The sequence below is a fragment of the Mixophyes fleayi genome, chromosome 6, assembly GCF_038048845.1.
Source record: "Mixophyes fleayi isolate aMixFle1 chromosome 6, aMixFle1.hap1, whole genome shotgun sequence".
Lineage (NCBI taxonomy): Eukaryota > Metazoa > Chordata > Amphibia > Anura > Limnodynastidae > Mixophyes > Mixophyes fleayi.
In genome coordinates, this window is record NC_134407.1 from 153202112 (window position 1) to 153274200 (window position 72089).

Sequence of the window (72089 nt, forward strand, 5' to 3'; positions counted from 1 at the left end):
TATCACTCTCTGCTCATACCCTCCTGTAACCGTGTCACGCTCCGACCCAGCATACGGGTACCAGCGTCTGTACCTTCTTCTCGCAGGCGGTGATACCGGCATATCCTAGCACATCAGTTCCATTATGGGCACCATCTTGCGGTCGAACCTGCGCATGTGCAGAATCTCAGTCCTCCTTTGAAACCTCCTCTCTTCCCTCATTGGCCGCAGGGTCATGGAGCGCTAGTTAAACCACCTGTGTTCACCTGTCTGGCGCCTGTTCTTCAAGCTCACTTCCTGCAGCAGTGAATATGGCTCCTGCTTCCTCCGTGACCTGCTTCCGTTGTGTCAGCCTGCTCTCATCTCCGTGGCCAGCATTGAACTACCGCTGTTCCAGTGACTCTACTACTACCTCCCGAGTTACTCATATTGTGTCAGTTTCGGTTCTCTCTCCGCTGCCTCTCTGAGCTACCGCTGTTTCATAGTTAAGTCTAAAGGTCACTTCTCCCTTCTCATACTCTTTGGCCTCTCTGCTGCTTTCTAAACCATTGACCACTCTCTTCTCCTTAACACCATTCACTCCCTAGGTCTTTGCGAAATGATCTCCTGATTTGCCTCCTCTCCTAGTTCCAAAATCCTTTTACTCATAATTTCTCATCTTGACTACTGCAACCTCCTTCTCACTGGCCTTCCTAACACCCACCTTTCCCCTCTTCAATCCATCCAGAAAGTTCCGGCCTAGGCTCATCTTTCACTCCCTTTGTTCCTTTTCTGCTGCTCCTTTTCGTAAATCCCTTCACTGGCTCCCTTTCCGTTTCAGAACTCAGTTCATGTTGTTTACCCTCACTTACAAACCCCTCACTAGCAAATCTCCCCAATACATCTCTGACCTCATCTTGAGGTATACCCCCACATGGCCACTCCGCTCTGCCTCTCTTCACCTCCTCCCACTCTTGCCTCCAAAGCTTCTCTCTTGCTGCCTTCTACCTCACCCAACTCTCCCTAAACCTACAAATAAAACTTACCTATTCAACCTCTTTGACCATCTTGTCCAACACCCATTCTTCCTGTGCCCACCATCTCCATTTTATCCCAGATGCTCTCAGGGGCAGGGTTGTTTTATGTTCGTCTTCATCATATGTTCTTGTCATGTCTTTTGCTACATTCTGTGCCAGTCCTTCAGTTTTTCTCACGCTAATCTGTACTATGTTTAGCTGCTTCATGTATTTGTGATTTTGCTTACTGTATTATGTCTTTTCTGTATTTGTATGTTGATAGCGCTATAAAATCTGTGGCCTTATAAATAATAGTAATATTAGTATGAATACAATGGGTCTGATTCATTAAGGCAGGCAAAACGAACCTATTGTGCATTTTTTTAAAAACACATGTAAATTGGGTATGCACACGTCCATATTCAACAAGCAGTGAATGTAAAAGATACATCCATTGTTGAATACGGTCTAAGTATGCTCCGCTCTAACAGACCATATACTGCATGATACGGCCAAAATATATGTGGAATAAAAAGTCACCAAAAAAATGGACAGAAGAAAATAAAACTATTAATTTGACCTGTTAATAATATAGGGCCTGATTCATGTCTTAACTTGAGAAACTTCTTATTTCAGTCTCCTGGACAAAACCATGTTACAATGCAAGGGGTGCAAATTGAGTGATATAACAGAAAAGCACATAGATGCCTAAAGATTGCATTGGATGTTGTTACATGTGATCATGCTTGGCACTCTCTTAGGGCCTGATTGGACAAACCATGTTACAATGCAAAGGGTCAATTTAGTTTATTATTTTGCACATAAGTTAAATGATGGCTGTTTTTTTCATATAGTATACAATGACTTAATAGCTTTATTGTTTGTTACATTAAAATTTAAAGTTGATCTAGGACATGCCCTACCAACTGTAAACAAGCAACATGGTTTTGCCAAGGTGCAAAGTTACTTTTTTTTTTTTTTTGCTTTACTTTCCTTAATGAATCAGGCCCTTGCTGTACATTGACTACATGCGTACACACATTCATCTTTACATTCCTTAATGAATTAGGCCCAATGTATTCAAAACCATGTGTTGCAACGTTTAGTATTGCAACGTATACTATTAACAATCACCAATATGTGTTTCAGTAGCTTATTAGAAATCTCTTGGTTAAGCATTCTTCCTATACATTGCAGATTTTCTGTCTGTAAGTACAGGGGGGTACTTCTAGATAGAAAATCTGCAATGTATAGGAAGAATGCTTAACCAAGAGATTTCTAATAAGCTACTGAAACACATATTGGTGATTGTTAATAGTAATGTCTCATTTACAGAAACTTCAAGTTCAGTCTTAAGGGGCTCTGTAAATGCAGATACTTTGTCCTTCATTAACATCTGCACTTTTAGTCCAGTAAGAGACATTACATATTCCTTGAGCCAAATAAGATCTATATCTCACTATATACTGAATGTACCTCCCTCCTCTCCTCTGTGTACAACTTGCCCATAATAATCAGGGAGTGCGCACGTCACCGGACGGAAATATTTACAGTGTGCGCGTTCACGTCCTGACGTCTGCAGACTAACTGAGTGCACATAGTTCGTAAGCGCGCCGCCGGCGCCTTTGGTCAGGGACGCGCACGTTATGTTGGATACTCGCCTCGGGGATGCGCATACTGCTCGGGAACGCGCTTCCGTCCTCCCGGCTCAGCCCTCAAGATGGCCGGTAAGTAGACTGTGAGCTACCCGTGCCATTCGGGTCATCTGCTCATATATATTGTTACATGATTTTACAGATAAGGATGCTGCAGTGCATAAGGATGCGTTGTAATGTAATGTGATACCTTTGTATGATTGCACTGTCCCATCTCCTTGTGATTGGTGTATATGTAAAATGTAGCCATTGTTTTACTAGTGAACTTTCAACGTAGTGTTGTTATTCTGTATGCAAATATACTTTGTGCACACTGTGCATCCATTTATATGTTGTATATATGTCTCTAATCATCAGGATCACTGGTACAGTTTGTAAAATTGCTAAAATGACCAGATGTGTATGTATGTATATATGTATATGTGTGTATGTATGTATGTATGTATGTATGTGTATATATATATATATATATATATATATATGTCAATTTAATTTGTGTTTTTACTAGAAACGACACACAGTGTTTTGTTTTCTTTCTTAGCACCATTATTTTCAGCTGGAGCAAAAACATGATGTAGCATTTTAGGAATGTAGCCACAGTTTGAATACTGAAATTTTTAAAAAATAAAAATAGTACACTTTTGTTTTTAAACCATATACCACAGTAAAGGCCTTATGTGCAGGGAGATGTTCATATTTTGTTTTTGGAAGCTCCTTCCTATCCAGCATTTTATTTTAGTCCTGAGTTTCACCCAAATTATTTTTTGTGTGTCACTTTCTTTTTTTCCAGTAAATGCATGGGAAATGCACATCAGATATAGAGAAACTTTTATATATTTTCTATACCCTTTTTAAAATACTTACCCAGGTGTGCCTAAAATGAGAGTTCGGGCATCAGCTGATATGAATAGATATGGCTCCCAAAACTTAGGAGCAAGCTGTAAATTTATTAGGTGCTTTGGTAACATGGTTCCTGTTAATTGTCCAGTGCAGCATGACTAACCCCATCACCTACACCCACTCTTGCTGTTGTACATTCACCATTTCCCCTTACTAATTCTGATTACATGTTCAGCTGGTTAGCCATACTAGTAAACACTTGTACAGCTGAGCATGTGGAATGTATGCTGTTTTCTGAATCAGTGGGGGCTGTGGGGCTCAGGACTGCCACTGCAGGACTCTTTTCCACTGGAAAGCTTGATGCTTGCATTATACCTATATAGTTTTACATAAGGAAAGTCCATCCCCTCTGATATAGAAACAAGAAGGACCTGTGTAAGCCCTTGCTCAAATTGTTGACCAGCCAAAGATGAAATTAGATTTATTAAGGGGGGAACTCTTATTCCTCCACAAGGCTTCTCATTGTTTCTATATAGTAGGGAATTGCAAAGTATTGAATTCAGGTGCTAGGTAATGAAATCTAGGAGCCAGTAGGATCTATCAGTGAGCCATGGTAGTTGTTCATCCACTGACGTCAATGGAAATGGATTCCATAAAGTGGACATCAAAACTTATTTTTGGGGGAGGGCATTGGTTACCTGGCTCCTGGGATTTGTCCATCCCTAGCACTCGCAATACTAAAACCATGAAATTGAGTATTTCATGGCAAAAATGTAAATTAAACTGTATGTTTTGCTGTCCTTTAAAGTGCAGTGAAAAGTTTATCCATTCTCATTCTAAGCGCACATTCATAGCTAAAGAGTCCCTATGTGTACTCCAGTATGTAAGCATAGTCCCAGGCCATCAGAGCTTAGACAGGATCTATTTATATCCATTTAATAATTAATTTAATCATTTCTGAATATAAATTTAGCTCATTTTGCAGTGCTGTAAATAATTCTATACATGCAATGTCAATCAAACTATCTACAGGTAAAAGTAGAGAGGGTCCATTGCTAAACATTTTCACATAACAATTGAAGATGGACTAATTCTAAATATTTCTGTAGATGCCCTTATAAAATCTGTAGTACTTCCAAAATGTTGTTTTAGGATTGTATATACAGTAAATATGTGATTTAGACTAGATTTACATATTTAAGGGCATGTTTATACATGTGCCAAAACCCATAGCAACTGTCATTTGCATTCCTTGGTCTGACTTCCACTGGATGTTCGTAAATTGACTACTATGGTTTAAGGAGTTTTTTTTAAGATCTTTCCACCATGTTGTCTCTTCTTTTCATTATTTTTACGATAAAGTACTTTAGTTTGACTTCCTGATGTGCTTCCTTTCAGGGATCCCTTTGTACTTTGTGGACCTGCAAGACGACCTGGATGACTGTAAGTTTGTACTGTGGGGGTTGCTTGTGTAGAGTGGTTGTCCACACTTCCTCCTTCAAAGCGTTCTAGCTCCTCTTGTTGTTTCGTTAAATAAGTTACATGTGCAGTGTTCACATTTCTGTCTGAGTATAATAATCTAAGAGAAAGTATTCATTGTTGTTGACTGTATTTGTGCAGTGAAATAGTATTTCAGTTACTGAAGAACAATAAATAGTATGAGACAACAGGGTCTGCTTAGGTTCAAGTCATAACACAAATCCCTCATTTGATACAAGATCACTGCACAAGAGATAACATTAAAAAAGATGTCGAAAGCTAGACAGTTAACAGAAAGTGATGGTGCTACCGAGAAAGCAGCAATACATGCCTGATGAAAAAGGGAAATGGCTGAATAGTTCATGTCTACTTTTACCATATATATTTTCCAGTAAAAAAAAAAAAAGTACTCTCTCACTCCACTACCCATTTATCTTCTGTATCCTCCCCCCTTTCATATTCTTGCAAAGAAATAAATAAATACTGAATAAAATGCTTTAAAAAAAAAAAGGGTAATGACGAACGGTAAAGTACAATTGCAAAAAAATCTTGTACTGTGGGCAGTAATTTATAAGTTACATATGCTGTTGAGATGTAGCTTTTACGTTTTAGAGTGTTTCACTTGTTGTTTGGGCTACTGTCAATTGTCATGGCTAAGTATTTAAGAAGACTCCATAGCACACCGCCATAAGTAAAACTGTTTATTAACTAGAAGAGAAAACATTCTAGAAATAAATAAAATGTGTATTTAGTGAGTTTATGTCAATAGGTATTTAAGTCAACAGTGATATTGTACTAGTTCCTTAAGACTCATGCCCGGGTCCTTATGTAAAGAACAGTCGAAAATGATCACCTGGAGATTGTAATGTCTCCTTATGCTGATAAGGATGTCAAGTTGTTGGGGGAAAGGGGCAATGTATGATAGGGAATTTATGGATTTTAGTGGGATTTTGTTAATGGCAGGGGACTTTTTTAGGTTATATAATCTGGTGTTGTCTTGTGTCTGCATACCCCGAATAACATCAACCTGGTCTAAAATTATTAATGTGACTTCCCCATGAGGCATAGCTGCCATGATTTGAACTTCTGACCAGTGGAATTTTAGACGATAGTATAAAGGTGGATATGTGACAATTGAACGGTTTCATGGAGATTATTAAGAGATTGGTAATCTCAAAAATATTGGGTATATGGATGGGATTGGTCTCTCCAGGTCCATTGTTATGGATAGTTAGAATGCAGGCATGATCTTGTTGGTTACAAAGTGTGCCTGCATTTTTACCCCTATTGTATCTTTTTTTTTTTTTTTTTTTTTTGTAGAATTTATGGCAGTATCATCATCATCATCATTTATTTTTATAGCACCACTAATTCTGCAGCGCTGTACAGAGAACTCATTCTAATCAGTCCTTTTCCAATTGGAGCATACAGTCTAAATTTCCTAACACAAACACACACAGACAACTCCCTTCTCTCCCCTCCCCTCTTCGTTCTCTGTTCTTGACTTTGCTATTTACTTCACCTCCAAAATTGAGTCCTTGCGTTGACATCCCCCCCCCTCTCCATCTCTACCCATATTGTCCCCCCTCCCACCCTCCTTTGGGGATGTTATCTCCAACACCGCTGCCACCACTTCTCACTAACCATCTTCCCTCTCCTTCACTCCGTTATCTGTTAAAGGAGTCATGCAACCTTCTCCCCACCCCACGCAATCTGCCCCCTTGACCACCTTGATCTTTGATAAAGTCACAGGTGTGACAAAACATTTCAGATACGGGGTATTATTGATATAGGGATATGGGGAAATGCAGACTGAGGTAGTCAATTTATACTAAACTTTTGATTTGTACATTTTTATGGCGTGATAAACTCGCATATGGAAAAGTGATTACACAGCCTTTACTTACCTGATCGATTACTGCATTTGGAAGGACATGTTAAATGGGAGATCTGGTATGAAACGCATCTATTTTATCTGGCCGTTTGCACAAAGGGATGCTCCATTCCTGAAGTCAGCTGTGCACAGTGTGTGCTGAGGAAATCTTCATAAACAGTAGGCATCCTAATGCGCAGCAATACACAGGTGACCGTGATCGGTCCTGGCAAGTACTGTATTTCCAACTGTTGGATTGCTTTAGGATGTCCAGATAGGACTTGATATTAGTAGTATAATATATATGTTAATTGTATATTAGATTTGGTAATCTGGTAATTATTGTTCTAAACATCTTGGACAACCGTATTATCATATACATTTGTGTGTATATTCTATATGTGATATTATTGTTTAATAAGTTTGGAGAGGATAACAATTTGGTTTATATACATCTTTTTATTAATTTTATGTTCAATGTTTTTTTAATGATTATCAGGAATCTGAGTGTATTCTGCCATATCTGTTTTAATTTTTATTTTATTATAACTAAGGTGACTTGCGCGCCTTATTGTGTTTTTTTTGTTAGGTTGAATAATATTGGAAGGAGTTGGCACCTCCATCCATAATGAGCTGACTCGCTGGTTTGTCTTTAAATCTAGCGCCTAGGAGATTTTGGTTTGGTTGATTGCCCCCTTGTAAATAAAAGTTAATGATGATAATAGTAGGATGTTTTGTTAAAAAAGAAGTATGATTAGGACTGTTGAAAAATAATTTGGTTACTGCTTTATGGAGGAACTGAGTTTGGTTAGTGTATTATAGTGGGCTTTTGATGGAGGGGTTGTGGGTCTGTCCAGTATAGTATCAAGGCCTAACTTGAAGTCGCCTAGCACTATCTAAGAAAGTTTCTTGATTAGTAGGGGGTTAGTAGTTTATGAAGGAATTAAAGACCTACATTCAGAGCATACTATTGTGTTCACTTTTCTTCTAGTTCACCCGCTAAACTTGTATGTCTTCCTTCAGGATCGGCATCTCTTTTGGGAAGGGTGAAGATGGTTTTGGAGCAAATAGCATAACTCATTTGTAATTAGATGGAGCATTATATAAGTAATCTTGTCATAAATGGAGGGGGCTGTTTGTGTTAAGGGAGTTTTTTTTGAAACTCTAAATGTCTGGTCTTTGGTTCCAGCAAGGCTTTAAAGTTGTCTCCTCTTACTGGGGGTGCTGATTTGAACCATCGGGCATTAATTGAATGTAGTGTGTGTTATATTTGTGTATTAAGATGTGAGCCATATAATTTGTTCCAAATGTGAAGTTGAGAGAGCCCAGGGAACGAATAAACCGAAATGGAGTCGGTTTGGTGGCCAGAGACATACTGTAAGTGAAAATATTAACAGTTGTGCAGAGTACTCTATAACAGCAATCATAAATATATACATGAGGATGCACTCAATTCACAATAAGTAAATCAGAAAATGAAAAGCTGTGCATAGCCCATAATTGAAAAAATAGGATCCATGGTTGTTCACCAAACGAACAGACCAGCAATAGGAAAAATACAAAATTTAATAGTAAAAAAAAAATAGAAAGATCCATCACAAGAGCGGGTGTGTAGTTGTCAGTCCATCCCAGGGGTCTCATGCAGGCCGGGAATGCCAAAATGGTCCAAGACACAGATGGGGGAAAAAAAAAGGTAGCCACATTTGGTATCTGGTTTGGTCCACACTTCTACCAGTTAGGGCAGATCCTAGAAAGGTAGTTGGTGACCTTGGTCTGGTGAGTAGATTGGGTGAATTTGGCCATTGTTAAATATGATGACCTTAGTTTGGAAAATCCAGCCATAAAGGATTTGAAATTGCCAGTGGGCATTTGGGATCCTGGTGCCTTTTAATTTATGTTTAGAAAGTCTATGCATTTAGTCTGCTTTTAGATGAAGCTCCCACAAATCGAATAGGAGGATAGTAAAGATTTTCATCCCTCCACACCGTAGATTGGAAGGGCCTATGGATTTGGGAATCCCTTGGATTTCTGTTTTTCGTGGGTTTTTTTTTTTGCAGAACCTGTCTACCTAATCTGTAATCTTGTCCTGCAAGGCTAATAAACAGTCCTTGCTCCTATTTTGTCTAGGTAAATACATTGTGATGTGCCATCTCTGTAAAAAAGAAAAAATAATTTGAAGGGTACCTTTATTAAGCTGTGGGTTTGAAAAAGTGAAGATGTTGCCTATAGCAACCAATCGGATTGTAGTTGTCATTTTGTAGACTATACTAAATAAATAACTAGAATCTGTTTGCTGTAGGCAACATCTCCACATTTTCAAACCCGCAGCTTGATAAATTTACCCCCAGAAGTTTTACCTCTCGCCAATCTTATCTATATTAGAGCACAGCTCTCTCGTGGTTGTCTTTAGCTCAGTGCAGACATCCACTTTAAATTCTGCATAGTCCAGTGTTTTAGTGGCTGGTTGGGGACCCCTAGTCCCACCTCAGTGTTGGATAAGGTGTAGGTTTGTGGGCATGTGAAAGTTTATACACCTACGTAGCAAATGGTAGTATAGGTATTGAGTATAACTTCAGTATTGTCAGTACCTATTTGTTGAAAGGTTTAAAACTTGTTTGGAAGGCCTCTTTCAAAAACAGTCTAACTGTATAGCAGTGACACATATATTCATTTGGTAGTTTGAATCCCATTCGTTTTGAACATGCGCTAGTTACTTTTTTTCCCCTTGTTTCCCAGGTATCAGTGAGTTAGTTGGGCACAAATGACTTGAGGTGCATAGTAATGAATATAATTTTAAAAGCTCTAGAAAATTGTCATTGTTAATGCTTAGTAACTGGATGGACTAGAATTTATCTGAATACAAACAGGCAAACTGGGTGATATGAGAAAGTTTGCTTTAAGGTTGACAAGTCAGGCCCCAGTTCTTAATCCTAATTTCCATGATTAAAGTAGTTTACCAATAACAAATATAATCTATATACCTGTGGTACTTATGCTACTGTCTTGCATGGTGTCACTGAATGAACTCTGTATTGTATTTACTTGCTGAAAAACATATTTCCACCAAAAAGATGTATTAAAAATGGTAGTGTGGTCCTATGTATGGATTAGGATTTGTTTTAAATTTTGCTTTTGAAATTGTTAATAACGTTATGTATTATGGCATGAATGTTTTATTCACTATGTAACAAGAGACCATAATATCTCAAATGACAACACGTACACATCAAAGGATGATTTACAGTATAAGCATTGAATACTATCGAAAGTGTTGCTGAGCTGAATATTTAAAGTTTACTCATAGACTATACACAGTGGAGGCAGCTCTTTTCTGAGCTAAAACTATTTCTAAAAAAATCAGCTTATTTCCCTTAGAACCATTAGTTTTGAGTGACTTTAATGTCTGCCTCCACTGTGTATAGACCATAGATACACTTTTAAGGAGGAGATTCAATTCAATGCGACATGTATCCGCTACATCCCCGGAAATACATCGCACCCCATAGAGGTGTGCAGAAAAATGAGGTAGATATTCCTACTGTAATGGCTTGCAATGTGTGCAGCCGGACATTGCTGTGATGTCTGCACGGTACTTCGCCAGCAATTGGATCTTTCCCTAAGAGCGATCTCTAAGGAAAAAACACCAAATTAATTCTCCTGTCTGTTAAAGTGTAATTCCACTTGAGAAGGGATTAAAATTCTTCTCACCCTTCAGAATTTAAGTGATTAGTGTCGTGCTCTCTGCGCCCAAAGAACATCACTGAGAATCTTAACAGATCACTATCTCTAGGCTGGAGACAAATTAGCTTAAATAGATCTCCTTTTCCTTGTATAGGTATTATTCTGTAACCTAAGCCTTTCAGTTATATGCACTGTATATGTGTGGATACATGAAACACAGCACTTGGCTTACAAGAGCTCACATGACACCTGGCCCTCTGTAAATGGGGAGATAATGTCTTTTTGTTTTTATTCTCCAAGTTGGCTTTGAGGATTATGGACCAGACTGTGAGAGCATGAGGATAAGCGCTTTTCTGGACATTCCTGGACAGGACAACCTGACGCCTCTTGCACGCCTGGAAAAATATGCGTTTAGTGATAATATATTTAACAGGTAATTGTTTGGACATTTCAGTGTACACTATTAATCTGCTTGAAACAGAGTTGAGTTAAAACTTCTTATGGCTTGATGAATTATGTAAAAAGATTCATCACATACTGGAGCACATTAATTAAGTGTGCTGTTTTGCGTGCGTTTTTTGTAGACTTTCTTGCGAAAAGCTAATTTTGTAATGTCCTAACTACCATACAACACATTTGTGACTTAAAGATGTTGTTTAGAGTTGGTGCTCCTGACATCACAGTGTTCTTGCTCCAGTTTGATATGATTCTCACATTACTACTAAGTGCTAATGGGGGATCCTGTTTCTTTCACTATCTAACTTTGCCTGTTACTTCACAATGCAGGCAGCATTTTCTAATCTAAATTAGTTCATTGTGACAGAGGAGGAATCTGTCATCATGAAATAAGTTCAGTACTATTAACTCTACTACTTTTCTAGCTGGAAACGCACTAACGTTCAAAGCACCTGTGTGACCCCCCCCCAAGCTAGCGTAATCACACATGGACAGGTCACTGCCTCCCACTAGGTGAGCGCTCATATCTTGCTGCTGTAAACCGATGAACGGATTGGCTATAAGTTGTTCTATCCCCTCCCACTTCAAATACCTGGGACATCGCACACAAACCTGAAATAGACTGAATACAAATACCATTTCTTTTATTAATAATGTACATAGATAGAACCCATCCCATACAAATTGGTTCTGCAGCACGTAGAGTAAAAGGTTTTGTACATTATTGAAAATTTGCAAGCAGTTGGTCTGAAATCAAATCCCATACTTTATTTTTCTACTGTTTGTTAATACTCGTGTTACTAAACTTAATTTTCACAACTTAAGAGCACTAAATAATACGTTTTTGCAAATTGTTCATGTAACACAGTTTTAATGTAAGTTGCAACTTTTTTTACTGTGACAAGAGCAAAAATAATAATAATGCTATCCAAACTGCAAACCCCCCCCCCTTTCCCCACGGAAATGTATAGCAGTGAATTTCCTACCTACTACTCTCCTATACAAATGTCTTGACGAGACTGAGTTCCCTTGACTCAAAGAGGCTCAGTTCAAAAGTGATTAATTTTCATGTATTCACATGTTCATGCATAGAGAGAGGAAAGAACACCTGCCTTGAGATTATCCAAAATCATCCTCCTAAATATTGTTTCTTCATAAATAACTGATAATCCTAATAAAATACTTGCTGCAACTTTTTAATTTGTATTCTAAAATTGCAATTTTAAAATACTTCTATTTCTGTCGTTATGTAAACCTGTATCTAATTGTCTGCAAATGTTACAAACTGCTCTCCATGTTTTTTGTGTAAGTAAAAGAAAAAACAAACTATATTTCTCTTTCATCCAGTCTGAGGGACACTGCTTACCATGGGTTGTGGAGGGGAGCACGGAAGTTGGCACCTAGCTAGTTAATCTTTAGCACTGCTGACAGACCCCTCCCCTCTACAATCCCCCTGCCTCTTCCTCCTCAGTTTTTTTTAGGTGCCCATGGAGTTGGGCAGTGTTTTAGCTTATGCATGTATTTTTTACTTTGATTTTATTTCATTTTATTTCTCTTTTATCCAGGTGGCAGACATGGGAGTGTGTTCTATTATAGAGAACACACTTACAGCATAGCAGCGCAGGCACTACCCTGTCAGATGAGAGCCAGAGCCTCTCGCTGACAGAGAGAGCAGAATAGGGTGCCTGAATAGTGAGTGACAAGCGGTCTCTCCGGACCGCTGTCACTCCTGCAGCCTCCCCGATAACCAGCGCTGCCACTGCAGGCATAGAGCGCCGGTTATCGGAGATTACAATGTCGGCGGCCATCTTGGATCCGCGGAGGAGCAAGGAGAAGGGGGCCATACCAAGATCCCCCCTCATACATAGGAGGGGGTTATCGGGGTGCTAACCGCTGCGGAGACCTCAACTCTTGAGGTCTCCACTACTCTGCCACATACCATTTTTTATGTTTATTCAAAAAATGGAGCAAGCTGTAAGAGAGAAAGCATTATCTGAGGGGGGGAGGGGGGCTAAGACATAGAGCTCCCCCGCCCTCCAGAGAGAAGTGGATTAGCCCGGTCTTCTGGCGCCAAGGAGAAGCCCGGGAAAAGGACACAGATCAGAGGGAGCAGGCACCAGGACACTGCTGTTGGACTTCTCCCCTGTTTGGCCTATGGGCTAAGTATCTGACTTATTTAGACACATATTACTGTATTTGCTGTCTACAAAGTGGGCTAGTAGGGGTTATATTGTTGTTCTCCTACTTGCCAAAATATTATATTGCGTTTTAAAAAAACTTTACAAGTACAACTTTTATGTCCGATTAGTTGATTACTTGTTTTTTTCCCACTATTCTCTCTACACTCTCTCTCTCTCAGCTAAATCTAACAGTTTAAGTCTGTGTGTTTGGTGTGCCTTCCTTTATAAAAATGACAGATAAAGGAAAGGGCCCTATGGCAAAGTATTTCACATGTTCAAGATGTAATGCAAAATTACCCCCCCTGCGCAAACCCAGCGTATTTCAGCCCCACTGATGAAGGAACCGGCCTGGGTGGCCTCCCTGACAGTCGGTTTCCTCTTTAGCACAGATGGTTTTACAATCCAATCAGTTGCTATCTAGTGTGGCAGCCTCGGTGGCAAATAATGCTAGTACACCTTTGGGCCTCCATGCTACCTCAGGTTCTATTGGAACGTCTATACCAGGACCTTCCTCATTGCTTACGGACCAGGTCCCTGTTCCCACAGAACCAGCATGGTCCGCAGCATTTATAAAGGGTTTGGATAAACTAAACCAGTTACTTGAATCCCCAAACATCCCGCCTGCTAAGAGGAAGAGGCCTAGATCCGCTAATACCCTTATGGTCCTTTCAGACTCTGAGGAGTTTTCAGAGGAGGAGGGGGAAATAAATTCTGATCCTGACCAGGTTCAACCTTTGGAACAGGAAGAAAACACTAAAAGCCAATTTATTGATGATTTGGTTTTAGCGGTGAGACAAGCGTTGGACCACCCAGAACCGGAGGATCCTACTCCTAGAGACAGAAGTCTCTTTAAGGAGGCCAAAAGGAAGGCTATCCGTTTTCCCTCTCCTGTAGAACTCGGGGATATTGCAGAGGGAGCCTGGAAACAGCCTGATAGAAGGTTCTCTGTTCCCAGAAGGTTCTCTTCCCTGTATCCATTGCAGGAGGAAGACGTGGCTCGCTGGGAGAGTATTCCTAAGGTGGATATTCCAGTAGCCCGTTTGGCCAGACACACTTTACTACCAGTCCCAGGTTTAGCAACTCTGCAGGATGCCAATAATCGCAGAGTGGAATCCCAGCTGAAATCTATATTTGTGGCTTCGGGTTCTTCCTTTAGACCCACATTTGCTTCAGCTTGGGTTGCTAGAGCCCATGGAAGCATGGGCAGACCAACTGGCAGAGGCCTTACTGGACTCTGATTTACTTCCCCTGGCTTTGCATTTGAAAGAGGCATCGGGGTACCTTTATGAGGGGGCCCAGAACACAGCGTCTGTGTCCTCTATTCAGGCTGCATCTATTTCAGCAAGAAAAACGTTATGGCTGAAATCCTGGGAAGGAGATGCGGAATCAAAAAAGTCAGTTGAAACCATTCCTTTTTCAGCAGCAGGTTTGTTCTGCCTGGAACTGGATACTATGATTTCCCAGGTAACGGGGCAAAAGCACTTCTTTGCCGGTATTTTCAAGTAGGGGCCAGACTCCTCGGGTCAACTCCTTTCATCAGCCCTTTAGGGGAGTCTCCTTGCCTAGAGGACAGTCATTTAGCGGTAGACAACCAAATGCTCGAGGCTCCTCTCTCAGGGGTAGATCCTCGTTTGCAGCTAGGCGCCAGGCCTCCAAGCCCCAGGAGAAGCCTGCGTCCTGACGACCACTCTACTCTGCCGGAGGTGGCGCCAGTGGGGGATGTCTGTCTCTGTTTCGGGAACAATGGGCAGCGTCATCCTAAGACCCTTGGATTCGGGGCATTATATCAAGGGGGTATATGATAGACCTGCTGGTCCGGTACCACATCGTTTCTTTGTAACCCCGCTACCCCGAGATCCAACAAGAAGACAGGAAATACAGGCTTGTGTCGCCTCTCTTCTTTCGCAAAGAGTCATCTGCAGGGTCCCAGACAACCAGAAGGGACAGGGGTTTTATTCAAATCTGTTTCTGGTCAAGAAGCCGGACGGGTCCTTTCGACCCATTTTAAACCTAAAGAACCTCAATGTGCACTTACGGGTGGACAGATTTCAGATGGAATCCCTGAGGTCAGTAATAAACGGCTTAGTGAAGGATCAGTTTATGGCTTCCATAGACATAAAGGACGCATACCTCCACGTTCCCATTTGGAGCGACCATCAGTCTCTCCTAAGAGACTATAGTGGGGTCCTCCCACTATCGGTTTCGGGCCCTTCCCTTCGGCATCTGCCCTTCCCTTCGGCATCTGCACAGCTCCGAGGGTCTTCACGAAGATCATGTCGGTCATGGCAGCGTGTCTTCACTTAAAGGGAGTTCAGGTCGTGCCTTATTTGGACGATCTGCTCATCAAATCCTCCTCAGAGATTTGCTTACGTCAGCACTTATCCCTCACCTTGGCAGTCCTCGAGAGCCATGGGTGGCTGATAAACTTAAAGAAATCCCAGATGGTTCCGTGTCAACGAATGGTCTTCCTGGGGCTTATCATGGATACCAGTCGGCAGAAGGTGTTCCTGCCTACGGAGAAGATCAGTTCAATCCGGGCTATAACAAATCAGGTCTTGTCCTCTCCCAATCCCTCAATTCATTTGTGCATACGGCTGCTTGGGAAGATTGTGGCCTCCTTCGAAACGATCCCCTTCGGTCTGGCTTATTCTCGATGCTTCCAGTGGGATCTGTTACGGAAATGGTCAGGATCCCACATACACTTGGATCTCCAGAGGATCTCGCTGTCTCCGAAGGTGAGAGAATCGCTCCAGTGGTGGCTAAATCAGGATCACATGTCTGTGGGCAGGTCTTTCGCTCCATGGTCATGGATCATAGCCACGACAGATGCCAGCCTGAGAGGTTCGGGGGGGTAATCCCGCACCTCCGGTTCAAGGGACTTTGGTCGGTTCAGGAATCAGCCTTATCAATAAACGTGTTGGAATTGAAGGCAATTCTTTTAGCCCTTCAGGGGGCCCAGTCCCTCCTCCAGGGCCACCCTGTCAGAGTTCAGTCTGACAATGCCACGGCTGTGGCATATGTCAACAGGCAGGGAGGAACCAGGAGTGCAGCTGCAATGGAAATTGCAGCTCAGATTTTTGTTTGGGCAGAACAGTATGTTCCAGTAATATCGGCAGTATTCATTCCAGGAATAAAGAATTGGGAGGCCGACTACCTAAGTCGAGATCAAATGATGCCGGGGAGTGGTCACTCCATCCGGAAGTATTTCAGTCTCTAGTTCAGAGGTGGGGTCTTCTGGATATAGATCTCCTGGCCTCCAGACACAACAAAAAAGTTCACAGGTTTTGCGCAAGGGCAAGAGACCCCTTAGTGGTGGCAGTGGACGTCAAGACGATGTCATGGGAGTTCAGGTTGGGATACCTGTTTCCCCCGATTCCCATGCTTCCTCGCGTGCTCGGACAAGTAAGGCAAGGCGGTCTGCCGGTAATTCTAATAGCTCCCTCATGGCCACACCGAGTGTGGTACGTGGACATAATCTCTATGGCGGTAGGACAAGGATTTCGTCTTCCGTCACGAGGCGACCTTCTTCTTCAAGGTCCCTTCCGTCACCAAAATTTACTTCAGCTCAGTTTAACGGCAAGGCTGTTGAAGCCAGCCTCTGGAGAGCTAGGGGTTTTTCCTCCAGTGTAGTGAACACTATGATGCGAGCTCGAAAGCCAGTTTTGGCTCGCATCTATCATCGGATTTGGAGAGCCTATATCAGATGGTGTGAAAATAGGACATGTCACACGTCCTCCTTTCGTGTCCCTCGCTTATTGGCTTTTCTTCAGGATGGGCTGGAAGCAGGGCTTCGTTTAGGTTCCCTAAAAGTTCAGGTATCGGCACTTTCAGTCTTTTTTTCACCTTAAATTAACGGATTTGCCAGATATCAAGACTTTTCTTCAGGGGGTCTTACTTATTCAACCTCCCTATGTTCTGCCTACAGCACCATGGGATCTTAACCTGGTACTGGACATGCTTAAAAGGCCTCCTTTTGAGCCCTTACTTGAGGTAGATTTTAGGTGTTTGACCTGGAAGGTTGTTTTTCTTTTGGCAATTGCATCGGCACGTAGGGTGTCTGAATTGGGAGCTCTGTCTTGCCGGGAACCATATCTGTTTTTTCATGAGGACAGAGCGGTTTTGAGAACACTCCCCTCCTTTGTTCCAAAAGTGGTGTCCTCCTTCCATTTGAACCAGGAAATTGTAGTTCCGTTTTTTTTCATCTACTTCTCAGTCTGATCTGCAGTCTATGGAAAAGTTAGATGTAGTTAGGGCTCTCCGTATTTATGTCAAAAGAACATCTCAAATTAGACGAACCGATTCTCTGTTTGTCCTATATGATTCTAACAAAAGAGGCTGGCCAGCCTCTAAACAGTCCATTGCAAGATGGATTACGGCAACTATTAAGCAGGCTTACATAAGAGCTAACCTTCCTGTGCCAGAGAGACTTACGGCCCATTCCACCAGATCGGTAGGGGCGTCATGGGCAGCAAGAAATGGGGCTTCTGCTGACCAGCTTTGCAGGGCAGCCATCTGGTCTTCTGTCCACACATTTACCAAATTCTATCAATTTAATGTTTTCACATCCGCGGATGCAAATTTCGCTCGTAGTGCTCTACGAGCGGGGCTTTCAGAGCGGTCCCACCCTTAGGGTGTGGCTTTAGAACGGCCCCATGGTAAGCAGTGTCCCCCAGACTGGATGAAAGAGAAAAGAGGATTTATATACTTACGTTAAATCCGTTTCTCTGATTCCGTCTGGGGGACACTGCGATCCCTCCCTTCTGCCTTTCCTCTGTATGCTCTTGGTTGACTGACCTATCTCCTTGGGGCTTTTTGATTAACTGAGGAGGAAGAGGCAGAGGGGGATTGTAGAGGGGAGGGGTCTGTCAGCAGCGCAAAAGATTAACTAGCTAGGTGCCAACTCCCGTGCTCCCCTCCACAAACCATGGTAAGCAGTGTCCCCCAGATGGAATCAGAGAAACGGATTTAACGTAAGTATATAAATCCTCTTTTTTCTGTTTGGTTATTGACTATTATCATATTTGCCTACATTTTCACATTGTTTTATTTTTAAGGGGCAATATTAATGTGCGTGTGGACTGTAGATGGTATCAATGGTATGACTCTTCCGCTGCCCTCTATGTCCATCCAGATAACAGCACCTCTCTTCACTCCCCAATGTCCTCTCTTCACTATACATTGCTGTGTACCTGCAAGCATAGACCATTTTTATATGTTGCCCTTCTGTATACAGTTCAGTATATTCTCCAGTCCATGAAGAGAGATGCTGGTTGAGGGCACTGGAGATGTCTTACCATTATATTATGTAGTTTTCACACATATTATATTTGTTGAGTTTCATGCGGACAATCCCTTTTTATCATAGCAATAATCCATTTCTATTACAGACAGATTATTGCACGTGGGTTGCTGGACGTGTTGAGAGATTTTAGCAGTACTGAAGATGATTTTCTGACTGTCATGGAGATAGTTGTTCGTCTGTCAGAAGATGCAGGTCAGATCACCAGTTTCCTCAGGATATTTGTATTGTTTAATCTAGGGAATTCATTTTGGATGCACACCTCTATGCTGCAAAATATTTTATAAGTGTGAAACTTGTAGAGATTCTTCTCTCAAAACAATCTGTTTTAATTTATGTAGTATAGTCAACACAGGCGATGTGTATTTTTTTTTTTTGATTTTTTTTTTTCCATATATAATATTGTTTGATTACACTTTAGAGTCCAGTAAACAAATGTTTCTTGTTGGAATTTGGATGTGTTCAGTGTCTAAAGTGAGCAACTTCATTCTTGTGCTGTACTTTTGTAATGTCAGTTTAGCACAGCAGTTTTCCATATATTTGACCTTTCTTTTGTTTTGTTTTTTTTTGTTTTTTTTATTGTTATCCCTGTATATATGAGCATATTGAGTTCACCACTTTTCCTGCTTTGTTGTTTTACTTTTCTTCTTACAAGGTCATGTTCCATTAACATCAGAATGTGTGCTTGATGGCTAGTCCACGCGCCTCAAGCTATTGTGACAGGGTTATCACATGATTAGGGTCCAGTTTAGACAAATGGTATTTAACCATCTTTAAAGTGCTGCATTCATTTAGTACAACATGGGTATTATTGATTACAGTGCTCAAGCAGATGGTCCGTGTACACAGATTTTTAAGAAAATTCAAAACTGATCAATAGCACAGAATGCCCTGAAACTGTTATTTATCCAATATGCTTTTTCTTGAAAGAAAAAACAAAAAAAGACACATGCAAGTATTAAAATAGGTGGACGTAGCATAGTAAATTTAGGTAGCCATCTTAGCAGACTATCCATCGGTGCAAGTAGGTGTTTTAAAATATATAAATTTAAAGTAGGTGTCAAGGGCAGCAGTTTACAGTATGGCTTCAGAAAATATGTTGGTGGCTAGGCTTAATTTGTGGGCACATCTCGGTAAAACTCAACTTTGTAGACATTGTATTTAATAATCAAGTGATAACACACCACTACTACATTATACTGCATAGATCTGTATTACTTATCCATGTTACAAAAAGTCCTTATCTAAAGTGGACCAGCAAAGACTTCTTAAGAAAATTCATCAATAAATCAGTGTCCCATCCTCTCTGTTATAAATGCCCTGGGCATTATTTCTAAGCTGTTGGTGAGGGCAGAAACTGAGGTGACAGTGAGTTCATGTGATCAACCAGATGATGTCGCAGGATGTTTCACAAGAGCACAAGGAGCATGTTCCTGCCGGTTCATGGGCTGTTTAAACACATAATATCCATTATTATTTATAGCTGCCCAGAACAACATCACGTAAATACGTGTATACAGATTAAACAGTACAACTACAACACAGTAAATGTAACATGTTCAGTTGTGTTGTCTGTTTATATATCTGTTTAATTTGAGGTAGGTGACATTTCCTTTTTAACACTTTTTTTTTTTTTTTTTTTTTTTTTTTTTTTTTTTTTTTTTAGTACTAAAGTATTTATTTTAAATTAATGATGCTTTTATACTGTTACCATATCTTGCAGTAGTTATCACTTTTTTTTAAAATTGTACTTTGAATATTTTTTTACAATACTGAAGCAGGCGAACTTGCTGCCATCTATGTAATCCTGCCACATTAGGCCCTGTGGTAAATATGGTCCTGAGTAGGACAGCTACAGTCTTAAGGCACAGTTGCATTTTTTCCCCAACATTTTGCTGGATGTCCTTTTTCCCAAAAAATGTTACCTACCGTTGAAAACTTTCTTGTGATACTGTATATTATGATTTGTGGAGAGCAACTCTACTTCAGTGCTATCTCTATTTTCTCTGTCCTCCCGTTGCCACTTATAGATTAGGCATTTTCAAGCAATTTCTATGTTTTTTTTTTTTTTTTTAAATCCAGTATTTTTTATTGGAAATTTTCAAGGTACATACATACCAACAACAAAACAAAAAAATAAACAAATACAGAAGAAAGAAAATACAGTCGCAAATATGTCAATATTGAATATAAAATATTGGTTAAATTGTAAGACACCAGTATCGCATAATGATAACATTTGTACAATACTTAATTAGGAATATACATCGTAAATACTCTTGCATACGTACTCTGCAGAGGCGGGGCTCTGCTTTTTGTTATCAACTTTATTATTGTTATTATGTACTCCAGGGGAACCAGACCCTCATGTATTCGGGACATCATGACTAGAGGATACAAAATAAAATGGAGACTCCACCCACCTGTACCATATATTCTCAAACTTTGGCAGTGCCTGCCTGCTCGTGTAAACAAATCTTTCATGCCCTATAGTGGCATTTACCAGGATTTTCCAACTCTTAATTGTGGGGCTCGTCGAGGCTAACCATAAGCGGGCTATGCTAACCTTAGCCACCATAAACAACTGGGAAATATAAATTTTTGTCAGCTTGTTGACCTTTCCCTTCAGACGGAGCCCAAATAAACAAGTGGCCGATGACCTAAGTGGGACTTCAATTCCCGTTTTTTGAACACATCGTATGACTCTTCGCCAGAAGTTTTGTATACAGGGACATTCCCAAATGAGATGCCAGAAATTGCCATTTTCCGAACTACATTTTGGACATTTAGAAGTGCTATCCGGGCGGAACTTAGCCAGCCTAATAGGAGTCAAGTAGGCCCTATGCAAAATGAACACCTGTATTTGCTGGAATTTTAATGATGCTGTGTAGCCACTAGTGCTATCCGTGACCATCCCCCATTCTTTGTCTGTTAAGGGACCAATATCTATTTCCCATTGATTTCTTAGGTCATTCAAGTCATTTACAGTGGATTCATACAAAAGACAGGAGTACATACATGAAATCAGACCCCTGTTGCTCAAAGCCTGTAACTGCTTTCTCAGTGGGGCTATGGCAACCACTGGTGACTCCCCTTTGAATTGTGTGTACATGGCATGTCTCAGTTGGAGGTAGGAAAAGAACATTGTTCTAGGCACAGAAAATTCCCTGGACAACTGTTCAAAAGATTTAAGAACATTTACTTCATACAGTTGACCTACAGCCACTACACCATATCGGGACCACCGCCTAGACCCCACCACTGTGTCCAACTCCCTCAATCTCCTCGCCCCCCAAATAGGAGTACATGGATCTATATCTGTGAATCCCACCATTTTATTACTGACTGCCCAAATCTTAATTGCCTGAATCAGGAGCGGAGAAGCCTGTGGGCCGAGCCTCCCGGACAACAGTGCCTGCAAAGGCGTATGATTGGCATTGAATTGATGAACTAATATCCAGTGTAGATCCTGGTAACCCGGATCGGAAATCCATGCCTTGAGGTGGGTCAGTTGAGAAGCAATATAGTACAATTTTAAATTTGGAAACGCAAGACCACCACCAGCCCTGGACCTGCACAGCGAGCTGAGCTTAACCTTAGCCCTCCCCCCTCCCCAGACCAGAGAGGTCAAATAACGGTCAACACTGCGAAAGAAAGAGGGTGGGATATATATAGGTGATTGCTGAAGTATATATAAAAACCTTGGCTGCACCACCATCTTAATTAAGTTTATCCTGCCAGACACAGAAAGAGGGAGCTTCCTCCACACATGTATTTTTGATTTAAGATATTCAACCTGAGGCTGTAAATTTAGTTCCATAAATTCTGAGGGGGTGTTAGTGATCCACAATCCCAGGTACTTAAATTTTGGTGTCCACCTCAGTTGGAGATCTTTTAGTGGAGTAATTGGACATTTCCAACCCACTGGGAACACACTGGACTTATCCCAATTGATTTTCAGACCAGAGAATACCCCAAAACAATCAACCACCCTCAGGAGAGTACCCAGAGACTCTTTATGGTCAGCAAGGAACAGCAGCATATCATCAGCGTATAACGCCACCTTATCTTCCCTATGCTCTGATTGAAGTCCCTTTAATATCTTTATTATTACGAATAAGGCAGGCCAGTGGTTCTATTGCTAGTGCGAACAAAGCAGGAGACAGTGGGCATCCCTGTCTAGTGCCTCTTTCCAATTTAAATGGCTGGGAGAGGTGGCCATTTACACATACCCGAGCTACAGGATGTGAATAAAGTAACTTAACCCATTTTATGAAGTTGGAACCCACCCCGAAACGGGACAACACCTCCCACAGGTACAGCCACTCCACCGAGTCGAACGCCTTAGCCGCGTCGAGGGATACCACCACTTCACTCTCCTCAGGAGGCGACCGCACCTGTAGGAGGGTATATAACCTCCTAAGGTTAATAGATGTGGACTTGCCCGGCATGAACCCAGTCTGATCCGGGTGAATCAATTCCAACACCACCCTATTTAGCCTCAGTGCCAGCAGTTTAGCCAAGATCTTTACATCACACGTCAGGAGTGAGATCGGGCGATATGACTCTGGGTACAATGGATCTTTACCTGATTTAGGTATCACCACCACCACTGCCTCCATCATGGAGGGGGAGAGGGCGTTGGCCCCGCACAGCTCGCCGAGTGTTCCCAACAATTTAGCTACAAAAAAGGATCGATGTTTTTTATATACTTCAATGGGTATGCCATCTATTCCAGGCGCCTAGCAATTTCTATGTTTATATATTTTTGCACTTTACATTATGAAACTTTTCTTTACTCTCTTGCAGAACCCACTGTACGAACAGAGCTGATGGAGCAGATTCCTCAAATAACTATCTTTCTGCAAGAGAGCAGGCCTCAGTTTCCTCGAGCATTCACTGAATACCTGCTGCCCATTCTCATCCGCTATCTCACAGATCCCAATAACCAGGTGAGCCAGGTCACAATGTAGTATTAAAGTGCTGTGTGGATAGTACCTGTCTCCTGCACAGTTTACTATGCAGTTGCCTAATATTGAAGATCTCTGGGGTAAAAGTTACTCCAAAATGTGTAACCTTTAACACCACAATATGGTTAGTCAATTAAAAAAATTTCCATTGGTTTTGGTTATGTCGTAGCAGGTTATCTGTTTCACAAATCTAACAAAAATCAGATAACCAGGTTTTATTAATTTCACAGTATTCACGTTGTAAGCTCCTCCCAAACACCTCTTGTCAATCTTATTAACGCTCAGGTATTTCCTCATAATGGTTATGATGTCAATGCAGGAGTGGCATGACATAGTTGGCTTGAAGTTGTTTCTGTAAAGTCAATAAATGTCAGACTAGGGAAGGAGGATACAACTCCCTGAGTCGTGTTATTGCCAGTAATTTAAGAGATAATATATAAAACTTTGTACAGCATTGTTTCCTTTATACTAGATACAATGAAACAAAAATAAGCACTTTTTCGACATACTAAGTATTTCTGATTCAGTAGTATATAGCAAAGCAGTTATATCTATTTGATCTAGAAAATGTTAGTGTTTTTTTTCTGAATAATGACAGTGCTCTGACTTCATTATGTAAATCAGAGGGGAGGACTTTTGCATCATTCTAGTAGTATTTGAAATCATAATTAACGAGCTACCCTCTGCTTTGGAGAGACCAAAGACAATTTAATTTAGATGGTTGTTTACCGTCTATAACCTACGACCAACTGTTAGGTCTGTATTTCTAGTTGATGCTGCGTTTGGCCGTGAGAGTATGTGATATGGGCAGCAAGGTGGCTGAGTGGTTAGCACTTTCGCTTCTCAGCACTGGGGTCATGAGTTCAATTCCTGGTCATGACCTTATCTGTGTGGAGTTTGTATGTTCTCCCTGTGTTTGTGTGGGTTTCCTCCGGGTGCTCCGGTTTCCTCCCACACTCCAAAAACATACTAGTAGGTTAAGTGGCTGCAATAAAAATTTACCCTAGTCTCTCTCTGTCAGCTCTAATGGGGCAGGGACTGATGCGAGTGAGTTCTCTGTACAGCGCTGCGGAATTAGTGGCACTATATAAGTAGCTGATGTTGATATGCATTAGCAATTGTGCCCATGCACCTTGTCTACTACAACTACTGGGAAAGATCAAGTAGCAAAAGAAAAACAAACTGACATAATTTATGAAATCGCCATAAAATAATTTGAATGCTGTCCCCATAACATTTGATGTCCGACACATGTAAAAAAATCTTATCTTCAGAAATTGCTGCTATGCCTCAATGATGTTACTAGCATGTGTTTAATTGAAGCGCTGTAAGCACATGAATACTTGTTTAGCCCACAAAATGGCTGTCTCATGTGTATGGCAAGGCTACACATGTAGGACAGCAAATGTTATGGGGACATGCATTTTTTTCATTTGTCAAAGACATCAGTGTGGATTTTATGTTAGTGTGAGAAGTCCACTTTAAATTGCACTTTTCAGGGCTACACACAGTCACTGGGGTATTTGACACTTCAATTGATTTTCTAACTTTGCCATCTCCTCAAGCACTACCAATAGGCCATACATGGGTGAATTAATATAGCTGGTGGTTCATGTAATTATCACATATATTATCATAGAAAGTAATCTTTAAAACTCAACATCTGTTGACTGAAGAAACTGGTCTAGTTTACTGTTTACTATATATACAATCTATTGTGTGTTTCAGTAGCTTATCAGGAATTAAGGTATTTAAGATAAAGGTGGAATTTTAGGATGAAAAATATTTCTACTTTGCGCTTTCCAGCAGTACTCTTATTGAAGCGCACGGACAGCTCACATTTTTCATCTGAAATGACTGACTGATAACTGAAATCAATAGCTTGCAACTGTACATTCAATAAACTATGGAAACTTTTACATATGTATTGGGAATGTAAGATGACTTTTGGTTTGGTAGTTGTATTTCCTTGTAACAGTTGTTTATAAGTTGTTAACTAGAAACCAGACCATAATAATTCCATAACAAATTGTATCTGTGCACTTTACCTTCTCTATAAAGATGTTTTCTTTTCTTTTGCTTTTTTTATTATTATTATTGGTTTGTACATGGTTTCCTGCTTTTATGTTTCTGGTTTCCTTCTCTGCTATTTAGCTATACATTTATATCATGTCATATGTGTGTCTCTGTCATTGCATTACTACACAGCTCTGCCGCGCTGATGGAGCAGATTACAGCTTTATTCAATGAGCAGCTTTTTGTCTGTTCCTAGGCTAAGAAAAATAAACTTCCTGGTGAATCTAAATACATGGCTAAAAAGCATATAGGGAAGCTAGAAAGATGAAGCCTTTAGTCAAGGACGTAGGTGTTTTTATTTTTATTTTTTTCTTTATTTTTTTTATAAGCTAATAAATAAAATTCATCTCAAGGTGAAACCTGCCTGTAAGCTTCTACCTACAAGGCTATTTTTTCCTTTCCGGAGAGCCAGCGTGATATAAGTGTAATGTAAAGAATGTTAGTCAGTCCGCCAGTGCATGGTGATCTGGGAACCGGTTTGCCCACTTTCTTCTACATGATTTTAACTGATGAGACATTTTAAAGGGCAACTCCTAAGTTATGTTATGCCTCAGGTGCAGTTTTCACTGGAAACGTGATGGTTTGCCTGTCTCTGCAAGCAGGCGTTCTACAAATTTCTACTTTAAAGATTCTGAAAAGCAACCCCCTTTATTAGGTATTAGGAGAGGAACTGGTGTTCTCAACATGCTTCAGTGATGTTACTACTGTTGGTGAATTAATAGGCGGAATTTTTAATCAGTTAGAGACTGCTAAAAACGGAAATAGGGGAAGCTGTATGACCAGGGAAGTGATCACACCAAAATGCGTTAATTGAGAAAAAAAAGGAGAGTAAAAATAAAATAACAATTTGAATTATGAAAACATATACACAAGATAACTAACACCCACAAAAGAGGAAATGGCACATTAATGTAGGATATTTTTGTACAAGATATTTTATAGTTTATCAATCCCAGTTTGCTATAGATTTTGGAAAAAAAAATCTTATCTTCAAAAATTGCTGCTAGTGTTTAATTGAAACGCTCTAAGCACATTAATACTTGTTTAGCCCACAAAATGGCTGTCTCGTGTATGGCAAGGGTACAATTTGAAGAACGCACACAATCATTTGTTTCTCACAAACTGAAATCTTTATGAATCATTAAAATCTGTGTTTGTCATTTTCCCAACTTGCATATGGGAAGACAATAGGTGGTAATAATCTACTTCAACTCAAACTGTGGACCTGCCATAAAGGCCTGAGTACAGAAACTGCTCTACCATCTCCTGCGCTTGCTTCATCTGCCTTACTAAGATGGCCTTGTGCAATGTACTGGTGTCTCTCCATAGAGAGATCACTTGAGCTTTAGAGATGGCACTAAATAATGCTCATGTACACTTTGCCTTACTATGGTTGACTTTCTGTTTCTGTAATACAGGTAAGAAAGGCGAGCCAGGAGGCGCTACTGATACTGCTAGAGCAAGACCTTATTGATCAAAATGATCTGGAGAACAAAGTTTGCCCTATACTGCTTGACCTCTCTGCACCTGAAAATGATGATGAATACAAAGTGGAAGCTGTGAATGTGAGTAAGAATTGAAAACCCTTTTGTTACATGTTTTCACAAGCACATACATTCTACATATTTCTGTTACAGTCCAGAGTCTTTCACATTCTTAACCTGTGACTCAACACAGACGTCATAGCTCCTTCTATTTTTTTTATTTTTTATTATCTAGGTTTATCCACCTGAATTGCTTTTCTCTTCCCAGATTATCTGTAAAATGATTTCCATGCTCGGCAAACAGACTGTGGAGCAAATGTTACTGCCACGATTCTGTGATCTGTGCAGTGATAGCAAATTGTTTCAAGTCCGCAAGGTACAGTATTGTGTGTCGTAACTTCATGTGTATGGCCAGGAATTGTTAATTGAGAGCAGTCCTGATTCAAACACCTGCGTTCATATCTAACACAGGTCACCACTCTGTCCTTTCACCACTTGTGTTACAACAGTTTCCCTAAAGTTTAGCAGGTATCGTTGCAGCTCTCCCTAACTAAATTTATCGCTATTAACCTCACTCCATTATGTTTTCCTTTTATTGATAGGAGGGAATAAGAATGGATATGGCTAGTTGTCAAAATAGCAGCCTATTTTAAAAGAAAAAAACTGCAAGTGGCCCAATGACCCAACCCAATGACCCAACCCAAGGTAGCCCACTATGGGATCTGCCTGTGGGGGCAGATTCCCCCCAGCCCAGCGAGCCCCTGACCTGAACCTTGCTCTTCAAGGACCTAGTAGTCTGGTCCCAAACTTTTCCTGTCTTCTTACTGGGTTAATTGTGAACTGAGGTGATGCAGGGGAGCTGCATATATTTCTATAATGTGCTTCTAGGGACCATAGGGTACACCAGTGCATAAGATGCACAGAAAAAACAGATGTTTCAGCACTTTGGGTAAAAGGGTGGGTATTAAGTATTTGAAGAACAGGACCATAAGACACAGGGGACACTAAAAAGTACATCTCATGGTGTGAAAAATATGGTCTTCTACAGTAAAATACTCAAGTGTCTCTACTAGAACAATACATAGTAGTGCTTATTTACATAAACATTTTTGTGTATTGGGCCATAGGTATGTGCAGCAAACTTTGGGGATGTGTGCAATGCTGTTGGCCAAGAAGCTACTGAGAAATTTTTGGTAAGATATTTTTTTATTTTTATTTTTGTTGTCATTTGAATTGCTAGGAGGTAGTGTACATAACTTATGTATACAAGTATTTGGAATGATATGCATTCTAACATAGTTTCTGCTCTTAGACTGTTATTGTCAAATCAACCTGTTTTATCATTGTGGCCTTGAAAAATCACAGCGGAACACATTGTGTGTTTTGTAGATTCCGAAGTTTCTCGAGCTGTGTTCTGACAGTGCTTGGGGGATGCGTAAGGTGTGTGCAGAGTGCTTTATGGCAGTGTCCTATACAACATCCAGTGAGATCAGACGAACAAAGCTCTCCCCTCTGTTCATAAACCTGATCAGTGACCCCTGCCGCTGGGTGAGTGCTTTTTTTCAATCACAGCTTTTTTCTGCAACTTGCTCAATATTGTTATTCAGCAGCACATTTTAATGAGATCCTTTTGTGTGTGTGTGTGTGTGTGTGTGTGTGTGTGTGTATTTAGGGGCTAGAGTTGAGTTACTTTATAATGATTGCTGAATGGATATATCCTGACCACAGAAGATAATGTATTGCTGTGTTGGGTGCAAACATTAAAGAAGCTGTCCACTCTTTGAATAATTGCAGTGGGAAACCACCACTGTGTCTGAGATTTGTCCTCCTAAGTTGGATACACAATCACTAACTTAGTTGTCAATTATTTAAAGGACCACTAACCTTAAAATACAAATAGGTTTAACTGCTAAACACATTTGATAAGGAAATAAAAGAATGTGTGTGTAATTATCTGCCTTTCATATAATGTTGAAGTGTGGAAGTGTGTTGATAGCTAAAATGTTTGTGTTAAAAATGTATTTATTACTTACCCTGGTGGTCCAGTAGAAATCGTAAGGCATGCGAGGCTGGTGTGCTAGAAGGTTGCTCATCCCTGGTGGTCTAGTGAAGGGTCTACAGGTATAGCCCCTGGACAGAGCAATGGCTGCTAGCTGCTGCACTTCAACCAAGATGCACCAGTGGTCAGTAATGGCAGGTTATTAAGAGAAACCCCAAAACACTGACCAACACATGCTTTAGTAAATCCTTGTGAAGTTGTATGAAGGACCACATCGCCGACTTGCACAACGGTTTAAAAAAAAGCCTGATACCAAAATGCCATGATGTACTGACCACTCTGGGGAATTTAGCCATGTTCCAGCAGGGTGGATCCTTTTGCTTGAAAGAATATTCCCTCAGTATGAGGTGATATATACAGAGCAAAATTCCCATTTTGGGAGTCTCTCAGCAGTTGTATTATTCCAAGAATCAGGTCGGCTGAATGAAGTTCTTGCTGAGGTGCAGGTTTCTAGAGCTTACACCATATCAAATAGGGCCAAAAGAATAGAAGTTTTATGTCCTGTGAAGGTGGAATGTGGGGGAAACCACCATAAAGAGAGATTCAGGTACTGATCGTACGATCACTTTGTGTTGGTGTGGTATGGCGCCTTGCAGGAGGGAGCTGTCAACTCAGTTAACTCTGAGATGGGCTATGACAAAGGGGGGGGGTGGGGGGGGTGCAAAGCTGACCCCGAGGCTGAGACAATGTATTTAAAGAAACCCTTTTTAAAGAGTGCTGCATCAGGAACTTGTACGCTGTAAGTTCCACCTGTTGTATGAGAGTATCTTTATAAAAGGGAGGACAGGCTTTTTATCTTGCAATTTTACCCAAAACTATTTTGTTAAGCTGTTTGTTAGCTGGGAAAACTATTGTGGTTTTACTGTTTCTTGACTGTATTTGTGTTAGAAAGATATGACTTGTCCTCCACAATTTAATGTCTGTTGGCCTACCTTAATTAGGCTGTCAATGATCTCCACAAAGACTTTAGGGGGGTTGTCTGTGTCTGATTCTGCATCTGGAACGTCTCATTTATCCTTGAAGTTGGAGTCCAATTCTGACATGGGGAAGGGAGCTTGTCTCTTTTTCCCTGACACTATTGGCACTTCCAAATGGTTACTGGCAGTATATAGTAGATGATAGACATATTTACGCACTAATAGGAGAATGTATCCACATTGTGGGTGCTAAAAGTATTACTAACTGACCAGCAAAATTATCTATAATTACTCAGAACTTTCTAAAGATGGATGTGCTCTGAAGTTTGTTCAGCTCATGTGTTTTATTGTTTTGTTTATCAATACAGTGTAAGCAGTAGGATGGTTAAGAGGCTAGGTGGTTCCTGGGGAGGAGCTAGCCGCCAAGAAATGCCAGGACTGATACCCTATCATATTCTTGTTTAGGAAGTGGTGGGTAACTGTTGCATGCAACACTTGGAGAGTAATGTACTTTGTGTTACAGATGTTATGTTTTGCTTTACAGGTTCGGCAAACTGCTTTTCAGTCTTTGGGTCCATTTATCTCCACCTTTGCTAACCCATCTACTGCTGGTCTGTATGTGAAGGAGGATGGAACACTGAGTATTAGACCACCTACAGATGACACGGTATCAGATTCCAGTGATCAGGGCAGCACAGATTGCTGCTCTAGGTGAGACCACTGTCTAAAACCAGTAAACTGTAGGTTACAAATGGTGACCAGTTCACTCACTTCAGACAAATGTTTTTATCTTTTTTTTTTTTCTTTTTTTTTTTTTTTATAGAGTTAGATGGGGTGGGTTGGAGGTAGGGACAGAAAAAAGAAAGCTGGGAAAGGTATAAGAAGCATAAATCATACATAAATATCAAAAGGTTTTTAACATCATTAGAGGGTACATGCAGACAAATTCAATGCATGTGTTTTTCAAAGGATAACTCTACCCAAAATAAAACAAACTTTTTAATCTCTCCAAAAACTGGGTGGCGTTAACCTTTGTGTCCAACTCTGTGACTTGACATGGTTGTTCCCTTTAAGTTTAGAGCAAACCGTGACTAAAAAATTATGACTGCTTGCAGTTAGCAACTTTAGAGTGAATAAATAGCTGTTCTGACACTAAAGATAAGGCAAATAGTGCAATTCACCCTTCACAACATATAAAAAATATTTTTCACTGTTAACCACTTAAGGATACAGACGTGTACATGTGCTACCAAACACTATCGAAACTTAAGTGTGCTTTGTCTTCACCTTTCTTAGCTATTTTTCATTTGTGACTTTTCCATATTGGCCAGGGTGATTTCTAAATGGTGGTTTTAGAAATAATTTTATAGTTATCCTACTTACCATGTTTTCACTTCTGTTAAATCTCCTTTGTCACTGGCATAGTGTGCAAAATGAACGAGAATAGACATATTTAGCAGGCTCGCAAGTAGTGTTGAAAAAATAATATATCGCTATCTATATATAATATATATAATCATGTATAGCTTCAGAGAGAGGAATAATAAATATAAAACAGTATGCCTTTGATGTTTTCCTTTATTTGAAGCACCATGGCTAAATACTAAATTCTATTTAACAATCATCATTTATTTATTTATATTGCGCCACTAATTCCACAGAGCTGTACAGAGAACTCACATCAGTCCCTGCCCAATGGAGCTTACAGTCTAATTGCCCTAACACACACACAGACGGACTAGGTTAAATTTTATAGCAGCCAATTAAGTTACCAGTATGTTTTTTGGAGTGTGGGAGGACACCGGAGTGCCCATAGGAAACCCACGCAAACATGGGGAGAACATATAACATCCACGCAGATAAGTCCATGGTTGGGAATTGAACTCATGACCTCAGTGCTGTGAGGCAGAATTGCTAACCACTAAGCCACCGTGCTACCCAACAATTGTCTTCCCCCAAACTGCCTTTTGCATTCACCTTCTCATTTAAACTGTTTTAATATGTATTTATGTGTAATTATAAATTGCCAATCCTATTATGCAGTGCTGTACAAAGGATATGTAGTCATTCACATCAGTTCCTGCCCTATTCGAGCTTGCAATCTAAATTCCTTACCACACAGACTAGGGTCCATTTTGTCAGAAGGAAATCGGAGCACCTGGTGGAAACCTAAATAAACACAGAACATACGAACTTCACACAGATAGGGCCCTGGTAGGAATAAAACTCATGACCCCAGCGATGTTAGGCATCAATGCTACTACTGTGACACAGTACTGGCCAATTTCTCTGTGCATGGCATTCTCCTCACAGGCACTGCAGGAAGGGAAAATTGGTGGTCATGTCATTACCACAGAGCAGTACAAACCATTTCCTTTTTCTCAATTACTAGTTTGTGTAGCAGCTCTCCTCCCAGTGAACTGTAGGAGGAGACTCTTGGTTACCAGGTCTGTGAGTATGACCCACCCACCCCCCTCATTACCATGGCTAGTAGTGATACACAGGAGGAGGAGCTTATTGATTATGCACGGGCAGGCTGGGCTTGGAGGCATCTGCCTGCCGGGTCGGTCCCATAACGGGCTACCTTGGGCTGGGCCACTTGCATTTTTTTCCATTAAAATAGGCTGCCGAGTGGAGTCTTGCCCCCCCACCCCACCCCCAGGCTGAAATTTGGCAGGCTTTCCCTGTGAATATGTGTATCTGAAATCACCACATCGCAGCAGCAATTATATACCTCTTTCAATTTCTAGTTTTCGAACCTCTCTGAATAATGGGTGTCAAAATAATAGAGCCACATACTTTTAATTACAAAAATAAATTTTTGATTCCAGCACATAGTCATTATTCGATAGTGGAAAGATACTAGTGTGGATTTGCGAGGAGTTAATGTTTACACTTTTGCATATCCATTTCCAGCCCGGGAAAGTGTGACCTTACGACACACAGCCAGTCCAGTATCGGCTCCAATGAAGACCCAAAAGAATCCAGGAGAAATAATGTAGAGATTACAAGTAATGCTATGGTTGGAGATGAGGGGAACCACAGTAGGAGACCACCATCCAGCTGCCTCTACAATGAGGGACGACCAGCTGATGTGTTTAACTCCTTCCTATTCTGGAGAAGCCCTCTGCCTGACATAAGTGAAGAGCTAGAATTGCTGCCTGTAGACGAGTCAAATAAAGATTCTGAGATGGAATCGGAATTGTCCCCTCTCTGCAAACCATACATGGCCAGCAGTGACATAGAGAAGGTGCTCCAGAGTTTGCAGGGACACATGGATGATCCTGATGTTCAAGGTAACTTTTTTTTATTTTTGTAAATCATAATATTGTGCATGGGCGTTCATAAGTCACCATGAATGTAGTATGTGAATCTGTGGACATATAAATGTATTTGTAAATATGCCTTCATCTTAAGGGGGGGAGGGGTCACAGGCATTATTGATGGTGTCACACACCACCCACAGGAAGATGGCACTTAAAAGAAAACTTCTCTTCCTCCTATTGCCAGATACAGTGACGTTTGTTTTGCATGCCCTTGACTCAGGATTTTCTGTTCACCTTAGTTTTTTGTTGATGGTTTTGCCACAGCAGCTGTGGCTTCTTAGATAGTTATATAAGTTTAGTGCGGCAACAGTTATTTCCCTCCTCATATTACTGCTTTGGTACACCCCCATCAGTAATGTCTGTTTCCGTCTTTTCTCATTTAACATATATAAGCACACTTTGACTTTGACTAGCTAAAGCCCATCCATAATATAATGTATGACATGTTAACATACATTTTCCTTTACCTATCAAAATTCAGTTGATTTTTGTAGTTACCTATATATTCCATACATCCATCCCCTGTACTTTACATTATACCTGGGCATCCTTTATTCACAAATACATTTAAGTAATCCTTTGTGGCATTCAATTACAATCTCTACAGCTTATGCTATAGTCACGTATGTGCTTTCCAGAGAGTCCCTTGACATTTATGCTCTGTTCTGTGTTTCAGCCCAGGTTCAGGTGCTGTCTGCCGCCCTACGAGCTGCAAAGCTAGACTCTGTTACCCAGGAGGAGACAGCAAGCACACCAGAAAGCAGCCAGCTGCCTGAGGAGCCACCAACTAATGTCTGCACTCAGTGTCCAAGTCCTACGAATCAGGAACAAGAAGAGTCTGAGCTCCCCTCTCAAAGCCCAGTGAGTGTTTCCCCTAACCAGTGTATTATTATACAGGTCCTGTCAGCCAGGTCACTATTTGTGACACAATGATTTTAGCTACTGATATTTCTCAGGCATCTGTTGGGGGACACAGGTACAGTGGGGTATAAAAAAGCTTCTTAACAATCCACCATAGCTCCTCTCCCCTCTCTTGTTAGACCTCCATTTAGTTTGTGCCAGCGAGGCAGGGTCTGATATTATTCATATAGTAGTAACCACCACACCAGCTGATCATATCTTCGACATTATAAATAGCTGCTAAAAAACAGCTGCAGTATTAATTGTCTTCTGGTACACCCAAAACATGTATATTTAGCATGAATACCAAAGAACAGAGGGAGGAAAACATGACACATTGGGGCACTCTGATTCACAAAATAATTAACATTTAAACAATAATCTTTACTGATACATTCGTAAAAATGAAAAGAGGAAAGCATTTCCCAAACTTTCCTGAGTCTAACTAGTAGCGAAATATAAAAATTAGAATAGTGATATTAAAGTGAGAAAAAAAAAATAAGTGGTTAAAATGGTAGCACTGCCACCAACCTCGCTGTGTAATTTATTATAATGGTTTATATAAATCGCAACATATTATGCTGTGGTGATTAGATAGATTATTCCTGATGAGAGCTTAAATGGTCATCAAACATTCCTTGGTAAATCCTAGCAACCACCTGTGTCTGTTGATACAATGAAATCACCTCTTATATATAAGGTGAATTTTTACACTATCACTTTATAGGAGCAGTAACCCTGAGTAATGACCTATGTATGAAGTCATATTCCTTATTGTTATGACAGATAATACCATAGAGACCAATTATTTCTGTCTTTTATATGGACATATATTTGGTACCCCTGACCCAAGATATCAATAGCTAGATTCCCCTATATTGTATTCTGGCAATAGATCTGCCAATTGGGTTTCTATTGTAGTTGTGTTGATATTATTCATATAGCCATGACTATCTAACAAGATTAGGTCTGGCTGATTGTCCATGAGTTCAAGTGTACATTGCTCCTATAGCAGGTATAGATGGTTACTAATAGAATTTCAACACAGCGAGGCGAACGCTTCCGAAGGTCTTGAAGAAGGTGAAGAGTATGGCCACCCCGATCAGTCTGGATAATCTAGATTGGCTGTGAAGGGCTTGATATGAAGACAAGACCTTCTTATAAGTCTTGACTGTTTTTTTTTTTTGTTTTGTTTTTTTCCCATCATGGTTTAGGATGGCTGACTTTAAGAACATGGCTGTTGAAGCCATGATCTTTCCAGCAAAAGGGTTGTCTGAGCACGAGGTGCAAACTGTGATTCGGGTTTTGGAAGACAGATTGGGCCAAAAGTTATCATAGAGTCTGGCAGACATATAGTTTGCTTGGTGTGAAAGGAAGGGTTTCCCTACCACCTCTTTTCGTTTGCCTAGTTTACTCGCGTTGTTACATGATGGACTGGATGTTAGTTTGAGCCTTTGCTCTTTTATGGTTCAGGTGTTGGCTCTTTCAGTCTTCTTTCAACGACAACTTGACTCTACAGTCATGGCCAAAAGTTTTGAGAATGACACAAATATTATTTTTCAACAAAGTCTGCTGCCTCAGTTTTTATGATGGCAATTTGCATATACTCCAGAATGTCATGAAGAGTGATCAGATGAATTACAATTAATTTCAAAGTTCCTCTTTGCCGTGACAACTTTATCCCAAAAACAACCTTTCCACTGCATTTCAGCCCTGTCACAAAAGGACCAGCTGACATCAGGTCAGTGATTCTCTCGTTAACACAGGTGAGAGTGTTGACGGGGACAAGGCTGGAGATTACTCTGTCATGCTGATTGAGTTAGAATAACAGACTGGAAGCTTTAAAAAGAGGATGGTGCTTGAAATCATTGCTCTTCCTCTTTTAACCATGGTTATCTGCAAGGAAACGCGTGCAGTCATCATTGCTTTGCACAAAAAGGGCTTCACAGGCAAGAATATTTCTGCTAGTAAGATTGCACCTAAATCAACATTTATCAGATCCTAAAAAACTTCAAGGAGAGAGGTTCAGTAGTTGTGAAGAAAGGCTTCAGGGAGCCGAAGAACGTCCAGCAAGCACCAGGACTGTTTCCTACAGTTGTTTCAGCTGCAAGATCGGGGCACCACCAGTGTAAATCTTGCTCAAGAATGGCAGCAGGCAGCTGTGAGAATGCACTTGCATGTACAGTAAGGTGAAGACTTTTGGAGGATGGCCCGGTGTCAAGAAGGCCAGCAAAGAAGCCACTTCTCTCCAGGAAAAACATCAGGGATTGGACTGCTGAGGACTGTGGTAATTCATTTTCTCTGATGAATCCCTTTTCAGATTGTTTGGGGCATCTGGAAAATGCTTGTCCAGAGAAGGAAAGGCGATTGCTGTCATCAGTCTTGTGTCATGCCAACAGTAAAGCATCCTGAGACTATTCACGTGTGGGGTTGCTTCTCAGCCAAGGGAGTGGGCTCACTCACAATTTTGCCTAAGAACACAGCCATGAATAAAGAATGGTACCAAAACATCCTCCAAGAGCAACTTCTCCCAACCATCCAAGAACAGTTTGACAACGAACAATGCCTTTTCCAGCATGATGGAGCACCTTGCCATAAGGCAAAAGTGATAACGAAGTGGCTCGGGGATCAAAACATCAAAATTTTGGGTTCATGATCAGGAAACTCCCCAGACCTTAATCCTATTGAGAACTTGTGGTCAATCCTCAAGAGGCGGGTGAACAAACAAAAACCCACATATTCAGACAAACTCCAAGCAATGATTAGGCAACAATGGGCGGCCATCAATCAATATGTAACCCAGAAATTGATTGACAGTATGCCAGAGCGAATTGCAGAGGTCTTCAAAAAGAAGGGTCAACACTGCAAATATTGACTCTTTGCATAAACTTAATGTAATTGTCAATAAAAGTCTTTGACACTTATAAAATGCTTGTCATTTTACTTCAGTATACCATAGCAACATCTGACAAAAAGGTATAAAAACACTGAACCAGCAAACTTTGTGAAAAACAATACTTGTCATTCTCAAAATTTTTGGGCCATGATTGTCTAATGTGCAGACCGTGGGTGTATTTCATGTTAAGCTTCCTTATGTCCTTCCAGTGGCTCCTTGAGATATAAAGTTGGTGTTGAATGCTTTGCAGCACTTCTCTTTTGAACCCTTGGGCACTTGTTGATTTGAAATTCCATACATGGTACATGGAAGACTGTGAAATTCTTATAGCCATAGAAATGGCCAAAAGGAACAGAGTTTGCAGCCTTGTCCTACAAGTCTTTTCTTCTGCTTGAGGATAGGGCAGTTCTTCGTCCAAACCATCCTTCCAAGCTTAGGTGGTGGGCAGATTCTAAATTAAGTAAGACACGGTCACCCAGCTCTGGTCAAGAGTAGGTCATCAAAGGACGAAGGCTCTCCTCATTCTTTGTATGTGGTCAAAGCTTTGCAAACTTATGTGCACATGGCTCAGAACTGAGTATATTTTTGTTCTCCTCTGATGCACACAAGAGGGATTGACCAGTTACCGTTGCTAGATGGATTATGGCTTTAATCAGTCAGGCTTATAGTGAAGCAGTTCAGCCAGTTCCTGAGAATTTTCGGGCTCACTGCACCAGTTCGGTGAGTGTTTTTTGGGTGGCTTGGTATGGCTTTGACTGAGCACCTGTGTTGGACGACTACCTGGTCTTCTATGTACAATTGAAGAATCTGGTAAAAGTTGTTTTTGTTTTTTTGTTTTTTTTCTTGTTCAGGATTAGGATTTTATCTCCACTTTTTTTGGTTTGTTTTTCTATCTTTCTCCTTTTCCGTGGGGCATGGTTAAACATAAATTGGAAGCCTAACAGGGGAGGGTTATAGAGGGAGAGGAGCTATGATTAACTGTTAAGAACTTTCAAATTTACTGCTTCCTATACCATACTACAATGTATCCGGTGTCCCCCCAATTGATTTAAAATAAATATAAAAATCTTATGTTTGCAGGCTAATTCTTTTTAGGAATTTATAGAGTACAAAATAAGTGTATCTGTCAATAAGTATAAAAATGTGATGCTGAAGTCTAATGAACCATGAGCGCATACAGGTCTGCAGAAACATTTCTGTAACTTCATTGTTTCAGACTTTGGACAGTGAAACTACATTTCCAATAGTTTCTTACGAACAAGAGGAAAGCTATGACTGCACAGAAGAGGAGAAGTGTAAAGTTCAGGTTGGTGTTTGTCATGTTGTCAAAAAAATGCCTTTTTATTTTGTATATATGATGCAGGCTTCAGCCACCTACTAACAGTCGCTTTTTAATCTGCTCACAATGTTACAATTTGTTTTAATAATTGTTGGCCCCTCGGGCAAGAACTGACCAAGAACATGTGTGTTCTCAGGATGTTGTTCCACAGCCACTGCTAGACCAGTATTTGTCCATGACCGACCCGGTCCGTGCCCAGACGGTGGACACAGAAATTACTAAGCATTGTGCATACAGTCTTCCAGGGGTGGCTCTAACTTTGGGGCGGCAAAACTGGCATTTCCTCAAAGACACTTACGAGACCTTGGCTTCTGACGTCCAGGTATGGGGCAGCCAGGATCGCCTGCTTTATTTTAAACATGTCTTTTCTTTTAGATTGTGTTTCCCATCAGTAGAACAAAACCAAAAGAGGTTAGGGGAGAGCAATTCTTACAGGGTTTTTCCACTTTTTTGATTCATTATTCAGGTTTTATTTGAGGGTTTTTTTCACTGAGGCCGCTATATCTACTATGAAGTGATTTTTGTTTTTATTTTCTTGGACATGACACAAAACTAGTCAGATGCTGGTATGAAGTTCTTTCTATGTGCATAGATGGGGGTGATTAGATCATTACTAACTCAGTTATGTTGATAAAGTGTCTGTGTGCCAGCGCCCTGCCTGTGACCCGCTCCGAGGACAGTGGCCGGTGGGGAGCTTGACTGGGGCGGTCAAACCGTAATGCAGGTGTCCTAAGCCGAGCTCAGGGAGGACAGAAACCTCCCGTGGAGCAAAAGACTGCTCTACTGCTGTAGGAAACCGTTTCAGGTTCTAGTGCATTAGTGTGGTTACAGACTATAGTAGAAATCTACTGTACAATATAAGTTTTTCAAATATTTATCTGCTTAGTGGAAGGTGCGACGGACACTGGCATTTTCCATCCATGAACTGGCGGTCATTCTCGGGGATAAGCTGACAGCGGCTGATCTTGTTCCCATTTTCAATGGATTCCTGAAAGATCTAGATGAAGTCCGCATTGGCGTCCTGAAACATCTATATGATTTTCTTAAGGTAATGTTAATGTTGAGGTATTTATTTTGTGTATTCCTTACTGATGAGTTCTGATTATATAGATTAAACCTGAGGCATTGGACTTGTCTGATTGTGAGATTTCCACGTCCAACTTTTTCCGCAAAATACTCGCGGGTGGCAAACTTACCAGGCCATTGTAATCTTACTGTTGTAGGCCCTATGCGAATGTGATGCAAACTCCAATACCATGACAAAATATGAACACATTTGAAAGTAAATGCAACATTGTTGCCTACCTCATTTTGTGTAGCTGTATCCTTAAATATGCTTGCCGGCAGAAAGTCATGCATGTATCAAACAATACTCATCCTACACCTATTTCCTTATGGCTGTTATTATAAAAGTCATTGGTATCTAACAGGTCCACTATAAAAGGACCACTCAACCCAGAGTTTCATCTGATTACCTCCATTAATCGAAAAAGGTGGGAATAATTTTGAGTTTTGCCATAGAAACACAGGGTTTTCAATGTGTGTCAGATTCATTAATTTCTTATGTTTCTTTTTGTCTCTGAAGCTCCTCCATGCAGACATGCGGCGAGAGTATCTATACCAGCTGCAAGAGTTCCTCACCACAGATAATATACGTAACTGGAGGTTTCGATATGAATTGGCAGAGTGAGTGTGACACATGCTGTCTCCTGTTTTCTAGACTTGTTCAGCTATATAGAAGCCAGCAAGGAATATTTGGTCTTTAATCGACCATTAAAATCAGGAAGTATAATGGGCTTATTTGCCTTACCAGGAAGTATAATGGGCTTATATGCTCCACTAAAATGTAAACATTACCTCCATGAGGGTGGAATTTATACATACCAGTTTTTTTTCATGTATATACTTCCTCGTTAGCAAGAGAAACCCATTATCTTTTTGTATTGTACATTTTGATCTAAACACCTTCATGCGGGTTTCCCCTAACAAAGTAGGCAACCTACGGCTCTCCCTCTGTGGTTGGCACAATAAAGGCCAACACACGGGTGTTAAAATACAATGCTAGTTAAATTATAGGTATTTTGTCCCATCTTTAACTGAGCATTTAAAGACCACTCAAAGATGCTTTACGATATATACTGTAATATGTGCTTTGATAGGCACTTAATGAATGTTCCCATTGAACTTCATTGTATTTTTTTTTTTCTACACAATTCTGAATGCTTCATTCGATGTTGAAATTGACAAGTGCAAGCTCATCAGAAAGTGTGTGTAGTAGACCATTAGGACAAGATCCCCTTGGGTCTGCATGACATGGATGTGGAATGGTTATTCAAACAAAACCACCTGGTCTTTCTAAAAATGACTAAAATCCCCTCCAAAATATATTTCACTCATGATTAAACAGCAAGTACTGTCACTTCTAAGATTTCATTCAAGACCCAACACTTAGGAATTCTTTACTGACTACCCTAACTTACCGCAAACTGCAAGCGCTTAATTAATCAGAGATAGTGCAAATCAAACCATTTCCTGCATAAATGTAGTATTATAAAAACCAAGCCTATTTGATGTATGACTTTAAAAGAATACAAAGACAGAACATTATTAAATGTGATTTTAATAGTATAAAAAGTCACAATTGCTTATTGAATAAAAATGGTGATTGACGTACATGATTATAAATGCAAAACAGTTTTATTCAAAATAAAACACAGAATTTGTATTACCACACTGGCATTATTCTTTTCCGAAATCTGCCTAAGAAAGTCTAGAAGGTATGGCCAATTTTAGCAATAGCAGAATAATTCTCCAAAAACTGACCATCTCTAAAATCATTCCATTGCTGTTTAAAGTTTCTTTCTTGCCCTCAGTAACATCATTGAAAGAGGTGTGTAGTAATGCTACTCTGTTATACAACCGATTTTATTGCCATTTTGTCCAAGAATAATTCTAATAATGAGTTCTAAAAATATTACATCATCTGGAACATAGCAGAGATATAAACATGGCATGATTGTCCATGCATATATATATGAAATAAGATTGTTAGAAGGATTGCTTGGATAGCAACCTAATTCCCATAGGTTCCTTTGAGGACATGTATATATCATTGACATGTGTTGTGTTACTCTCATTGGTTACAAATTTATACAGAGATCTTTTCAAACTTATATTTTAAAAAGTTTTATTTTGATCCATTATGTTTCCCATAAGGATTATACACTAAGCTTGGAGTGGTCCAAACAGACATTTTAGCAGTCTTTGACTTGGAACTCTTAATGCTACAATAAAAAAATATTGATTGCTTGCATTCCTGTGATAACAGGGCATCTCTGACTTAAATAATCAAGTAAGATGGTAAAAAGCAGGCCCTTGAAGTATGTCCGTTTCCTACGTCAGAATACATTAACCTTTGTTTGCTTACTAACACTTATTTCCTGGAGCCATTCTGTCTAAAGTAATTTCAGATGTTAGGACATAATCAGGAGTCGACTATAATCAAGAGACAGGTCTTTTTGGCTTACATTATTTTTTAATCTATCTGCATCATAGTGTATTTAAAGTAACACCCCTGTGTACAAGGCCTTAGTCCCCAGCATGCTTTTCTGGGGATTGTGGTTCTACAGCAGTTTGAGAGGCGCAGATCACCTCGTGGTTCCTATCATATTACGTATTATCACATTTTTATTTGTGTATAATTCTGCTTTATAAATGTGTGCCCTCTATCTGTGAAATAGCAAAATTAATGTTGTTTTTAATAAACACTATTAGTTCCCTAATCTGTTTTTGATGGCTAGAAGTTATGATGAATAATTGGAGTGGGATACGCTGTACTGTCTAGCTTGAGAACAAAGATACGTCCCAATTCCATTACAGAAATCTTTACATAATTTTTGTTTCAGGCAACTGACTCTGATTCTAGAACTGTACAGTCCCAAAGATGTTTATGATTATTTACGAGTTATTGCACTGACACTCTGCTCAGACAAAGTGTCCGAGGTCCGGTGGATTTCTTTTAAACTGGTAAGATATTCACAGAACTCTCCTTATCTGTTGTGAAAATAATGTTGTGCAATTTGCGTTTACTGTTCTCTTGTGTTACAATATTGCTTCATTATATAATAATTTGACCTTAATATAACTTTTTATTCATTAATTGTGCCTCTGTCAGTAAATTCTATCCCAAATAAGTATTGATAAAGGCAAGTGACACATGCAGGTAGCATTCATATCAGTGCTCATGCCACAGAAACACAGTGCATCCAATAACTGCTATATACATGCAAATACAGCAGGTAAGTGGCCTACGTCTAAAACACTCAATTTGAATATTTGTCACTAAGCAAAGTCAAGGAAACTGTCATCTGCATAGAGAACTTATTATGACACTTTCCTAAATGCTACTGTATGTATAAAATATATCTGTAACCTTCAAAAGAGCAACACATTAGCCTTCATCTTAGTAATAGTTTAAAACCACACATAGAAGACACCAATCTATTAACGTTTTAAGGCATTTCTTAATTAGGTTTGTTTTTATTGAGCTTTATAAATTACAGGATGTTTTGGTAATGTCCGAATAATCTTCTGTACCTTTAGAATTTTGCTGATTATATCCTCTGTGGTATATGCTGTTAATTTGCAAAAAAGTAAATAGATTAAATAAAAATAGGAACAGGTTCTGAGAATTACATATAGCAATATAGAGGACAATAGTCACAGGGTAATTGAATATGCAGTTATATCAGTATCAATGACAGCACTTAATAAATGAAACCGTCCTAGTCTCCCTGTCTAAATGGTTAAACTAGCCACAAAACCTACTACACTTTTCTTTTTGTTTGGCTGGTGTACATTTCATTTATTTAGTGGCGGCCTAGGCTAGTAGAGAGGGTTCGATGGGTGAAAACAGTCAGTGCTGGAATAATACATTGTATGAAGAATTGAAAACCAGAATATATCTATATAAATAGTGTGGGTGAGTTTAATTAGAATTTACTTTCTTGGGGGTGACTAGTGCCGGTTATATGGGCCACAACTTGCCTTTTGAGCCTTCACCTGTAGCCCCTACTACATCCTGATTTATGTGTCTTCTGGCTCTGCTTTATGCCCCAGCTCTTATTCTCTGCTTTATTCCCTGTAAAGCTTATCCCATGACCCCTTCATTATCATCATCATCATCAGTCCTTATTAAAAGATGGGGCACCAGGTGAAGCTCTGCAGGTCATAAAACAAATAATGAGAAGCTATTGGTATGAAGTATTGTGATCATGGGGATTCATAGACTAAATACAGGACTTATTTTTTTTAATTCTGCCTCCCAACATTTTAAAAAGCAAAAATTAGGGCACAAAAAAATCCTTCCCCCATGACCTGAGCAAATTACAGCTATAGCCACCAAATCCCACCCACATTATCGCATGGCCATGCCCCTTCTGGGGCCATGAAATGGGACAAAATAGAAACTGTTGGAAGGATTTGTTTTAAATGCTGCAGGGTATGGGTTTAATATGACTTGTGTGTTTATGGAATACATTAGATTTCAGGTAAATTACTGATTTTGCATGTGGGCCACTGCTTGTGCTTGTCTGCATGTACTATGTACATATAGATGAACTTATTACAAATACTAAGCTGTTACATTTTTTATGACTTCATGCCTTTTATACATATGTTGGCTGGTTACATAACTTGTGCTCAGATTGATCATATACCTGGTGCAGGTGGGATATTTGACTGAGGCTTGCATGCCTTTACATACATGGAATGATTGTGCATACAGAAACCATTGCGTATTGGAGAACACTTGTCACAGTGCATCCAACTCTGGGTATACATGGGCAGAGAACAGTTTTTTAATGTATTGCGTGCATGAGATTAGCACAGACTAATACATATAGCTTGCGTACTTTAGCATAAATGAGGGGAATGGTTACATGGTCAGGTATCCTGTTTTTTATGGATTTGTTACTGGCTCCAGGGAGTAACCACAAGTTTTTGCCTGGGGGAGGGGATTTTTTTTTTTTTCCTTTTACCAAAATATTTATAGTCTTCAGTATATACTTTTGTGACAAATTTGGCTATTACTGACCACTTCTACTGGTGCTGCTTGGCCACCAGGCACACTGACTGTAAGATGCATATTCAATTAGGATTTCTGTGCACGGAAATCCGCAATGTTGCAATACCAGGACCCGAGCAGCTGCGTATAATCGCGGGTGCAAACCCTAATTGACTATGCCTCTAGGTGTCAACTTCACACTAGAATAGCCGCTGCTACCACCAAGATCCTTCATCACCTGGAACAGCTTGGTTCTGGATAGTATGTAACTGGTGCAAGCACCTCTTTGCTGCTTCTTTGATAGATATATTGACCATACAGGCGAAGAGCACTTGGGTGGGTTGGATAGCGGCTCTCTACATTTCATGCAGTTGTTGATTCTAGTTATGCTTCTCAGTCAAATTGCCAGCCAGCTGTAGTTTACCATTATACAAGTAGAATATTTTAATAGCCAGTTGCCACTAACACCTAGAGAAATATGCTGGGGAAGCATGTACTGAAATATACAGGTGAAATTAATGTGGTATTCAAGGGATATAATCTTTATATGAATGAGATGTGCAAGGTTATGTTTTTCTTTAAAGATTTTCAGACCAGCATTGACTTGTGAGTGCTGCTTTACTTTCATAAATAAATTCTGGCCGACATTGTCAATGTATATTGGCAGTTAACAAGGTTTGGTAGCATTACAGAAAATGACTGCTCTTGCTTTAGAATGAATACTACAAAGGTGGAGACATGAGGTTTATTACAGCACTTATAAGTTGATCATTATTGGTCGATATTGTTAATCCGTTTTAGATTTTGTATTTTGGTTATGCAGACACTATTTGCAAAACGTTGCAACAATACTAAAGGAATTCTGTGTTTTACCTGGCTTCCAAAATCATGTAAGGTTTGGTCATGCCAAGTTAGTAGAGCAAAATATTATTTATTATTATTATTATTATTATTATTATTATTATTATTATTATTATCTTTTATTTGTTAGGTGCCACAAGATTTCCACAGCACCGTACACAGTACAAACAATAGACTATACAGGGTGAAACAGTATTGAACAATAAACAAATACCAAGACTTCAGAAACTCCAGACATGGCTAGTGTAGTGAAGTTGGAGCAGAAAAGTAGGTATAGAGACAGGAGGAAAGAGGGCCCGGCTCATGAAAGCTTACATCCTAAGGGAGGGTAAACAGACATCAGGCACAGAAGGGAGTCCGTTAAGGGGGATATAGCATGGGAGGAGTGAAGAGAGGCCAGGAGAAGAGGGGAGATGACTAGTGGAGGAGATAAGAAAGGGTTAGGTGGATGGCTGGTAGGCTTCATCATCATCATAATCACTTATTTATTTAGCGCCACTAATTCCGCAGCACTGTACAGAGAACCCATTCACATCAGTCCCTGCCCCATTGGAGCTTCCCTGAATTCCCTAATGTAGACACATACTCACACACAGACACGGAGGGAGACAGAGAGGGGAGACAGACAAGGAGAGACTAGGGTCAATTTTGATAGCAGCCAATTAACCTACCAGTATGTTTTTGGAGTGTGGGAGGAAACCGGAGCACCCGGAGGAAACCTACGCAAACACAGGGAGAACATACAAGCTCCGCACAGAGAAGGCCATGGTCGGGAATCAAACTCATGACCCCAGTGCTGTGAGGCAGAAGTGCTAATCACTAGGCCATCGTGCTGCCCAGGAACAGATGAGTTTTAAGTGCCCATTTGAAGGAGCACAGGTTAGGGAGCAGACGGATGGAGCGAGGGAGGTCATTCCAGTGAAGGGGGGCAGCATGGGAGAAATTTTGAATCCTGGAGTGGGATGAGGAGATGCGACGGTCATTGGCCGAGCGCAGGCAGTGAGTTGGGAGTGTGACTGGAGAGGAGGTTAAAAATATAGGGGGCAGGAGAGTGGGAGAGAGCCTTGTAGGTGATGGTGAGGCGTTCGAAAAGGAATCTGTAGGGGAAGGAGAGGCAGTGTGTAAGGCAAGGCAGAGAGGGGAGAATATATTACACATACACTTTATGCAACAGATAATATGCAGTTCTAGGCTTCTGTTAAAGAAATTAAGGGGGTGGTCAGGTAAAATAATATAAGTAAATACATCAGCTAAAGAAACCAAGTTTTAACTTCAGACAGTAGATGGCTGTAGCGCTACATCTAACAACATATAAAAATGTAAGAAATTCAATAACAACATCTGGTGTGTCTTATCTGTGTCTTATCTACATAGTTTGAAGGGTTTAAGATTTATTGCTGCCTTCCCTCATTACACTATGTGCTTAGTCCCCTGCACTAGGTACACACCACAATAACACTAGAGATCTCATTAAAATAAAATTGCTCACTCCTAAAAATTCAGTTGCAGCCAGACTCTGAAAGCCAATTTACGTTTTTTTGACCATGGACGGACATACATACATAATGGGGCATATTCAATTGACGGCGGGATCGCCGAAAATCCAGCGCTCAAAAAATATTACCGTTATTACGGTAATCCTGCGCGGGAAAACCGTTAATACAGTAATTTACTCGCTGGATTTCGCGAGCTGATATCCAGCGAGATATTACCGTATTAACGGTAATATTTTTTGAGCGTGGGATTTTCGGCGATCCCGCCGTCAATTGAATATGCCCCAATGTGTTTGTTTTCATCATATAGCAATATGTGTGTTTCATAAAATATTTATGTAATCTCAACAACGACTGATCACTTCTTATATTGGAATGTTAGCAGCATGTCACTACTTCCATAGCTTATTGCTGCATGTAGTCATCATAGGTTTACCTGAAGTTGCATAAGTGAATTGGAGGGTATACTGGTGGTATGAGAAGAGGGACTCTTGTCTCTATCAAGGTAATTGGGGTAAGTTAAATCATGTGTATGACAGGGGATGATTGATTGTAGTTTATGGAGTACATTTTGGGGTTCTTTTTTATAAGGTGCAGGCAATCGCCACAACAGAAATTAATTTGATGATTAAAGTTAATATGCAGTATATTTTGCAGCAGGTTAGAAGGATGCATTGGATTGTTAAACAAGAATGTTCACAGCAAACATGTGATAAGCATTTGTCTGCTGTTTTCCTCATGTTTAAGAGGAAGCTATTTCAACCATATTGAAGGAGGAGTTTATTATGGCTTATGTAATTAAACAGGTGGATTAATAGTGTTCATTATACTCTATAGAAGTAATGGGAGAAGATCTGATCACTCCCAGGTACGGCTGTATACCCTGTACTTGCTGCTTACACTTGGCCTTTGATGGCTGATGGTTGTGGCAACATATCTGTGAAAAGGTGGAAAGGGTTTGAAACCTATGGTTGCTGTTTGAATTTAGCATCAGGTAGCTGGTGGTTTGGGCTGAAGATTGTAATACCCTATCATTCATTGATGCATGGACTTAGTGTTGCCTAGACTCTGTATTGGGTGACTAGGGATTTTTCACATTATCTGTGCTTCAATGCATTTAAGAGGATTCACTACAACTGCTGTCTGGACCTAACATCAGAGTAGTGATGTCATAGGTGCAATATCTGTTATCCAGTGGTAACATAATATTCAAACCCTGTGTTGCCTGCTTGGATTTGACGTCTGAAGGCTTGTGGTTTGTGCATGATATTTCTGAGTTAACGTTAATAAGAGGAAATAAGCTATGCATGCTGTCTGTACTTGGTCAGATAGATGGTGGAGTCCAACATTAGGGTTTGTGCACACCTATCTGTATATATAAATAGGTAGATATCCGATAGATGTGAGATGTATAGATAACCCAGATTTTCCCCCCACTCTCCACTAGCAGTTTGAATGGTTTATCTATATGCTTTCTCCCACCAGAAATGGGCAATAATTCCACCACGATCAGTGTTCTCCCCCAGCACCTATTTCTTGGGTGCTCTATCCTGCTCTGGGAGCCCAACAGAGTCCTATTACAATAGAATATGCCATTGTTTCTCCTATTAGAACAGGCACTATGTGAGCACTACAGCCAGCAGTGTGTGTTAGACCACTGACCACCAGTCTGACCAGTCCTGGCAGGTGTGGGCAATAACCTCCAATATTTTTCAATATTATTGAAAAAGATTACATCCGCTACTTCTTAATGCCACTCGGCTGGCAAAATTTTCTGGGGGAGAACACGAACGATAATTATTCACTCCATTTATGCTCAAATAAGGATCTAGCTTGGCTGTGCACCCAGATAAGCTTGGGCCAGCTAGACCGAAGCTATGGTAATCTACTATTTTCTTCTGCAAGGTGTGATAAATGTGTGGGGATATCTAGTCACTTCTTATGATGTAGTAAATAGTGATGGTATCTGGACAGGCTTTGTAAAACTGTTGGTGATTATCACAAATTGTTTTCCAATACTGTGTGTTTGGCAGCTTTTGGGTATTCAGCGAATGGTGAAGGGTTTTGTATGGTCATAGGTTAAGGTTATGAGAGTCTACAGATTATGGCTAATGATATAACAGTTTATTAGTCTGATTCAGCTAAGGAGATTAAGTGACTTGGCAAGGCTTTGAAACTTGGTCTGGAGGTGGCTCATTTATCTCAAATGAAGCAATAATCCTGGCTAGAATATGGTTCTTATGTAACGTGTGTAATAAGCTTTATTTTGTTAGCAGAATTGGTGCCATTTGAAAAGACTCTACCTCTAGACCATGCATAGGGCTGGTTATTCATGGTAATACTAGTCTGTGGCATAAAGGTGTTCAGGTTATTAATGGATATTGCTTAGCATCTTATGTATGATTAAAAGGGTGACAAGTATCTACTTAACCCCAAGGTTTTGGTATCTTTTAAATAGTTTGAACTGTTTAAAACTCTAGTCCCACATTTGCAAACTGAAACCCATTTATAGTACAGTATATACATGACTTAGTGGAGCAAGTGTCTCAAACATAACCTTGTTTAGTATCCAGTATTTGCTTCAATTGAAGGAACAACTTCAATTAATGATACATGTTCATTTGGCAATTCCAGTTATTGGTCTGATGTAACTGGATATCCCCAACAAGTGTGACTAATGTTGTTGAATGGTATACAGGAGTAGGTCTAGAGTAAGTTGACACCCTTCATTAAATATGTGGGTTGTAAATGGTTTCATCTATGGTTGGTTGGGGAGTCAGAGAAAATGCAGATAACTTATGGGAAAATAGTGAGCAGGCTTGGATTCTCAGTGGTTTACCATAATCTGTATGGTAATTTAGCTTGGTTGCAATCAGGCCAGGACAGACAGCAGTAGGAGTATTAATGTGCTTCTTAATAAAAGCTGTGGTCATTTTATACCTAAAAGCAATGTGTTGTTACACTTATTGTGAGTATATCGCAAATGGTGTTTAGTTGGGCTTGGGGACCATACCGAATCCACAAGTCAGGCATTCTATTGTAAGCATTTGGTATGTGGTGTTGAGCAATCAATATTAAATTATTACTCCTATATGTATAGATATGTGCTGCTCACCTTTTTGTTGTGTTTTATGTTTCACAGATTGTGGCAATGTTGCAGAAATTCTATGCAAATGGTGAAAACGAGTTGGGCATTAACTTCATTAACGAACTTATTCTACAGTTCAGACATTCTTCCAAGTGGGTAGGACGCCAGGCGTTTGCTTTCATCTGCCAGGTAATTTGTATTTTTTTATTCTTCTGTTCCTTTTTAATCTCTCCCAACACTTCCTTGAGAAGTGTCATCCTTTCTTGGAATTGGAATAAATATATTTTATTGCACTATGAAGGGAACATAGACCAGAGACCGGAAAAACAAAACATCTTTTGGAATTCTGACACGCTACTTTAACGAAAATAGTCCAACACCATTAATTTATCTAAAGTGCATGTAGTACTAACTGGTAAGCCAGCTACAAGTAGACCCAATACCCTGGATCTATTATTGTAAACTGGTAGAGGAGGCTTTATTCCAATCTCCTCTGCCAGTTTTTCATGCCCCAGTTCTATATTATCCCCAAGATATCAGAATAATATTATGGGAAATTGTTGTAAACCCCTGAAACTGTCATATATGTTTGTGGAGGTTATTAGTAGCCCTTATATAAAAAGGACCAATAAAGCCCTGATGCAAATCGCTTTATATATAAGAAAATGGAGGTGACATTTTGTTGAAACACTTGAATATTAGCTGTTTATTCTCCGGCAGGCGGTGGTAAATGAGGAATGTATGCCCGCAGAGCAGTTTGTTACACACTTGCTCCCCAACCTGCTCAGCCTCGCATCTGATCCTGTGCCCAATGTAAGAGTCTTACTTGCTAAGGCCCTCAAGCAGACACTCTTGGAAAAAGGTAAATGTTTTTTCTTCACACCTACCCTTTCTGTACTTTTAATATGTACTTTAAACATGTCTTTGTATTTCGTTATTTATCACTTTTTGAATCTAGAAAGTACATGGAAAATGAATGTAAATTGATATTTAATGGGTATTAGATATATAAAGGGGATTGTTCTGAAGTAAAACAATAAAGAAACTATGTGTAATAATATATGTTACGTCATAAAATCCGTTTTCATTAGGCCACACAATCTATTGTATTGTGAGACAGTTGTTACATCTCAGTTAGATTGAAGGGAGACAATTGTACAGAGATAAAGGTATTCTGCTGATGAAAAAGCAAACAGGGAAACTGTACTTTATGGTCAGCACCATCATAGAAATGACTTTGCATGCAGATGTGCTCACACCATCATAGATATTGGGTCAAGTCATAAAATAATTATATTTATATGTTCATCCCTTAATATATTAATTAGAGTAACACAAAGGGAAAATTGAACCACATTAAAATGTTGAATTTCTATAAAGCAGGGGTGCACAACCTTTTTTGGTCTGTGGGCCACATGCGGAGAATATACTCATTCGAGTGGTCTGCAATGAGACGTAAATTGTTTAAAAATGTAAACTATGTAGAAAAGTTGAACCTCTCTGCAGTTATTCCATACCTCTCAACATCTGTAAAAAAAAGTCCCTGTGGGGCTTGAAATGTGCGGTCATGTCTTCACCTTAAAACATTTCTCCCTCCCCTAATGCATTACTTACCTCCCACCCCTTGCTCCTGTACCGCATTTCTCCATCCTACCTCATATTTGTAAGTTTCCCACCCCTTTCTTGTAGCAAATATCCCCTGTGCATTTCTTATTACTTTTGTGTTGAGGACAAGGTGTCTCCAAGTTGCCAATTCGTTATAATATGTAATAATACTTGGTTATACTATGTGATCATGTCTGTCTTGTGAGACTAAGTTCCTCAGTACAGTGATAATCTGGCAGCAATCATTCGGTTTTGCTGCCAGACTGTCGGTTTATTGGCAAATGGCCAGGTCTCTGTGGCTGATCCCCCCCCCCCCTCCCACATTAAGACCCAAGTGATATACAGGGTGGGAGCAGGATGCTAATTTCGTATTTCTGTTTTGGTATCCCAATTCTCCCTGTTTCCTCTACTACGCAAATATGACTGTGCTTTAAATAAATAACTGTAGCACAAGAAAAGTGTTGTGTTTTGTTTTTTTTTTTTAATCAAAAAGAGTAGATTTCCTAGTGAAGTGCTCAGGGGTGTTCTTCGCCCTATACCCCATGAGACCCCTCTCTCTCCAGAACAGCCTGTATGAAAAGATTTTTTTGACTTAGACCACTCATTGCTTGGTCATACATTGGTTACGTGGGATAGAAAGGGAAGTCTTCTCTCTCCCTTGTACTTACTGTGTCCTCATACAGTGAAACTGAATGAAATGGAGGTTCTGGGGAAGCAACACAAGGCAAGGTTCTCACCTTAATCATGGTATGAACAACCTTGGAAGATCATATTCTGCTAGCCAAGTAGTAGGAAGCTTTTTGGGTAAAGAAGTACACACATCTACTTTATGTTTAAACATAAGTTAACATTTTATAAACCATTTTAATTGAAGTGCCCTTTAAACTGTATCTAAGAATAATGCACTATGTAAGGAAATACTGATGGTTCAACAATTCTTCCAGCATACTTTACCAGCTTGGGCAACCCACACCTGGATGCGGTGGAGAAGACTGTGCAGGCCATGCAGCTGGACAGAGACCAAGATGTGCGATTCTTCTCTGCAGCAGAGCCAAAGCGACACCTGAGCAGCACCCCACTGGAACAATCTGTCGACTGATTTCATCATTTAACCTGTGTGTATGGGGTTTTCTCAAATGTTTCCTATGGGTCAGCCAATCCTTCTCTGTAAAATATTGCTGACCTCTTCCCTGAGCACACCCCTAAAAAAAAAGTCAAACTTTTAATGGCATGAGACACATTTTATCCCATTTTTAAAATATATATATTTAAAGTTTGCTTTATTTAAAAACAGATATGCAAACAAATGCATGCCGCAGCAATGATGTCTGAGCACTTGTCTCTTTGACACATCTTTAAACCCCATTCATTATATAATCTGCTCCACGAACCAAGGGCTTTAACCGTGATCGCAAAACACAAAAAGCCAATGTTTTGTGCTTGTGTATATACCTGTATAAGATGGAAAGCTGTACACTATCTACTTCTGTAATATGTTTTTGAATATATTTTATATATTTTTTTAACAAAAAAAAAGAAAAAGAAAAAACCTGTGGTTGAGTAAATAAAGGGGGAGGTGGGATTTACGAACTATTGTAAAATATATCCACAAGATTTTAAAATCTGATTCATACAGCCTGGAGTGTCCACTCTGAGACTGGTTATTGCTCTGCCCATATCAAATTGAAGGCAATTAAACACTCTGATCCGTGTTTTTCAGTGCTAATCATGTATAACTCTGACAGTGTAGTGAGTGATAGCAACTTGTAAGGTGAACAATAGTCAAGATGGAAAAAAATTGTAGAAAATCCATAAGCCATTTCAGTATATTAAATGTTTTGTAAAACAGATATATTAATGGCATTCACTTTTTCACTCTGGCAAGCTCTTTTGGATTACATCTATTTCTTGCATATTAAAAGAAAATTCAGGCAGCTTTATTCTAAAGGCAGCTTTCATCGAATTGGTTTTATTTTTAGAATTTGACTTATAGGGAACCTTTATGAGAACTAGTGCAATGGATAACTGTAACAGCTAGAATCTGATTGGTTGCTTTGGGCAGCACTTACAGTTTTTTAAACGTGAACAGGGCTTGTGTATGTTGAGATGCTGCTCATTGGATGAGCCATGGTAGGCGGTCTCCACATCTTGCAAGTTCTACCCATTTTTAAATTGTTTTGAAACTTTTTTTTTAAAACGTATTAATTGATGGGTGACTAACTCATCCCGCATTGTCCTCCAAGTTTCACTTGTTTGCAGGCTGGAGCTCCCATTAGGATAATCTAGGATGGTGCCAAGGTTTATGAAACTGCTAAAACATTAGATGAGTATTGTCACTCATTCAGGGTTTTTAATTTGCCCGCAGTGCCCTCATTTTGATCACCACCCTCTGACATGGAGGATCTGCAGTCTCTCCTCCATGACAGTGATTTGCTAGGAGTGTGTAACTGGATGCCCCCCAAACAAGGTAAAAAGGGGAGAGTGCCTAAGGGAAGAGGGTACCTAGGACACTTGCGTAGGACCTGTTTGTTTGGGTGGAGGTTGTTGCAAAGTATTAAGCCTCAAAGTTTTCTATAATTCACCTGTCTCCCATCTCATTTTAAGAAGCACAACTTCACTCTGATACTTTAATGTAAAGCTGTCACAATAATATTCTGAAAACTCTGATGACACCGCTTGCTAGTGATAGTTCAGTATGATATCCTAAAATGGTCACAGTGTATATATTACAACACTCTAATAATACATTCCATGTAAATAGTGTAGCGAACAGTGTGGGTTAATCAGACTGCAGACTTACCACTTTGCTTGAAAGTTTGTTTTTGCTTTCAGCAAGTGGGCTGAAAAGCTTATCAACTGTAGGTATCTATATGATCAAATCATGTTTGAAAATAAACTGAATTTTTGTAACGGCAGTGTTGCAATGACGTTTTATGGGCAAGATGGTGTTTGAGACAGAATTTGCTGTGTATAACCTCAGTTTTCGTCTCGCAGTATAGGTTTTGGAAATTCTTGCAGGGTAACGTGTGACAGTAAGTGGACATCAGGGACATCTTTTCTTAAAATTGTGCAGTTTGTTATATTAAATTCTTTGCTATATATGTAGTTTTACTGCGGGCAACTAGCGCAGATAGGTTTTGCAACCAGATCTCCGTTGAATGTTATGAGATGATGTTAAGATCAGGACATTGATATATAATGAACACGCTTATCTGAAATTCATGCACAGGAAAAACATGCTCATGCAAATATATGTGCTGCAGTGTAAGACCATGTCCCTTTGTGTGCAAACCTAGCCACATGCTGTCATAACAAGCAATAAACCCTTTCTGTGTTGTAAATTTAGCCCCCAGTGTATCCAAAGCATCCGCTACATCCCTGGGCTAAATCATGGTTCATTCTTAACAATTGTGCATTTGACTATTTGTAAGAAAATTAGCTTGTGATTATTCTACTTTCACGTGCACTTTTAGATCTTCTTTTGTCATCTCATTAATTGACCTTGTATGTAAGATTTTGTCCTAGCAAAGTATGCACACTGTATATGCTATGTCACCAGAATACGCACAAACACCTACTAACTGAATATATTCCGTATAGTTGTGAGTTGACAAAATGAAAATGATGTAGTAATCTGATCATTTAATTGTATAAGCAGTTGTGTATTTCAGCCATGTCCATAACATTTAGCAATATGCTTCACTTGTGTGTACGTACAGTGCTAGATGAAATCTAGAAGGGTCTTGCTGGACACTAAAACACATAAATCCTAGTACGTGTCTCTAGAGTGGTGCCATTTTACATTTACAGGCAAGGCTACAAGGGAATTAGAATAAAAATGTTGTGTGCTGCCCCCCCCCCCCCCCCCCACCCCTTTTCAATAATCAAGGAATAACAGACAAATGTATACCAAAATTACTGCTTACCAAGTTTTGACAAGATGGCAAAACAATAGTTTTATAAACCGAGAGCAGTAGATGAGTGGAAGAAACTTCCAGCAAATGTAGTTGAAAAATCCACAGTAACTGTATGTAAAATTGTTGACGTTAACTCAGCTTTGTTTGGAGACCGACATTTTAACAAAGTGGGCAGAATAGACGGGCCTTTGAGATGTAATCTGTCAACACAAACCTCACATTTTTACATTTCTACTATGGAGGCAAAGTCTTTCTGCATAATTACAATTTGTGGTGATGCAAGAGTAACGCTATAGTTGTTCCTAGAGATTCATATGAGCCCTTTTCTTGAAAGAGTAGATTGCCCGCTTTTAAATGAGTCACTGACTTGCAATGTTACCGGTAGAGTGGAGCTAGTGGCTCTCTGAGAAACACCCTCACCCTGTTCCACCTCTAGGAAGTCTAATGCCCTGAGAAATTGCCCTCTCGATCCTAATCCTTTTATTACATGATAAAATAACAAATGTGAACAACGTCTAGCTGGCAAGACATGCCAGCAGCTATAGCTTTCTCGGGGATGCTGGTGATGACAGAACAGTTATGAGGCTGCAAATTTGTCCCAGGTGTCACTATTTGGTATAGCATTGATCTACACAGTTCTGCCAACCCTTCTTTTATTCATTTCATTGCAGTATATCTTCTAGACTATTAAAATATTGTGTTTATATTACCGGTTGAATTTCACAGTTGTGTATGGACAATTGCATTTTTTGGCACTAACCTCTGTATAATACACCCACTACTGAAATTTGTGCCAAGTTTCAGATTCTTGTACAAGTAGCAGTATCGGTTTACTGAACTGCAAGTGGTGACACAGTGCAGGGGGATATTATGGCAACTCAGTATGTTTGCTACAGATGGCTTGTGTCTTATAGTCTTATTTTAGTGTACTTGATGCCTATTCAGAGAGGCAGCCATTTTGTGGGGAGAACCATTATTATTGACAGTGCAACCTACCCCCTCACTCTTTGTGTCTCAGTGATATCACTCCTTCCTAGTAACATGACAGCTGTAACAGAAGTACAACTTTCAAAATGGCTGGCTGCACTGTAGGTAGGCGACTTTAAACAGCGCTTCTACATGAAGTCTGAATTATTCATCATTGTGCTAGAATAAAAAAAAAATACAGCATCAAAAGATATGAAAGCATGTTCTGGAAAAATGTGTTTTAACCTATTTTATAACTGAGAGCTAATTGATTGCTATGGGTTGCAGAGATTTTTTTGCTGCTGTTCCCTTACTATTAAATATATAAATATCTTGTTTTTTCAATTTGAAACAACTGCAGTCTCTGACGTGTACCATTCTCTCTGCCAGAGAGTTTCCTGTCTTGTTTTCGCATTTTAGTGCTGAATTTATGTTTCAAGTCATCGCCACACAAAACCAAGATATATGATAACATTCCCGCAGTTAGGAACAGACATTTGGATGTTCCTGACCACAATTCCTAGATGTCGGACATTTACATGTTTTTTTGTTTTGCCTTCATATTTTCACTGTTTTAAAATTGTGTAGAGATTGTTTCATGGTTTTCTCTTATATTTACAATACAAAAGTTACAGTTTGGCAGCTACCAGTTGATAACTGTGTTTATAATCTGTTAATGACTGGGTCTGTGCTCAGTAGCGCACTTTGTATAAAATAGACTCACCTCAGTCTTTGTTAAGGTACAATGTGTTCAGTGTTGGACTTTTTTCACTCTTCTGTATAGTGTCTTATTTTCCATGCTGCTTTTCCTTGTTACAATGTCAGCACTTACCTTCACTTCCGTGGATTGGAAACCGACTGTTCCAGCAGCCATACGAGCTGTTCCTTTATGATGGACACTTTAAATGATCTCACCCCTTAACTGTGTATATACATAGTGTTCTGGAGAGCAGTTTCTATTAATCTCAATAAAACTGTAGATTTCTATTTATGAAATGTATGTTTTTGTTTTTGTTGTGGTTTTGGTATTCTCATGCAAGTCCTCCTATAACCAGAGTAACAGAAATGCCATGCTGCATGTACATCTGAATATATTATTACTGAAGGTGTTCAATGGATAAATCTAGATATGTATATATAACTTTAGCCTAACGGCATAATCCATGTACTAATATAGTCAGTTGTCCCTATACTCAGAGCTTCAACCAAACACATTCTATCCTATAAACCTTGAAATTCTAAACATCAGGTACATATGGTTGAGGCAGCCATGTTGTAAGGTGGACCTCCTGAGGTTTTCCATCTTTGGGAAGAGACAACATCAGTACAGTGCTTGATATACTTTACTAGAATGTAAATTTGTTTTCATGATCCACTGATTTCCTAATGCGTACTTTAAAATTCAGGAATTGTGTGTGTATGTATAAATAAACACACAAATTACCCACATACAGTATTCCATGCGATCATAGTACCTTAGTTTGTGTTTTGCTGCATGTTTTCAGTACATTTTATGTATTTGCAATGCAAAAGTTATAAAATAGTGTGTACAGTAAACAGGACTGGATATTTTGTTTTTTCAAATTTAACATTTTATTTTTCTGAACAGATGTGTTTTTTTATGGAAAGTCCACCACGTGTACACATTTTATAATCTGCAACAAACTGTTTAAGACAATAATACAATGTAGCAAATTACAAATTGATTTATCAGTTTGCACCTTTATCGCCTGGATTTTATACCAACTTTTCTTGGTCCCTTGAAAAACAGAGACTGGATCCTAGTACTTATTGTATGCACAGCGTTTGTAAAGCAGTAGGAGGGTCAAAGGACTGGCATTGGTATCCTAAGCACTGGCATTGGTATCTTAAGTCAAAACAGATTGGTAAAAATGTTTGTCCATAAGGGTAATATTGCAATCCATTTTTATTTTTTTAAATAACACACATTTAGTTTTCTGAATGTGATTGAAGGAGGCAGTGATGCAAATGCATTTAATTTATCTTTGCAAATCTATAACCTTAATGTACACACATAAATGGGTAATGCAGCAATGAGACATGAGACTAATAGTAGAGAGGAAGACACTTGCTGGGGCAAGCTTATAAATTGGCTTGAGTCTGCGGTGGCTAATTGCCAACAGCAGCGTTTGCATATGTATTGACTTACATTTTTTGCAGAAATGAAAATTATGTATATTTTGTGACCACTAGGTGTCACCACTGTATTAACTAACTGTTCCCAGTCCTAACTTTTGCACAGCTCTCATTATTTGATAAAATTGTGATCCTATCTGATAGTTTCTATTTTATTTTTAATTTTTATTTTTTTAAAGGAGCATTTTGATGCTCTTTACATATAGAGCATATGAATTGCAAGAATAATATTTGTGTGTGTGTGTGTGTATATATATATATATATATATATATATATATATATATATATATATAGTGTGTGTACACAAAAATCTTTACAACTAGATACTACTTGGCAGCTGTCATGTTAAGACCTGGGTCTGGAGAGCTCCACTCCTCTGCCAGCTCTGGCCTGGTAGTAGTGTCGGGTAACGTGCAAGTGTCACCACTTTCTAGTGAGGGTAATCTAAATCTGGGTGCCCCATTACAGTACACCTTTGGGCTCTTATTGGGATTCACCCAGCCAGCCCCCCCCCCCCCCCCCCCAATCTGGATGCATCAAGTTTGTCACTCCAGTCACCCAGAGGTCCTATCTGATCCTCCGCATGGTGTTCCACATTACAACAGTGAAGCAAATCAATCGGGCTAGACTTGTCCGCCAGATGTCAACTGCATAAAACTAGAACTGGAGCCAGACAGCTCCCGGTGCAGACGTGGCGGCTGAACATAACAGGATCACAGTGATTCTTAAAACAAAGAAGGAGGGCAGTGAGTTCTTGATGTTTCATACTATTTTTAATCCTGACAATCTTGTCTGATGTCTTTAAAAAGTGTGCACACCACAAGGCAGTTTACATTTCGTACGCTCAGCCCTTCAAGAGGAAAGCATTTGCCCAACAGAGAAGACTAATCTGTCATTCAGTTTTCCTGAACAGTCTCGTTGATGTTGACTCTTCTGGATTTATTTCTCCAAAATTCAGATCCATTTAATATATTTGTGGTGAACACTAGAATATTATGGGTGAAGATCTACTAGCACCTGTGAAACTGACTTTTCTATCTCTGCTAAAGTTTAAGATATGCAGAACTGTTGGTCAAAAAAGAGAACTATTGAGATCTCACCTCAACCTGAAAGCTTGGTGTTTGCACATGTGCCAATAGCCAGAATGGAAGTTTGTCTCCAGTGACTGAAAATGTCATTGTTTACTCGTCTATGGGGCCCATGGCCATTGATCTACACTGCAAAATCAGCAAAAGAGAAAGGATGTGTTTGCTGATGAACTACCTTATTTGCATGGTATACCTTTGGGAAAGATAAGAAAAGTGCACACAGAACAGGCTATGAAACAGAATATTTTCCCACAGAAAGACATGAGCAGTTCTTAAAAATCAAAAGCACCAGCTCAGAGCTTGACACCCACCCACAGAGTTCCCCAGAGAACGCATCTCAGGCTGAAGGCTCTGTTTCTTCTAATGTGAGAAACAAAATAAGTGAAATTCTTTCCCATTAAATCACTCAATGATTTTGTGCTGTTTGGAGAACTCCAAGACACTACAAAAGGAAGCAGCTGACATTCAGATTCACATCCAATTTGCAGTTTGTCTAGCAACACTTGAGGGGGAAAGATGATCTATACTTTAAACTGAAGGTTTCTCACAATCTGCTGAGCTGTGTTCACTAAAGACTTAGATGGAGATTTCTACAGCTTCCAGTTATCCAAATCGCCCAACAAAGAGGTCTGCCAGAGGACATTCCAGAGTCAAGACAGAATTTGAACAAGATCCTTGATCAGAACCCAAAGTATTAAATCACTTTCATATATGCTCACAGAGACTTGCCATCAGAGAAGCCAAGCGATGTTATTTGTAGAATTATTTTACAGGGAATTAAAAAAGGAAAATATTATGTGGTAACTTGATGGAACTGACTTTAATGGAGACAGAATACAAATCTTTCAAGATCTGTTGTGGCATACATTACAATAAAGCAGAGCCTTCAAACCCTTCACCACCTGATTTTGTAAGCTTTTTGATCAGACATGGGATTACAGCAAGTGGACCTTCCAGAATGGAAAGACTACTTGCACCAGTTCAAGCGCCTGTCCTCTCTTGTTAAGAGCGCATAATGGTGCACAACTTCCGAAGATGCAAGAAAGACACCACTTAGTTAAGCCTCAGTGCAGTCTTTAACGTATTATGTCTATACTTCTATAATGTGTTCTCTCCCTCTCCCCCTGTTGATATGCTTTTCTATATGGGTCTAGGGAATCCCACTAAGGCAACAGGACTGTTTTTATAAACATCTTAAGATATGTTAGGAATCCTCATTTTTTTGTATGATCTGTAACAGACGGAGACACATACTCCTGTTTATTGTTTAGCATATTCATATAAATGAGATATATAATTATAATGGTGTGTTGTCTTCGTTTGTTGCTATAGCTCATTTAAGGGAGATGTTGTGGTATAAGGATGGCAGCATTAATGGACAACTTACATTTAGTTTTAATAAATGCCATGGGGATAAACATCCCAAAGCCCTGATGTCATTAAGAACATATAAGGTAGATGTAGCTCTGATCCAAGAAACCCATTTTATGTGTAGACTAAATGCCCCATCTTTATGTAGCCACTATTACCCTGATGTATATTATAGCAACAATCTCAAAGAGAAGACAAACGGGCTGGCTATTCTGTCTGTGAAATGTATGTACATCTCTTCCCAGTAGAGGTGAAATTGTATAGATTAGGGAGAGTGGCTCAAAAGTTCGTATCCACTATTCCCAGTGATTCCCTGTCACCTTATAATTTAAAACCTACACTTTCGTCCAGCAGCTATCTAGGGGTCTGTTTCCTGCCACTGGTTTGGCGCCTGGTCTTTGCACTGGGTTGCATGCCTTCGGTGTCTGCACTGTCCTGGCTTATCAACTTATGCATGGTGCCTGTGATTCCCTGCAATGAAGAGCTGGATATCCCCTCATGACGCTGCAGTGCGAGGGGTGCCCAAGGGGGTTATAGATCATGGTTCCACTTGAGGACCCTCTCCGTGTTACACTATTGCTCCCTGCTGCACTTTTAATCCCATGCAATTCTCTGCTCAGGGTGTCGAGTTGCAGGCCCTATCCTTCCTCCAAACACCCATACATACTCAAGGGTCTGCTTTTGGTATTTCTCTCCCAGTGAAGACTTGTTCTCGCAGAGGCCTTGTTTTTTGGACAGCATCACCCAGTCTACTGTTTTTACTATAAAAAAAAAAGCCTGTCAGTACCCCTGTGACCATCTTGCTATACCTGCCACCAGATCCCACTATGGGGTTCTCGCTAGCTGTAGAGATAGCCTCTTTCCCCTCAAGGACTCTGTCCCCAAGCTCCATTTGTCTAAAGTTTTTATCTCTGATGTCACCCTGTGCTTATTTATCATGATGCAGCACTATCATCTGCTCACACACTAGTTTACACTTCGTGTTGCTGCCCAGCCCAGGTCTCGTACATCTACACTACCTATATATCTCATTACTTACTGGACTGTTGTTAAGGTTTATACTGGCTGGTAGTGCAGGAGATTTCAAATGTGCTGCCATCCTCGCAAAAGTCAAGACTTCCCCTGTTGTCCATTTGCCCATTCAGGAACTGGGGTCTGCAATAACTTTCTGGCTTTGTGGACTCTCCTTCAATCTGTGCCCCTTCATCCATGAAATCCACACTCAAACATAGTCCTCCATGATATAATCAAGTACCAAATAACAGGGGAAGGGGATTATACAGCCCCACTGTTTTGAACTAACATGCAATCTCTCCTATTCAAGTGGGCTTGCTCTGTGTATTCTAATCCTCTGCTGAATCTGGCTCTGTTATACCTCACCTTATACATACTTTAGAAGTCTGCATCCTTCCCACACCCATCATGCCTAAAGGTTGAAAATCCTATAGCAGAGGCCGTCCTGAGTATTTTTCAAAGCAAACGATTCCTGTATCTAGCTAGACCTGTAAGGGCGTTCTCCACCAACGTTCTCTGACTCTTAAGAGAATGACACAGCTCCTATCACCAGATGGTATTTCCTGACCATTATTCATTGTGAGCTGAGGTTACTTTTATTGGCAATCGACCAACTGGTACGATTGGAAGCTGTTGTGACCTTCCAGACTGGAATGGAGGAAGATATTCTACATATCAGGAACCACATGGCCTCTGTTCCTGAGTGTCAGAAGGACATGTATAACTGGGACAGATGGAACAATTTGAGAATAAAGGGAATTCCTGAGTCTGTCGAGCCTCAACATTTCGAATAATACCTTAAGAAGCCTTTCTCCATAATTGGTGCTTGAGGTTGCCGGAGAAACACCTGGGGGTTTATTTGCTAAATTGCGGATTTGACAAAGTGACGATGTTGCCTATAGCAACCAATCAGATTCTAGCTGTCACTTTGTGGAATGTACTAAATAAATGATAACTAGAATCTGGTTGTTATAGGCAAAATCTCCACTTTTTCAAACCCGCAGTTTAGTAAATATATCCCCTGCTCTTAGACAGGGCTCATAGACTGCTAAAACCCTTGTGACTAGAACGAAACCAGCCTGGGGATGTCATTCTAAACTTCTATACAAATAAGGAAATGCTCCTTTGTGGGACTGAAAAACTGCAATTTGTTACATATGATGACCACAACTTTTTTCAAGGTACAGGAGGAAAACAATCTTTAAAGGAAGAGAAATATTAGAACACGAGGACATGCTCTGAAACTGAAGGAAAGTAGGTTCAGAGGAAATTTGAGGAAAAACTACTTCACAGAAAGGGTAGTGGATAAGTTGAATAGCCTCCCATCAGAGGTGCTATAGGCTAATATAGTAGAGCTCTCAGGAGCAGGGCCCTCTTTCCTTCTGTGCTCCTTCTACTATTCCATCACCTTCTGTACCTCTTGACCTGCTTCGCCAGCCCTGTTTTCTTAAGCTTCGGCCTTCTTCTTGCTGATTTCTACCATCCCTTTCACTATCTGTCTCAGAAATAATTTGATTTGCTTTACCCTGTCACCTGTGTTTGTATATATTTAAGGTATCATGCTGTGTCTTGGTTCTCTGTTTTCTGTATATGTAATGTACGGCGCTGCAGACCCTTTGTGGCGCCTTATAAGTCAAAGATAATCTTAATAATAATAGAGCAATTTAAACATACTTGGGATAGACATAAGGATATCATTACAAAGATTAAACCACCAAATATGGTTTGAGGTTACCATAGTTTTTAATAAAAGGGCAGGTTAGATGGGCCAAGTGGTTCTTATCTACCATCAAAATCTATATGTCTATGTAACTTACAGATAGTCCAAGATCAGTCTCCAACCACTCTAGCCAACTGCAGAGAACTTGCAACAGTTACCCGGTGTAATGCTATACTTTACCGTTGGAGCCCTCCTTGATGCTTTTACCCCTGGCAGTCTAAGCTCTCATCACAGGTACACCCTCTTGTGTTTATTGTTTTGCTGTTGTCCCTCTGTGTTTTTGTTTTTTCTTTTGCGCTCTAGTTCCGATGGACTCCTACTGGCACCAAATGGGACCCGCTGTAGACTGAACTTGCTGTTCTTTCATTATTTTGTAATGGTCGACCTGTCTTGTAAAAGTTTTACTACAACTGTTCTCGTATTTTGTTTTATTGTAATGCCTTCTTGTGGTTGCAGGACGGCATTAAAAAATGTGGGCTACTTAATATCTCATGTTAGGCAAGGAGAGCTGATTGCAGGAGGCAACATTAATGCCGTCCTTACCCCTAGCCTAGATTGATCCATCCCCTCATGCACCCCACCTGCCCAGAGAGATATTGTGAATTCTAAAGCCTTGCAGGATTTCTTGAAACTCCATAACCCGTATGAGGCATGGTGGATCTCTGATCTCTTTGCTAGAGATTACTCTTTCTATTCACCCGTCCGTAATATTTATTCTAGAATTGACATGGTCCTTCTCGGCTACGACCTTACCATGACGATTCTCAACTTCCACATTCACTCTATCAACATGGTCTGATCATGCCCTAAATTCCTCTGACCGTTTCTCTCTCGCTCTACGACCCTTCAAATTTAACTGGAGACTTAACGAATCTCTTCTCCATGACCGTAACACAGTCTCCCATCTCAAATCCCTCCTCTCTGTGGAACGACTCGCCAAAACTATACACTTAATTCACTCTCTCCAACAGCTAGAATGGCAACCTAAATCGGACCCAGACACCAAGATTATCAAGAAAATAAATTCTGTCAGAGGAGAGCTTAAATTTATCCTCTCACCATTCCTTGAGTTATACACTTTTTCCTGCCTTCACCAACTATTCTGATAGTTTATGTTCCTTATCAGTCCTGACATCACTTGTCTGATGGTGCGCATAATAATTCAGTTATCAAATAGTCTATATCCATGGGAACATGGAATGCATCTCATAAAGATCATGGGCCTGATTCAAAAAGAGCACAGAATTTGAGCTAATTTCTGACCACATTAAAATCAAAGTGGATCTCAAGATGCGTTTTGTTTTTTAGGCTGTAAAAGTACATTCTGCCTACACAGTACTTGCTGTATGCTAACAGACGAAGCAGAGTGCAGTATACGCACAATCATATGTGCTAGATTAGGTCACATCAGAATGTATCCAAAAAATTGATGGTGGTGTAGAGAACATCCAGTTTTGTTTATTTACTGCTGATATAATTAGAAGCAAATTTCTATTTTCATTCGTGAGTTTTGCCTCTGTGGGTGGGTTGAACAGAATAGCCCACTCGGGGGAGGAGGCAACAAAATGTAAGAAATTTGTGTGTGCGCTGTGAGCACCTAGAAGAAACTGACACAAACACAGGAAGAACAGACAAACCCCACACAGATAAGGCCATGGTCGGGTATTTAACTCATGACCCCAGTGCTGTGAGGCAGAAGTGCTAGACACTAAGCCAACGTGCTGCCCCATGCTGGAAAACAGGCCAATTCAAAAGAATAAAAAGATACTACTCTGAGCAGATCTTCTACATGGAACAAGGGAGGCTCTTGCAGATAAGTTAATGAGACAAATCTATGACACTAGCTCAATAAAGCATATGAAGAAATTACTATCATACAACTATTTCTACAGTGGTACTAGAAAGTTTGTGAATCCTTTTAGACTTTTCTGAATTTCTTCATAAATGTGACCTTAAATGTGTTCAGATCCTCATCAAATTATAAAAAATGCTAACTCCTAGTAAATAAAATAACACACAAGGATTTATTTTTTTCATTCATTTTATGGTCAAAATTAAATTAAATCTGTGACACCCCCCCCCCCCCCTTAAGTAGCAATCAATGACTCTAATCTAATCCTTACAGTAATTGGTGATCAGTTCTGCACATGGGCTTAGAGGAATTTTGTCTTGGTACATCTTACAGAACTGCTTCAATTGGTGGGCTTTCTTGCATGAACACCACTTTTCAGGTACTACCACAACATTTACACTGATTAAGTTATGGTCTTTGACTTGGCCATTCCAAAACACAATTTCTACTGCTTCAACCATTTATTGTAGACTGACTTGTGTGTTTAGGGCCATTGTCCTGCTGCATGAGATTCAGTTCAGGTACGTATACCTTGACATTCTCTTGTAGAATTTGCTGGTACGATCCAGAATTCATAGTTTCGTCAATGATGACAATCCTCCATGGTCCCGTGACAGTAAAATGTTTCACAGTTGTGATGAGATTCATCTGTTGGAATGCAATGTTAGTTTTCTTCAAATATAACCTTGCTCACTTAAGCCATCAATATTACCAACACCTTGGTAAAGGAAATTGTGTCCCAGTCAGAAGAACCTGAGGAAGTGGTGATGCTGTTACACTACATAGATATGCATATTTGCATCTTGTAGGCCTATTGGTGTCAGAAACTGCCCTTGTGAGTTGACTGCATACGAGAGATTCTACAAAGTGATTGAGCCTTCTTAACTCTAGCATTCTTCAAAAGTCTCCAGAATGTTTCTCTACCATAAATATTTTGGAGTAGAAGATGGTACATTTGTGTGGTGTTGGAACCAAAGTAATAACTTCTCCATGAATGCTTTATAAATGTGATGTAATGCCTTTACTGGTGCCAGGGATGCTGGGGTTTGCGATTTCATGAACATCTTTTTGAGTACTGCACAACAGTCTTTCCTGTACCCCTTATTTATAATGCCCTAAAACAATCTATCTTCTGTAATCTGCATCAAAATATCTGCATATCCTGCAATTCTGACTCCAAGCAAGCTTGTCATAAGCTGTATTGTCTGCGAGTCATTGCCTGTTTTTGGTGCATCTTTCATTTTTTCCTCTTAAGGAATGAAATGGCTGTTTCCTTATGGTTACACCATACTGTCTTGAATATTGATTGCAGTATCCCCATATCTAGGTGACCTCTCGTTCGTAAGATGTCAGAACACAGCACCCAGGGCCGCACAGACAGAGCAAACTGCCTGTTACAAAAGCATGGCTGGAGAATAAACTGGGCACGAGTCATTTAGTACCCTTGCAGCAGTTTTAAAAATCCTAGGAGTGTGGATAGATGAAGGGACACAGTCTCAATAACACAGGACAGACTGTAGAAACTGCAGCAATTGACTTTTCATGTTCAACAACAGTCATCAATAAAAATGTGTCTCAAACAATTAGGGATGTTTTTGTCAAACAAGTACCATGGGAAAGATTGTACATGACAAATATCCAGCTAGAAGTGCTCAACCAATGGGATAGCAATCCAAAGTTCCTGGATCAACTTATCAGAATAACTTTTGGCTGGTTGTTAAGACCAATAGTGAAAAAAAAATTGAATTCCGCTCTCAGAGCCTGAATGGACAGTGATGACCACAGGTTCAAGCTCCAGGGAATGGTGATCAGAATTAGTTCAGGGGGTATGGAAATTGAAAAAATAAGTTGCATGCAAACATCTTAGAGGCAAGAGCAGTGTGGTGAGCAATACAAATTTTTCAGCATCAACTGCAGTGTAAACATTTACAACTTCTCTGACAATTGGTGTTTTTAAACCAACAAGGAGCACCAAACATATGTCCATGATGATAGAGGTAGCACATACTCGAACTATACGAAGAAGACAATCTGAAGCTAATTTCGATATAAACCAGAAAATTGTGCTCCCAGCTTTTTTTTCACAGAGGACGGATGAAAGGGAAAGAAGTTTACACACTAGGTTTGGTAAGAGCTATATTGGTGTATGTTTCAAGAACCAAGAAATGTAGAAAAATCTGTACAAGCTGATCCCAAGCTAATATAATTAGATATAATGTGTTGGTGCAAAACATGCAACCTCACAAAACAATATTTAGCAGCATGGGGGGAAACCAGGACAGAAATGCTACTGCCGTAATTTCGACATCCCCCTCTATCTGTCCCATGTACTGGAAGTTACTGTGTCTGGGGGAACTATCCCTGTCCCCATCCCCATACCGTAGCGAGATCTGTCATTTATCATTAAGGTCAGTCTGGCAGTGAATGCAGAATGAGCTTCTCTCTGATTCACTCCTATCCATGTGCTACTGAGGGACTGCGGTATGTAAGACATAGGTGATTTGGGAGGAGGGGGGGGGGGGTGTCATGACATGAACATGTAAGGGTTAAAAAAAACAAGAAAAAACAAACAAACACCCCTGGTCTGTCTGATTAAAAATCCCCCAGAGATATATCTCACACTAGATTAGACTATTTTTTCAAAACTGTTTATTTTTCTTAATTTTATACTCCTTTAAGTATTTCATATGTATAGCTAACTCTGAGATATATGCTCCTCCACATCCAGTTGACTGGCACCGGATGGTTTAATACCACTAGTTACACTATCTACCCTCTAAACCTTCAACTGCAGCCCCCAGTACCAGGTCAGATTTTCTGTTATAGCTTGTAACACCTGTTTAAAATGCCGAATGTTATTGCAGGTAGGTTTTGTTGATTTGTATTGCATGTTTTGTTTTAACTTCTTACTGAGAAGGGTAATATGCAGCCATTTTGAATGTTTGAAGTCCACCAAAGCGGCCCCTGATGTATAATGGGTTGCCTATCACTGATCTACCTCCATCAGCACCTTGAGCACCTTGCACAGAATGTTATAGGTTAATTCAAATGCAGCTGTTAACACAATTATACAATTTTGGTGAATTAAATCCTACAGGTTATGTTGATCTCAGATTTTAATCTAATTATAGTCCCCACATACAGTCGCAGGAAATGTTAAGATTACAAATAATATTAGTGCTAATTTTCAATTAGTTACATTTTTTCCCCAAGTTTCTAAACTATGGTTAGGCCTATTTGATACATGTTCAGACTTATTGCTCTATTATTTGTTCGCTTCAGAATTAAAATCAAATGCCTTACCTACAAAATCCTCAACCACTCCCCACCCCCCCTACATATCCGACTCACATGCTCTACACACCCACCCCTACCTACTCCACTTTGCCAATGACCGCTGCCTCATCTCACTGATTACCTCTTTCCACTCCCGCCTTTAGGATTTCTCACATACTTCCATGCCAGTTAGATTATTCATCAGTCTCCAAGGCTTCAAACATGCCCTTAATATGTATCTTTTCATTTAAGCCTACCAGCCCTCCTCCTAACTTTAATGCCTCCACATAACCCAACTCTCTCTCACCTTTTCTGTGTCCTGGGGGTTTTCCTACGAAAATGTCATTTTGCGGTTTGTAAGTATGTAAATGTGTTTGTATTTATATAAATTTGTGACTTTTGCAATTATGTTATTTTGTCGTATGTTCTAATACACTTTGTTCATAATGATATATAAGGTCCGACTTACTCCTATTTAGCTAGACTAAGACATATGCATAATATCGCACCATTATTGGTGGAGCATAACTTACCTGGTATATAGTAATATTTCTCTAGCCTATAGAGAAATGGGCTAAACTTCTGCAGGTACATATTACCATTGTAAAGAGACATGTTTATTGTGATAGTCCTCAGATATTTGTCCTCATATATATGTTTGACCACCTCATCATCATCATCATCTATTTATATAGCACCTAATTCCACCGAGCTGTACAGAGAACTCACATCAGTTCCTGCCCCATTGGAGCTTACAGTCTACATTCCCTAACATACACACACACACACAGACCAAGAGAGAGACTAGGGTCAATTTATTAGCAGCCAATTAACCTACTAGTATGTTTTTGGGGTGTGGGAGGAAACCCACGCAAACATGTGAAGAACATACAAACTCCACACAGATAAGGCCATGGTCGAGATGAAACTCATGACCCCAGTACTAAGCGGCAGAAGTGCTAACCCCCTAAGCCAATGTGCTGTCTAGCTAAATTCAGGTTTTTACCCTGTCCAGGTTTAAGGCTTGAATTGCCCTAGAATGAACTTCACTCCCACCTGTGAGATACTTGCAGTCAACCCTGTCCACATCACTAGTATGCCCAGACAGGACTTCATCTGTAACATATGAGTATGTCCACAGTTTCTGTTTAACTTGCATCATCCTACCTCCCCATTTGTCCGCACAATATTGATGAGAACTTCCTAACATTACGCATAGATAAAACTGCAGACAAGCAATTCTTCAAAGTGTCAAAGGTCTCAATTTCCCAGGTAAACATTGACAAGTACTTAAACATATTCATGTTATGTTGTGATATCATCTTCCTCCAAGAGAAACACTTCAGAGCTGGGCTTGAACCAAGATTTGCTAATCAGATCTACGCTCAGCTTCATTATTTATCAGGGGAGAAGGGGAGGTAGGCATTTTAATTCACAAAGGAGCTTTAGAACAAAAAAGCCCCAGGCCCAGATGGTCGTCTGTGATGGGATGGACCGCCTATGCTACCCTGTCAGTTGTTGCTGGGAACCAACTGGGCTCACTTTGCCACTGTTCCCTTTCGTTATCCCAAATGCGCCCTCTAGCAGTAGGAGGGGCTTACAAATGCTGTCCCCACTGGACTCCTTACCGCCATCCAGTACCGGGTTTCTTCTGGGTAACTGACGTACCTGGGCTGATACCCCTGACCTCTTCCTATGGATCAGGGTTGCTGTGGATGCATCCCCCTTAGCCTATCACATCGGGCAGAGCAGTGATACCGGTAAGCTGCGTACAAAACTTAGAAACAGCCGGGAATGAATTACAGATGGGTCTAATTTGTAGGTCACAGGGATAGAGAAGTTTCCAAGCAGGTCTTTGAAGCAAGTGATGTTTATTTGCTCACCCTGGTTGAAGGTACTAAGGAGCAGGTCAGATGAAACAAGAAGAACTACTGCACGTCTAATTAAACCTTCCTGTGCCTTCAGGTGCTGGACCCTCACACATCAAAAGAACTAACTAACATGAGATGAACATGGGTCTTTTCTTCAGATAGTTGCAGAATACATGTCCCCAAAGGAAAGTTACAAAACCCCAAACAAGTCATTTCCCTACCAAAATACACAAAAGACTTCCTCAACAAAGGCTTATTGCATCAGGTATATACCTCAGAAATAATGCATTTCCTCTAGCAAAGTTAAAACAAAAAACAAATTTCTTCTCCTGGTCTCAGAAATAAACATATTCCCTTTACCTAGATACACACAATATCAAAAATAAGTACATTTGGAATTATATAAAGAAATTTATACCATAAGTTATTTATAAATGATCCAGTCACATCATCCAAATTCATACTACTAAAAATGAAATACCTTTCACATGAACCTAATCTTCTTATGGACAAAACAAAAATACCTAGATGATGTTGGCAGCCACATAAACTAATCCAAAAACCAGGCAAAGACTCAAACTCATTCTCAAGTTGTGTTATTTCACTAATCAATTCAGATCTTAAAATAGCTAGTAAAATTATGGACAATAGACTGAACCCTAACTTTACTTCCATTATTGACCTAGACCAGGTAGACTTTGTTCCAAATACTCAGGCTTCTGTGAACACCACAGAAGCTTGTTATAAGCTTGATATATATATATATATATATATATATATATATATATATATAAACAAAAGCCAAATGTTCTCCCCTTCTCTTACTGTTTCTAGACATAAGAGTTTTCAGGATCTCTGTCCCCTTCATATGAGAATTCTCTATATTGTATATGAATACCTCTGCAACCGTAGGCAAGTACAACTCCCATAATTCATTTCAATAAAGGTACAAGGTAGTGCCCATTTTCCACATTACTATTCGCCATTTCCATAGATCAATTGGCTTCTGAAATCTGCAATATCCCTTGCATTGACATTAGCAGGCAATATAAAATTGTGTGATTTGCTGATTACATACTCTTCACATTGAACCATTATTCCTCCCTAACCTGTTAATAAAATATTGAATTTAATAAATCAACAAGGATTAGCACAGTCAGTGTTCCCTCCATTTAATGATAAATGATCCTTAATAGTTATTTTACTATTTAAAACCACTTATATTGCTGTCAGAACTTAGAACTCATAAGGCAAAATAAAAAATCAGTGCACACCTAGTAGAGGAATTATATGTTCATTATTATGAGCAATACACAAAAATTAAATTCAGGCAGATTAATT

At 39.8% G+C, this 72089-nt stretch overlaps 1 protein-coding gene across 1 annotated transcript; it reads left to right on the plus strand.

Moving 5' to 3' along the window:
* The first annotated feature begins 2628 nt into the window (after positions 1–2628).
* On the plus strand, positions 2629–57818 carry LOC142094546 (serine/threonine-protein phosphatase 4 regulatory subunit 1-like). The gene is made up of 20 exons (XM_075176811.1): positions 2629–2701; positions 4868–4912; positions 10803–10935; positions 18526–18632; positions 23247–23389; positions 26902–27048; positions 27236–27343; positions 28095–28160; positions 28357–28515; positions 30488–30654; positions 32860–33239; positions 33946–34130; positions 38282–38371; positions 38541–38726; positions 39291–39452; positions 39990–40090; positions 42310–42430; positions 49965–50099; positions 50631–50772; positions 52460–57818. The coding sequence occupies exons 1-20, from the start codon at positions 2695–2697 to the stop codon at positions 52612–52614; spliced, it is 2739 nt and encodes a 912-aa protein (XP_075032912.1). The 5' UTR covers positions 2629–2694; the 3' UTR covers positions 52615–57818.
* The last annotated feature ends 14271 nt before the right edge of the window (positions 57819–72089 follow it).

Bases quoted from the DNA above. Each gene is read 5' to 3' on its own strand.
- LOC142094546 (XM_075176811.1), top strand. The intron at 34,131-38,281 runs GTGAGTGTTTCC...TCATTGTTTCAG, and splicing joins AGCTCCCCTCTCAAAGCCCA to ACTTTGGACAGTGAAACTAC. The intron at 50,100-50,630 runs GTAATTTGTATT...ATTCTCCGGCAG, and splicing joins CGTTTGCTTTCATCTGCCAG to GCGGTGGTAAATGAGGAATG.